This window comes from Bacillus rossius, chromosome 10 (genome assembly GCF_032445375.1).
Source record: "Bacillus rossius redtenbacheri isolate Brsri chromosome 10, Brsri_v3, whole genome shotgun sequence".
In the NCBI taxonomy this organism is placed as follows: domain Eukaryota; kingdom Metazoa; phylum Arthropoda; class Insecta; order Phasmatodea; family Bacillidae; genus Bacillus; species Bacillus rossius.
In genome coordinates, this window is record NC_086337.1 from 55,027,926 (window position 1) to 55,089,936 (window position 62,011).

At 41.4% G+C, this 62,011-nt stretch overlaps 2 protein-coding genes and 1 long non-coding RNA gene across 4 annotated transcripts; 2 read left to right on the plus strand and 1 right to left on the minus strand.

The window, feature by feature from the left end:
- The first annotated feature begins 18,555 nt into the window (after nt 1-18,555).
- Nucleotides 18,556-34,625, plus strand: LOC134535660 (synaptotagmin-5). The gene is made up of 10 exons (XM_063374852.1): nt 18,556-19,069; nt 20,648-20,917; nt 24,704-24,850; nt 25,404-25,626; nt 26,786-27,025; nt 27,491-27,681; nt 28,101-28,220; nt 29,865-29,985; nt 30,731-30,879; nt 32,124-34,625. The coding sequence occupies exons 2-10, from the start codon at nt 20,789-20,791 to the stop codon at nt 32,280-32,282; spliced, it is 1,479 nt and encodes a 492-aa protein (XP_063230922.1). The 5' UTR covers nt 18,556-19,069; nt 20,648-20,788; the 3' UTR covers nt 32,283-34,625.
- Nucleotides 34,626-40,759: 6,134 nt separating this feature from the next.
- On the minus strand, nt 40,760-49,855 carry LOC134536188 (mitochondrial disaggregase-like). 2 transcript variants are annotated; one of them, XM_063375832.1, is made up of 11 exons: nt 49,194-49,855; nt 48,406-48,457; nt 47,568-47,758; nt 46,737-46,963; nt 46,542-46,656; nt 45,895-46,073; nt 45,450-45,611; nt 45,215-45,371; nt 43,214-43,407; nt 41,826-42,130; nt 40,760-41,455 (listed from the first exon to the last, which is right to left on the minus strand). In XM_063375832.1, the coding sequence occupies exons 1-10, from the start codon at nt 49,507-49,509 to the stop codon at nt 41,837-41,839; spliced, it is 1,887 nt and encodes a 628-aa protein (XP_063231902.1). In that variant the 5' UTR covers nt 49,510-49,855; the 3' UTR covers nt 40,760-41,455; nt 41,826-41,836. The 2 variants fall into 2 exon arrangements, with proteins under 2 accessions (XP_063231902.1, XP_063231901.1); XM_063375831.1 differs by having other exon boundaries at nt 45,450-45,704; nt 49,194-49,718.
- Nucleotides 49,856-54,879: 5,024 nt separating this feature from the next.
- LOC134536189 (uncharacterized) lies at nt 54,880-56,598 on the plus strand. The gene is made up of 2 exons (XR_010075772.1): nt 54,880-55,222; nt 56,435-56,598. It is a non-coding gene; the product is annotated as an uncharacterized LOC134536189 (long non-coding RNA).
- The last annotated feature ends 5,413 nt before the right edge of the window (nt 56,599-62,011 follow it).

Below are 62,011 nucleotides of genomic sequence, written 5' to 3' on the forward strand. Positions count from 1 at the left end.
GAAGATAAAAATGTCGACGATTATGATACTGGTAGCTACGATGATGGCGACAGTGACTTTGAGGCTGACGATAAAACAAAAGACTTCAGGGATCTTAAACATATTAATAATAAAATTTTTAGTAAAATGACGGTACCTAGCAGAAAAGATTGATTACACATCATTGGGAAGATCCAAACATATTGGTTGATCGCCTGAGACTGTTGATGGCACCGATTAGTGGAGGAAATTATTCGCACATCAATGAAGTAGCCTCATCCATACTCAAAAAACTGAGGGAAGCTGGATATATACAATATCGACTTTTTTTACCTACATGTGCATGAAAGTAAAAAAAAATATTTAAAAAAAATATTTATTTCCCGAAATATGTTTTCTAGGACTGGGTTCTCATAATAGAGCTTCCTTTTTTTAGCGTGCTTTCAAATGTGCTTTCTTTCCTGAATGTGCTTCTAAATTAACTTGCTTCTAAATTAACTTCCTTTTTTAGAATGTGCTATGTGCTTCATTTTTGTCGATTATGCTTTAAAATATTCTTCCTTTTTTGATTGTGCTTCCAAATGCGTGTTATTTTCGTTAAATGCGCGCATCTGTACTCAGGACTGATGACTTAATGGTCCAGTACCCCTTGGTCCTGTTGTAAGTGTAAATCATTATTCAGGGATTCTTGGTACTATGGTAAGTATAAAACATGCTAAGTTAGTTGTTATATATGCTTGTAATAGATTCTATCCATGATGTAGGTCTAGCAGTTCGAGGACTCTTGTCTTGTCTGCTTGAAATATGTCATATTTGTTTGAAAGATATAACAGGTATTGATCAAGGCCTCATGGTTAGGAGATGCTTGGGTTATATGCCTGACATTGCACATGATCTGGTTTTGTGGTACGGATACACTTAGTCTATATGCTGTAGTTGGCACTCTATTTAGAACAAAAGTGCACCGAATAAAACCTCATTGTAGGCATAGTGATATCGAGTATAAAATATTTATTCAGCCGGTAGGAGTCCTTGTTTGCAGTGAGGATGATTAAATAAATAAGTATTTAAAAGTATAAATTACTCTTTGTATCGACAAAGGATTGAACCAAGTACTGAAATGGATCGAATCAATCATTACATTAATTCGTGATTTGATTTATGATTTTTAGAATTTTTTTCTCGAATTTCTAAGTTAATTAGGAAAAATACGAAAGGCGCATGGCATAAGGCGAATTACTGATGTTTCACTTGAGATAATAAGACAACGAGGAATATCAACAGCGAAAACCTTCGATTCGTACAAACAGTCTGCTATAACCTTCCAAGATACCGAGGTGATAATTGCGACGTTAAAACGTTTAAACGATACAACTAATCATTAAGAAAATTGGTTATAAATAACCAGATTTAAGATATAATTGAAATATCATTCGTCGTAGAAAATATAACATTTCGAACCAAACGTTCGAAGATTCTGGAGGATAGAAAAAAAATGGTTGTCTGTAAAGTCGGTTTACGGACGATAGTTTAACGTGACAACGTCATAACAAAACATTGATGAAATGATTGCATACTTTAATGAATAAAATTGAATTATTTTTATTGAATTATCACTATTTTGTATGGATACAAGGAGTGAAATGAAATCTACAATATAATTGATAAATTTACTTTTATTTGCACTCATTAATTCAAATATGTTTATTGATTTAACGAAGAGATTATTTTAACTATAACTTTTATACATGCTTGCTATTTAACTTCTTCCAATCTGTTTTATTTTGTTAAGGATAGGACGATGATAGGAAAAGTAGGAAACGAGTGGGAGTGTTTCAAGTTTAATGTGCCTCGAAAAAGTCAAATCGATGGTTGTTCCAATCGAGTGGAAGAGAGATAGATGCGGCGCAAGAGTACAATGAGCGTAACGGGACACAGCGTAACGGGACAATGTGCGTAACGGGACACTTTTTCGTGCGTGCAGCCGGCGTTCATCGATTTATTAGACGTTGTCACGTCAAAAGGTTTTGTGATTATTTCTTTCATCTTCAGAACTAACTAATTAATGGCAATACTATTTCTGCATGAACTAACCTACGCCGAACTAAATTAAATATGACTTTTGTACTAAAATAATTGTATCTTTGATAAACACTAGTTCAACAACGGATAGGTATGATGCGTTCTGTTTCTATAGAAATCGTTGAATAGTTGAACTTCATTACACATAGAAATTGATCTATTTAATTGCATACGCACTTGCTAAAGTTTTGAGCTAATTAAACTTGAATTTTACACCCAGAAGTCCAGCTTTAGCTACACTGAGTTCTAGTTGAAGATAAACATTTATAAAGTTAAGCATAACCACATAAAAATTCATCGAAACTTACATATTTCAATTCTATCAAATAACACACTTACAGAGCAACACGAGCAACTAACTGTTGGAATCATTCGTGTCTATCTTAGTATATATACTGAATTGAATAATGATAAATTCATTAGTCTTACTTGTAATTGATTCTGAAGTCATGTATCAAAGGTACCATCTTCACGACGATTGAGGATTTCGGATAATTTAGTTCTTTCATTATTTCAGAAAGAATCAAGTACATACTCTGTTCGCCCTCATAGAGGGGAAGCCTATGATGTACATTCTGTATTGCACGGACCCAAACAAGCCCGAATATCTACCTTCGGCCAATTCCTAAACAACCATTAAAATGATTTGACAGTATTTTTAATGTAGCTATACTAACCTAACATAACCAACCATCCACAATTTTGTAAATTAATAAAAAATTATCCCGACGTTGGCCGAAGGTAGATATTCGGGCTTGTTCGGGTCTGTGCAATACAGAATGTACATCATAGGCTTCTCCTCATAGAACTTACCAAGCTTATTGTACAAATAATCTTGTCTTAGGCGACATAAGTCTTACTGTCAGCATAGAACACACACACAAATATTTATTTATCTAAAATTATACCAGGGATTCTAAGTGAATTTATTACATACAATATGCCATTATTCCCTAGCATTATTACCTGTGACTTAGAAGGATTACTTTACAATCCATATTTATCGACCATTTCAAGATACCACTTCACGGAAAACACGTTGGTAAAAATTACTGCGGAGATCACGAATTTTAACGTCGTACATACTGTACATAAACGCCTGATAAAGATTTTTTTTGTTCAGTAGCTATAGTGATATCTTGATTGCAACTGAATCCTTCTAAGTCACGGGCAAGTCATAGGCATAAAAATTTACAACTTATTGCCACAAAATGTCACAAATATAACCGATTTATCTATATTCAAAAGAACAATCAAACAAGTTCTGTTAGAACATCCTTCCTACTCTCTGATAGAATTCTTTGACCTAATAACAGATAAGAAAACTAAACTCTGGTAAATCTTATTTAAATCCATCACAAAACGAGGAGAAAAATATTGAGTTTTGTAAACTAACTCTTCGCTCTGAACCTCGGACTTGAGTTTATACCATTTCTTATGTACCCATGTTTTTCTTCTCTTCTCTCTTTCTTACTATTGAAATGTAAAAGTACTCTGTAATATTTAGTTTTTGTGGTTGTACAGTATGTTTGTATATATGTATATATTTGTATTAATTGACTTGTTCTATATCCCGGAGTCCTTACCTCCACATGGGATCTACAGATCAAAAACTGAATAAATAAATAAACTAATGATGCTAGTATGTGATAAGTTCACTTGGCACCCGCGCTATGGTCTCAGATGAACAGCGGTGTGCGGAGTGTCTGTGCGAGCCTGGTGTCAGGGGGAGGGGCGGGTGTCAGGGGGTGGACACCTGAGCCCCCGGGGGGCCTGAGGGAGGGGTGTGGAGGGGGGAAGCGGGGGCGGCAGGATCGATCGCCGCGGGGGCGGAGCGCCGGGACAGCAGTCGCGCACGGCGTCCCGCGGAGACCAGCTGGAACAGGTGAGTGCGCCCAGCTGTTCCCGCCCCCGGGACTCGAACCCGGCACCAGTGTTGCCAGGCGTACCCGGCACCCGCAAACGTACCAGGATTTAGAGGAAAAAATATCGGATAATATACACTTGGAACGGAAAACCAATCAGAATTCGCCCAGGCCGTGACGCACTGACGGTAAACCTCCCTGCCCGTTTCAAACCTCCTGTGGAGAACCGCAGGATTCAGTTGCAGCTGGCATTAAGAAAATATTTCGGCTACACTATTAATGCACAACAGAAATTTAATTTGTCATATTTCTATATTACAGGTAATATTTACAATAATTTTACACCAAAACTTTAACTTGAAAAATACCATTTTTTTTTCTAACGAGGCTGAAATAGTGGTATTTAAACGTTTACATTATTCCCACCTCCCCTCCAACTATTTTCTCCAAAAACTCATTTTAAAATCCTACGCACGAATCTTTGCAGTACAGCCAATATTGCATCTAAACTATCAAAATGTTACGTTGTCACACTATTAAAAGAGTTGAACAGAACAGCGCATATGGATTGTATATTAAAGAAGACAGCAATATCGCGCATGTACCTGAACGACGCCCGAACTGAGAACTTCTTGTGCCCGATGGTACCCGAATGTGGCGGTGAGAGTACCCGAGTCACGTGTTGTGCGGCTGGCAGCACTGACGGCCCGCCCCGTGCCGTGTGAAGACACGCCCCCACGTGTGGTGACCCCTCGCGCCCAGGACTGGAACTAATTGGCTTCATAATGTCGCAGAGAGATTGTTTTGGAATGCGCATTGTAATCCTTAGTGGACTATAATAATGTATTTCCTCCTCGCAACAGCCCGACGCGCTTCGTGCACAGAGGCGGCAAGAATTCGTATTTCCAAGTAGTCTATATTAAATGCCAGTTTGCACACGTGCTAATGTTTTTTTCTTGTATATTTAATGACATCAACATGTGTGTATATATGATTTGTCTTAAACGAAAACGTCAAACAAACTTGCGTACCTGCCGGAGATACCCGTGAAAGGTCTCGTAGCCTTTCTAAATGTCACGTCGCCAACTTCCCCCGTCTTAATACTGGAAACGGCAAGAACAATGGCGTCCTGGTTACGACACTTCACGGGACCGTCGGGCGAGAGACAGACAGAGGCGACAGGACTCAGGATGGCACTCAGGGAGAGCAGCGGTTGGTCGGAAAGCGGCCGCTAAAGTAATTGTTTTCCTAACATAACCAATATTAAGTGTATTCGTTTGGGAGGGGTCTGGGTTAGGGAAGACTCTTAAGTGCGTCCCAGGCCGATGCCTGGAGCATGCTGGGTTTCCAGCCGCGCAGAAAGGGCAGCATGCATTATCGTGTGTTTCATTCGGTGATCGGCCAGCCATGGTATCTCCAGCAGCCTCGCAACAATAATTACGAAAATTTGCATAACGTATTACAAGTGAATAATAAAACTAAAATGATACCCGATAACCAAAATTTGTGCTCCAAGAACAATTACCAAAGCATTATCGAGATGAATTTACAGGGAAAAAAAAAAATTCAACAGTAGCTGTGACAGGAAAAAATGAAATAACCAACATATCGAGTGAGCTTTTATAATCCGAATTAAGAGCGAAGCATAAAAAAACAATTAAATAAAAACCTAAGCATAAAACGTTAAGTTTTTTTTCTTAAGCAAAATAAGTACTTACATCTCTGTGCGTAGACAGTGACATTCTGAAATTTTATTTCAACCATAAATTTTACTTTGAAATTCAATTATAAAGGAAAGTTATGATTAAATATGTATATGTATATATATATATATATATATATATATATATATATATAATTGTAGTACTGACCCCCGCCGCCACGGGCTTGTGTGCCGGCCTGTCCCTGGACCGGGAGACTCCTGTGATTTTTTTTTCCTAACGTAACTAAAACTAAGTGTGTTGGGGACAGTGGCGTAGCCAGGATTTGTGTATGGGGGTGTTAAAGAAGCTTGCCCCCCCCCCCCCCCCGCGTATTAAAGCTCCTCCCCGGGGAAAATTTGGATTTTAAGGTGTAAAATAGTGCTATTTTAGCAGTTTTCAGTACTTAAATTTAAATATTGTAACTGTAAAAATTTTTATTAAATTTAATATGAAATTTTTTTGAGTGATGAATAAGAAATTAATTAAATATTTGGTGCTAAGGGGGGGGGGGGTTGAACCCCTAAACCCCCCCCCCTCTGGCTACGCCCCTGCCCACCACCCTTCTTTAATCCAAGAGGGGACGCCATTGTCGATTCTGGCCAGGGGCGCCAGTCACCTTAGCTACGCCACTGGACAGCTCGTGCCTCTGAAGATTCACACTTGCATGGCAGCCGCTTCCTCTGCAGCGGAGGAGCGGCGAACTTACCGACCACCTGGAAGCGATTCTAAATGTTATTAGGTAAGGGGGGGGGGGGGGGAAATGGTTATCGCCCGAAATGGCCAATGCTGCTCGCCCGACTCGAGGTTGTTCAGTCTCATTGTTAGTGAAAATGTAAGATTACTTGTACAAAACTGGAGGTAAACGGATGGTTATAAAACACGCACGTCCGAAATAAATAAGGTCCCTGAAATAACCTTAACTCGTTTTATAATAATTTCAGTAATAACAATATTGTTGCTGACACTTTACCGCAGCACACCAGATTAATTAACATTTCTCCCGAGCAGCTTGCTCCAATAGTCAGTATAGTGCATTAGGATATAGTTATCCTTTATTTCAAAAGCGCAACAACAGGGGGGTAAGTGTATTTTGTCCCCCTCCCCCCCCTCAAACCTTGAAGTGGGGGCAAACGGGGGCAAATAAAGTGCTGTGTAATCAATTTTTAGATATTAAAACTGCTTAAATAGCACTATTTTCCACCTTGAAATACAAATTTTCCCGGGGGAGAACCCCCGGACGCCCCCCCCCCCCCCCCCCGCTTCAATAGGGTGATCGATGATTCTTTGTAAAAAGGTATATTGCCCCCCTTTTGGAAATTTAGTTGTTGCGCCCCTGCTTTATTTGTAACCTGTACGAATAAACGATAACTATATCCTAATGCACCATGGCTACAGCCTCCTGCCTTGATTGGACTCACTAGAAAAAATACAATCTTAAGTACTTACTTAACAACATATGTTTTTGTTCGCTTTACAAGACAAATAACAGTTAGAAACATACATGGTGTCGGTCTCGCAACGAAACAACCGAATATGAAATAAATAAGACGCAGCTAATGTGTCGATTATGCACACAAGTCTGAACCCCGCCTGCATTCATATGCGTTTTTTTTATTTTTTTTTGCTTGTCGAGCTGGTAGGTGCGCAGCGACTATTAGGCAGTGCAACAAATGAAGTCTCTTTCCGATTTCTAAGACTAGAATTTATATATTACTATTATTAAGCTTACAAGTTCTTAAATTTCTCTAGTTTGAAAAAACAAATTCCGAACTCCGTAATGATAGTAGCCAGTAAACTTGGCCAACGACAAACAGCTAATCGCCTGCGTCATTACCAGGTGGTTTCGTACCAGTTTTACGCCCTCGTAAAAATAAAAATAAACTTTAAAAACTATTCAAATGTTGTTCGGCGATAAACTTGAATTAGGCGATTGTGCCCATCGTGTTTTGGTTTGGTTAACGAGTTAATATTTACGTTTCGGTAACTAAGCCCGAACGGCTTTACAGTGGAAGCTTAAAATAATGCCGCCACTGCGTAACGGGCATAGCAACCTCTAAAGAACTTGTTCAAACCTGAAGTGATTTTGTTCCGCGCGGTTTCGTGTGGGAGAGAGAACGAGTTGACCAACGACCTGTTGACGGTAGACTTAAACACCATTCTAGAACAAATACTGATATCACGCCAGTGCAAACGGATCCAGCATAAATGACCACTCGACGTGAGCTATACCTCGTCGCTGCAACTTCTCCAGACCAGGAGTCCACAGGGTGTGCGCTACATCTTATGGTTTTGGTACAGATGGAATAACCGTTGTTATTTAAATTTCGAATGAAGTTTTCGGCTAGAAGGCTCTTGAGGGTAATAGTGAGAGTATTATCTTTGAAAGATTTGTGCAATGGGAGTGCATGACTTGATGTAAGCTTTTGGACATACGCCATTGCTAAGCACATGTATGTCTGTGGAAGAAAACTACAAAAAACCCAAAAGACAAAAACACAAATTAAGTAAAAAATTGCTGTTGTCAACAGGATATAAACACCACAACAGAGAAATATGTATACCGGGTCCATACTGGGCATTGATATTAACTACTCTCACAGCGGGGTGTGGGGTAGACAGCTACTCGCTACTCAGGCTGGCTCCAGCGCGCATCCCTCATGTCCTTCCATGGGAGCCTGGCAGCTGAGACAACAATGCTATCAGATAGCAGCCCCTGATAGCGCTTGTGATGTCATTACTCCCACAGCTAGCAGTGGTTCGTTATTGCTTTTTTGGAGATTTATATCCTACACGCTACATCATCAACAGGAAATACTAAATATGCTCGGACATAATATCTTCCAAACAAGCTCTTATGATCAACGTATGAAAATGAATCTCAACAATTAATTCTTTGCGTGGTTACATGGAAGCATTCGTGACTTTGTACTGCAGGTCTAGTTTTTACCACGTGTCAGGGTTCGCCTTGTGAGTCGTACAAAGGTAACACTCGAGACGGACATGTCTCGTGTCTGCTCAGACATCTTCGCCGTGTTAACTTGGTCACGTGTCACGTGTCCAGCAGGACACAAGTGTACCTAGTGGCCACGGTAGCAACTTGCTATCAGACCTCTTTCTCTACTCATACGATAGGTGTTAATGTTTTATAGGTCCGTGATTTATGCTTGCAGTGTGGCGTTCTTTTTATTTAATAAAACTATATATATATATATCCACTCAAATGCTTTAATCTTTGAAAAAAAATATTGTCAGTTAACAAGGTAAATCTTATGTCACCTCTAGTGTACTGTAGAAATAGAAACGAAACTCAATATCATACGTCTGTCACACGTGGTCACTGAAACATGACGTCGCTAAAACAAATAAACTTTGTAGTGCCCAACCCAGTGTCATGGGAAACGATATGTTCAATGTCTAAATACTCATTACAACTAGTTTCAAGTCCAGTAACTGAATAAGGTGATATTGTGGAAATCAATTATTAAGCTGAATATACAGGATCCAATTGGACAAATAATATAACTTTAAACTTAATCCAGTTAGGGAAGTCCGGAACTCAGTCAATCGGTACTATAGTCATAGATAATTCGTTAAGGAGCCCGCCTAGTCAGGGGTGTATTTGTGTCAGGTGAGGCGGGATGATAAGCGCGACGCTCGCTGGTGCTTCTAGCGCGGTGTCTCCTCTGGACCGGCGCGCAGTCTTCTCGTCGTGGATTCGGGCGGTAACCGTAACATTTAGACGGCGGAGAAATGAAGATAGAGGCGTAATGCAAGTCCCTTGGGTGCTTTCAATAATCGTTAACGGGCGTTTTAATGCATAGATGGTGGTCTGAACACGTGCGTTTCGGCCCATTCTCACTCCCCTAAGATTGCAGCTCGAAAAAGGAAGTACGGAAACAAAACTACCCATTCGCACTCGGCACAGACGCCTCTCTGGTAGCGGGTTGCTCCTGTGTGCCCGGGTGGGTCGGGCCACGGGGGAGCGGCCAGCTGGCCAGCTGTCCAAGGGGGACAGCTAAGGGAGCATCCAACTTTCTGGTCAGCTGAGTGGGGTAGGGGGCCGAAGGTGGTACATATGCTGGGATGGGTAGCCTCAGCCCCTGCTCTAGCGCCATTCCCGGTTGCGTATGCGGCGAATCCGCATCCATGCCCATGGGGGCCCCAGGGCGGTAGGACCACTAGACTAAGGGCGCTGGGTTATAAAAGAAAAGGGGGGGGGGAACCCTTGCACGGCATAATCATGTCCACGTGGGGGACAGCTGACTGCGCAGTTCTGCTGCCCCAGGCGAGGCCGACGAGGCTTCGAACCCGCGTCGCCGAGCGGCGCCAGCGAGCCGGCGCCGCGGATCAATGAAGGACGTCCTCACCCCACCCCTCTTCCCCCATATCCCTCCATCGGCGCGGAGATAGCGGACGAGCAAACAGCCGGCGCCGCTATCTGCCGCCATCTGCCGGCTCGCAGGGCCCGCCAAGTGTCCTCGGCAGGGGGAACCAACAATCCAGCCTCGCCAGTCGAGCGCGTGCTCACAGCAGTCGCGGTTCTATTGGAAGCACGATAACCCATCCCCCTCCTTATTCTCATAAAACAAACACTTCCGACTGAAAAAAAAAGTAAAAATAAAATATTATCTTTGAAAGATTTGTGCAATGGGAGTGCATGACTTGATGTAAGCTTTTGGACATACGCCATTGCTAAGCAAAATTTCCGTAGAAGAAAACTAAAAAAATACCCAAAAGACATAGCCTATTCCTGTTATGGAATATTATGTGGTGTTTATATCTTGTTGACAACATCAATTTTTTGCTTAATTTGTGTTTTTGTCTTTTGGGTATTTTTTTAGTTTTCTTCTACAGAAAAAGTGCTTAGCAATGGCGTATGTCCAAAAGCTTACATCAAGTAAAAATTAAATATACTCCAGGACGAACCTGCCCTTTTTAAGTCAGTTAAATTTTGTACAAATATACTTCCTGTAGTAGACTCTGCGTGAGTATATTTATAAACATTAATACTCCAAAATCAGGTAAAAACCATAATAAAATTATGCATATGACTTTTCAAGACGTCGGACTATTATTATTATTATTATTATTATTATTATTAATGTCTTACTCAACACTTAACTGGGAGATTTTCCATATCACCTAAAACCCTCAGCTATAGTTCATCCTCCTCACAATTCGAAACTGGGTCTGCCATTGTTCACATGAAAACCAAAACGCTAGAGACTGCTTTAGCCTAAGATGCCCACTTTCAAAATATTTCGGACCTAATGAACATCCGTTTGAAGCACTGAGAACCAGACAGAAATGGGCACTCACGCACTGCTGAAAATATTCTCAACGATGCATGGGGCATCATTGAAATTTGTTAATCTTTCTCAAGTGACAACATTAAAGACTTTGGTCTAGGCACAGATACGTAACCGTATTTGAGGGGGGGGGGGGGGGGGGTTAGTCTTTTCTGGACCCCTCACTTCCATGAGTTAAAAGAAAAGAAACACAAAATAAGAGAGAATGAGAAAATTAAAGCAACTTAGCAACATAAGTTTACAGAGAGATCATTTTAATAAGAATCATTGTAATCCTTAGTGTGCTGCAATGTGTTTCCTTCCTATTACAGCCCGATCTGCCTCATACACAGAACCAGAAGGAATTGTGTTTCCAAATAATATTTATTTAATGCTGCTTTGCATATATATATATTTTTTTGACACACAACTAAGATACTTGCTTGCCGAGAATTACCGGTTGGAACCAACTTGTTTTTTTTTTTTTTGTGAACACAACATGTGTGCCTTGTCAATTGTTTTATTGTTTCATTCATTCACTGGATAACAAGACTAGTAACAGGTGACAACCACCAGTCAATCTGATAGGGTCCCAACTTCGCGCTAAAGTAATCCACTTTCTTAGTCGATGTATGGCTTTCAAGCCACTCAAGGTCTCCTAACGTAAAGTCGGAGGGAAACCGACCCCTGCTGTACTTTTCCATGAGCTTCTCCTCCCACACTTCCTGCACTATCATCTACGGAACCTCATCCTTTCATTCAGGAGTGGGCGGAGCAGAATTCTCCCCGAAAATACACAACAGGGCGAACCTTAACATCAGAGTGCACTGTAGTATTAAAACACAGGGCCGACGGGCATGATATTCTCGTCCCAACCGCTATGCGTCCACGACTGTAAGGCTCGCAACGCATATTTCAAGTCGCGGTTGCTTCTTTCCACTGGGTTAGCTTGTGGATGATATTGAAAGGTCTCCACTAACTTTACCTCCACCTCAAAATAATATTCTTAATGTCTTCAGCCAAAAAAATGAGGTCGCATTGTCACTGACATGGGGGAGCCAGACATGGAAAATAACTTTTGCTCCAGAATTTTACAGATTTCTATGGATTCAATGGATCTACCATAGTCCATAGAGTATAAAAATTGTAAATTTGAAAAAAATCCGTCCACTATTACCAACATGCTATCTGAGCTCACAGTTGAGCAGGGTTGTGGTGCGAACACGTCCATCTCAGCTTATTCCATATAGAACATAGGCCCAATTCAACAAGCCATTGTTTAATATAAATAATTTTCATCTGATGTAAAATAATTATCACGTGTAGTAGGCCTACGTTTATTAGAGTTTTTTTTTCCCACATAGTATGTGCCTGCCGGCATGGGCGTAGATCCCGGGGGGGCCAGGGGGGCCCGGGCCCCCCCTGGAATTAATGGGCCCCTCCTTGGGGGGGCCCACTTCGTGATTTTAAAGTTAATGGTGTACACAACATATATATATATATATCAGATTATTATTTACAACGACCACAGACACTTTGACATGCTTTATATTCCTACCTTTGAGTTCCGTTGTTATTTTCCCCTACCCCTTCTGCGAAAGCCACGGTATGGAGTTTTCCAGTGAGAACTTTGAAACCCTTATTTCCTAGAAACCGTTCATTCCAAAGGACGAAGCTAGGGTAGGGTTCCGTTAGCATTTCCTCCACATTGTTACCCACACTACCTTGTCCTCTGAAACGACAGTATTAAAGGTTTCAGGTAGGTAGTCTGTTTTTAAAGTGGTTTTGCTCTCGTGTGCGCCAGTCTTCTGCTTTCTTGGCAAACATCAACATGGATAATTTCGTGACGCGGAAGAAACGGAAAACAGAATCTGATTCTCACCTGGTAAGCTTGATTGTTTTATATGTAGTGACTATTATTTAGGTAATATATTTTATTTAAGTGATTATGTAACGTTATTTTTCCAGTAAATAAACAACTTAATACTTTAACAGTAATTATAGCAGAATTTAGTTTATTTACGAACTGAAACTTATATACCATTACTGGAATTTTTTTTAGCTCATCTCCATTCTGTAAGGCTAGCTGCTCTGTACGTTACATGTGAATATACAGGGAATAATTTTTTTCCTCGTCAATATGGAATTTAAAATCACTCCCGTTTTATTATCAAACGATAATTTTCACAAATCATGGCCGATAATCACTTTATAACATTTGTTATTTGATAACTGCAACACTGCACGAGTAAACAAAAGTAAGATTGAGAAAGAAGTATTTAAACGTTACACATCCGTATTTAAGTTAATAAGGAAGCAAACGCGTCTCTTTAATAACTAATCAAGCGGTATATTTTAACTAAATAATATTCACTGCCAAAATACTGATTATACTAAAAATAAGCCGAGAAATGTATGTGGTTCAATTAGCTGTAGGATAAATTTCATAGTTCTATCTACGAGATTTTTCATTAGTGTCATTAAGTTTTTTTTTCTTTTTTACCTGGTTGATACATTTACTAAATAAACGAGTCTTTAAGGGTTTTAATATGATTCGATCGTTCATTTGATGTTGATCCGTTTATTAGCTTTGGAGCTTTGGGTTTTTAGGGCGCATCAAAAACTGTGAACAAAGAATTTCACGAACAGCATTTGAATCGCAGTAATTATTAAAAAACCCGACAAAGTGCGAGTCGAACTCGCGCACGAAGGGTTCCGTACCATTATCTATAAAAACGGCAAAAAAAATCATGTCTGTTGTATGGGATTGGGAGCCCCTCTTAAATATTTATTTTATTCTGTTTTAGAATTTCTTGTTATAGCGGCAACAGAAATACATAATTTGTTAATTTTATTCTGTTTTCACGTTTGTTGTATGTGAGCCCCCTTAAAAATTTGTTTTATTTTAATTTAATCATTTATTTTAAAGTGAATATATAACTAAATATTCTGTGAATATTTCAAGCGTCTACCTGTTGCCGTTTTCAATATCAAGCAAAAACGAACAAAAAAATCACGTTGGTTGCATGGGAGCCTCCTTAAATATTTATTTTACTATGTTTTTAGTATTTGTGTCTAACTATCACGGTTCATGAGATACAGCCTGGTGGCAGACGGACAGACAGACGGACGGACAGCGTTATATTCACGTATATTATTTTAATAGATTTTTTCATGGATATTTTATGTATTTAGGTTAGCAAATTATTCAAACATGTTTGAGAGATCATTTCTTATAGTCATTAATTAATAATTACTAAAACATATGTTGCTCTGCTTTATTGTTAATATCACTTACGTAAAAATAAAGTGTATAACATACGAGCTTATCATCCAGAGAAGACTTGTTTCGGTTGACCTCTAGCGCAAAATTCTTAAACCACAGAATTCACGGGCCCCCCCTGGAAATCCTACAGATTTGCGCCCATGCCTGCCGGTACACACGTTTAAGCACAATTTTCACTCTTCTAAGAACACTGTTTTAAAACCGAAATACGGAACAGAACCAATCTTATCCCCCCCCCCCCCCCCCCTGAGCATTCTTAAATGTTTTCTTTCCTTGCACTAATAACGTGGTCATATAAGAATTTGTTTTGCACCAAGGTTTAGGATAATATTAAGATGGTTTTAGAAAAAAAAATTGAATGAATTTGATGCTAAACCAGAGCGCTTGTCTGCGACCGAGGCACTCTGATGCCGGTAGAGCGTGCGGTGTGTGCTGGTGTCCAGGATGGTGACCTCGGCGGTGCTGGGAGCGGCCTCGGGCACGGGGCTGGCGCTGGTGGTGGCCATGAGCATCGTGGTGTACCGCTACTACTCGCTGAAGCGGCGAGGCAAGGCGTGGGGCGAGCTGGACCGGGCCGGCTACTCGTCCCTGACGCTGGACGCCAGGCCGCGGCCCGTGTACGCCGTGGCCCACAAGGTGCGTGCTGCGTGCTGCATGCTGCCCCGTGCTGCATGCTGCCCCGTGCTGCATGCTGCCCCGTGCTGCATGCTGCCCCGTGCTGCATGCTGCCCCATGCTGCATGCTGCCCCGTGCTGCATGCTGCCCCGTGCTGCATGCTGCCCCGTGCTGCATGCTGCCCCGTGCTGCATGCTGCCCCGTGCTGCATGCTGCCCCGTGCTGCATGCTGCCCCGTGCTGCATGCTGCCCCGTGCTGTCGCTGCAGAGCCGGCGAGACGAGTGCGCGATCATCGCCTGAAGACGTCCTTTTCGAAGTGTCTCGCATATTCCACAGAAGTAGCACCTGCAGTAGCGTAGCTAGGATTTGTTTATGGGGGGGGGGGGGGGGTTAAGAAGCATTGTTTCCCCCCCCCCCCCTATTAAAGCGGGGGGTCCTCCCCCGGAAAAATTTGGATTTTAAGGTGTAAAATAGTGCTATTTGAGCAGTTTTCGGTACTTAACTTTAAATATTGTAATGGTAAAAATTATATATATTTTATATATATTAATTATTTATATATATTATATATTAATTATTTATATATATTATATATTAATTATTTATATATATTATATATATTAATTTTTAATAAAAAAAAACGTTTGAGTGATGAAGTAAGAAATTAATTAAAGATATTTTAATCAATCCAAGTGCCTTGTCCACTTCACTCAAAATCACAAATCATGCTCGAAGCTCGACAATACAAAATAATGGCTGGGTTTCGGCAGAACTGGCCTATTCCTGGAAATAATTAGCTTTAGCTCCAAGAGTTACCCAGTCACCACCTGCTTATAATTACCGCGCTGGTTAAATACAGTAGGTGTAAGATATTTGAAAACTTGGGACCCGTCACGGCGTCACAACCTTATAGCTTCTGCTCGCGACAGGGGTAAGGGAAGGAGAATCGGTAGGGCTCGCTTACCCTTCCCCTCCAGTGCAGTGGCCGGTGATAGCAGTAAGACACCCAGGCTTTTAGCTAACCTGCTTTCAGATAAGAAAAAAAATTGTGGCTAGGGGGGAGGGGGGGTTAGAACCCCTAACCCCCCCCCCCCCCCCTGGCTACGCCCCTGAGCACCTGTAAAAGTAACCTATATAGAACCTGCCCATTCTTCACTTCAACAGTCCAGCGAAAGGGCAGCTAATCTGTGTGTGGAGATATAATGTAAAAATATGCTGGTGGGCTCATGTTGGAGGTGTTGAATGAGCGACGAAGTATTAAAAGAAAATGCCACTTAGTTATATTCGTACGTCTACTTCAGAATTGTGATATACATTAACTAAATAGTAAGTGTAGTGTGTAGTAAATTAAAATAAAAAGTAATTGTTATCGATGCCATGTTTAATTCTTAGTCTGGTTATGCCTCGATGGCCATTAGGTGAAAGCAGTCACTTTCCGATGCCAGAGGCCGACCTGTCGTGGTTCGAATCACATCACTTCAGATATGTATTGAATAAAATATTTCTTACTGTGTGCCTATAACATTCATGACAACACTAGTATGCAATAAAATATTCGACCTTACGTACATTAGACAGATTGGACTGGTGCACTCTAGGAACAAACACCAGAAACGAAGATGGTGGCCTGCAGCAGGCCAAAACAGAATTTCTGTCAACAGCAGACTAAGAAAACAAGATGGCGGAACGTTTTAGAATTCAAAATGGCTGAGCTTTCTAGAATCGAAGATCGTAGCCGAGTTCAAGGTCACCCAAAACGATGGCCATGGTACAAGGTCAAGACTAAAGGTCTTGCTCAAAGGTCAACTCATCCAAAATGGTGTTCAGGACATCTCAAATTCAAGATGTCGGTTGGCTCTCGGCTCCACCTCCTGGGCTCAAAGCTCCCAATAGGAGGGTGGGGTAATGCCCTGCAGTGAGGTAATGGCCCGCACCTCGTTTTCCTAATCACAGACAATTTGAGGCAAATGGACATAGTGCTGTGCTCTAGGGAGAGCGGAGAGGACTTCTTGGAAGTTTGTTTCATGTCGCTACGTTGACTGGTGCTCGAGTGGGGTGCGTTTAAAGGAAAACCAATGTATGTAATCTAATGTTTCTCAACACTTCCATGCTATGTAGTTAGAAAAAAAATAGATGTTTTGGTTGATAAATATTTTTTCAAATATCTTTGAACAGTAGCGTATCTTTTGAGACCAGAATCGCTTTCACAAGTACTGTATCCAATAGTATGTGCTATTAATCTGTACGGCAAAATGATTGACGACGGGGTAACAGCCCGCACTGCGCGGGGCATTACCCCATTCTTATTTTAATTAAGTCTAATATCTCTGTATTTGGTTTCATGGCACATATTTTCTGTAAAGTAGTTGTGAACTATTGATTTGAAGCAAAAGTAAAAAGAAAAAGAATGTTGTTAGCAAATGTAATTTTAGAACTTTTTTTTTTTGCCATTTTTATTTTTATATGTGATGCTTGTAAAAATTTTGCCAAAAATATTTTTTTTTTTTTGCTCGATGATATATTAACATAGTTATGTTAAAATCTGATTTTTTTCAATTATTTGCATTTTTTCTAAAAAAAAAAATAATTTTTTTTTTTTTGTTGAACTCGCTGGATTCATCCCTCTAAAATATAATGAATCGGGTTGGCAGAACTTATTTTTTTGGCACATTGGTTTCCATTTTAACTACCGTTCAAACTTGAATAAATTCCAGAAAATTTTAATTTTGAAAACTTAATATTATTTGCAATTGTGTGTATTTTATATGGGGAAACCACATAAGCGCCATTACCCCGCAGGGGTGGGCAATGGCCCGCAGTCAACTTTTATCTTTTGATGTATTGTTTTATCTGATGTGTCATGTGGCTAATGTTTATGAAATGAACATGTAACGAAAGGCGTATAGTAAACATAATCGACGTCACCGACCGAAGATATCTACTTTTTATATTTGTATTTGACGAATTATATTAAGTGCGGCCATTTCCCCGCTCTCCCCTATACTACAATAGTGGAAGTTAAAAATTATAATGCCGAGAAAAGCGTTTTCGGATGCCGTTATTAATATTTTTTTTTACGGCCGTGGTTCATTTTTAAACACAAAATTCGTAGTAAACTTAATTAGCGATATAACATTTGTGGGATAATATAATATGAGTGTGCTATATATTCCCATTAAAGAAATGCATTGCTTAAATATTTATTTTGTGTAACACACTGGGACAATTCGAACATTAATAAAAAAAATTAAATCGTGGTTCTTTACGAGACACACAAACCCGTTTAGTATCATGTCAATTTCGCGCGATTATGATTCAGTGTTTCGGAACTAATTCTTTTTTACAGCTATTTTTATGCTTTTCCTTTAAATGATATGAAGGAGGTGCATCATCTCTAACGTCTCTGGTTTTATTCACTATGCGAGACGAAGCACTCGTGCAAGGAACAGGACCTGCTGGCTGACAGGGTTCGTGGCCTGCTATAGGCACCCTGTGCGGCGCGCGCACGCAACGGAACAGTTCATCCGGCGGGAAGATGCACTCGCGCAAGGAACAGGACCTGCTGGCTGACAGTCGCGCCCCCTTCCGCGCTCTGATTGGCGCGCGCCCGCCTATCCCGACGCGGCGTCGCAATTGATTTGCCCGGGCCCCGGGGCCTGATTGAGGAATGGCAAGGGGGGGTAGTGTGCGGGAAAAGGGGGTGGCAGGCAGCGCCCCAACCTGTTGCGAGCGCCAGTGCAGCGCCGCGCGCGACGTGGGTCGCCCGTGACCGCCCCACAGGTGGGCGCAGTCGGCCGAGTTAGTAGACGGATACAGGTGGTTCGGGAGCACGCTCTTCCTCCCGCCGCTGCGCGCAGCTGGGCCGTGGCCGCCGACATCACCTGCAGCCTCGCGAGGCGGGGTCGCGCGGGCGGGTCGATAGCGACGCCCCAGTGCAGCCACCACACCGCGCTAGTGCTCCGGGCACACACTGTCGCCCTCAGTGGGAGGTTCTTCAGTTATATCTACAGGTGGCCCTGCGTACTACTGCTCTAAATACATGTGGCGTTGTTTATTCCCTCTTGGCTAGGCGTTTGTTATCACCTTGGAGGTCACGTCTCCTTCCGCCTATCGGGGACCGACGTCAAAACATAACTGCAACTTTGACTGGCGCAGCACACATTAGCGACAATCGACACTTCAGCATCTGAAGGAGGAACATGAGTGTGTGCGTCTTCCAGGATGTTGTTCATTATTCAATTGTTTGAGACGTAAGTCACCAAACCAGTCCGACCAAACTCTCCCTACCTTAGTGTCTTTCGTAGTTTTCTCGTCATTCTATGGCAAGCATTGTACTCTAAATCTGTTGTTACCATCTACTTATGAATAATTTAAGACAGTTATGTTCACTGTTGAAACCCAGGCATGCGTTAATAACATTCATTGGCAATTTGACAACAACCCTGTGTTATATATATAATTGCCACAAACATCTGCCTCGCAAGAACATTACAATTTTGGTATATTGTGCTGTCTGAACATCGAGCACTATCGCCCCAATTACACTCGAATCCATGTTTTTGTAAACCTTTCTCTTCCCCCCCCCCCCAGCCCGCCGTCTAGCTACACCACACATTGCTTGATTTTGCTTTATTGTTTGAAATTAAGGTGTCATGCTATGATTCCGCAGCAACTAAGAAGTGTTTTAGTCATCCTTGAAGCAATGTTTTCTTACAATACACTGTCATCCAGAGGCCTATTATCTGAATATCAGCTTTTATTTTCTGGACTGTACTCTTACTATTTGTCATTCTCCACAATACTGTATACCTAATATACATGATACTGTATCCTCACTATTTGTCAGAAAGCTTGAACAACATTTAACATGTCCTTCTTGACAGCTATTCAAATTTTGCACGTGGCCAGGCTGTAAAGGAAGATAAAGATTAGATACAACACTTCCGAAAATTACAAAATAATTGTAAATCATAAAAACAATTGAAATGATCGTAAAAGTATTGATAAGATTAAATAATAGCGTGAATGGGATGTTTCAAACATACTATAATCAAAACTCAAGGCATAAAACTATCACTCAGAGACCATAACAATGCATTTCATAGAAAATCTGTTCTGTAACTAAATAACATGATTGCACTTAACATAAACTTATTTCTGTAACTAATGTGGAGATATTTTTTTTACATCAATTACAGACATTTGATCCATGTACAAGACCAATGGCTAGCCTACTTTAAAAAAGCATTCTCTCTAAAAAAAAATCAAGGTTTAACAAACCACAGTTAGATATACGTATAAATTTATTATTAACAGCTGTTTCTTAGAGGACAGATTTACAATTAAACCACCACCAATATCAGAAACTGCATGGCATAGTATAACCAAATATTGTAATAGTGTCAATTGAAAGGGGTAAAAAACTTTCGGGACAAGTAAAGTCAGCTTCTGTAGTGTTGTGAAGTTCCCATACAATTCTGTAAAATAGGTGTTTAAAGTATGCGCGACTAGCACTGACTAGAGGTTGAAGCATCACATTACAAGGATTTGGGAAAATCGATCAGTTTGCGATGAATCCTGGTGAACCAACGCTCAACCCACGACCTGTAACTGATTATCACGTAGTGAGCTCCGTGCAGGAGCTGTAACAGTGTACTCATAGGTCCATCGAGCCCTGGGTGTGGAACAGAAGGACAACCTAAGATAAGCAGCGTCGGAGTTCAAAGGTGGTGGGGAGTGGGGTGAAACACAACGCCTCATTGGCAACATCCACCACACATCCCACTGGTGTTTATTCGGACAACATGTAGGTTTGTGGTACCTGGCAGGTGTCGCGGGTACAGTTCTCCGCGGTGCACGTGGCTCAGAGGCGAGATGGCGCCCAGCAGCCCCACGCGTGAGTAGCTCGTGACAGGGGGTCCCGGGGGCCGGAGTGTTGTCGGCAGCAGGACTGGCGTGGTGGGGTGGACATGAGCGGGCCGAGTGGTGGTGGGCTAGGCCCAGCGGGCTGCTGGATCGCGCACAAGGGCCTGGGCACCTGGGCCCGCATGGCGCGGGAGCGCTCCTTCCTCAGGGGCTCCGCGTCGTCCCTCGTCGAGGTGAGTCTGCCTTTTACCTCTTCTTTCCCCTCTCTCGGATGTCTCCTCACTTCTCCTGTCGACCCCCACCTCGCCACCACAAGGGCCAATGCACCTAGGTTCGCCTGGTCCAATAGCATTTCTTCCTCAGGGGCTTTCCCCACTCTCGACTCTCTCCTCTCACTCCCCATTTTGCCCTACCTTCCCACACACCCTTTTCTTTCCTCTCTCTCCCCTCTTCAACCTTTCTCCCCTCTCCAGGATCTTGACCCATTCTTCCAGCAATGCAAAAAATTCCAATAATTACACATTTGCTGGTTAACAATAAAAAAAAACTTTGCACTTCGATTCCGCAAAAATCTCATTATAAATTATATCAGATATTATGGTGTCCATTGTATAAATATTACATTGTTCATTACTCAGTTTATAGCTGCATAGGTGTGCGTGTCTGAGGAGGTTAAACGATTCAAATCATTAGCCTCATCCTCATGAAGACATGAATATGTGACGGCCTAGGCACATGCGACAGAGTTACATAGTGGCTGAGTGCTGTTAATATTGTTACAGTTGAATGCATCATTCATATAAAATCTTAATCCAACACAATCATTTCACAGGACAAATATTTAAAGAAGACAATCACTAATAACTTCGGGTAGCATGATCAGTTATGTGTTATGTCAAATACTATGTAACTTTGCAGTGCTGGCTATGAATTGAAGAAGTAAAATTGTCAAATAAAATAATAAACTACTAGTATTTATAATGGCTCATATACTAATAAATCATTTAGTAAATACAGAATAAAAACACGCGGGTAAAACTAAATAAATCTCATTGTGCATATTTAAAGGTGGTATATTGGTTGCTTAAGGAATATGTGTATGTATATATATGTATGTGTGTGCCTATGTATGATGCCCCATAATTCAATGACAAGCCGAAACAGTCGATGGACCAATAATCATGACTACAGTTTTTTCTACGCAATCATGAATGACCCCACTATAGATAAAAATTCAAATTCAAATTAAACATACTATACTTTTTGGTGGGGGGGGGGGGGATTATTTGCACGACTTATGCGGCAAACTTTTTAATCGGGTATATTTGACTATTCATACTGTACAAAAAAAATGCATACTACTTAGTAAGTTATTTGAAAAAGTCACTTATTTAAGCAAAACACTTGCTACAATGTAAACGTACATACTATGGTTTGTCGTTTTCAAGATCTGGGAACAGATGTATTTTTGCATCCACATGACAGGCAAATGGTCAAATAGGGAAATTAATTTTTGCTTGCTTAATTATGACAAAAAATTCTATGAAAGGTTTTTTTTTTTTAGTTTTTGTCACTATCAACTCTTTAAATAATGTTTTGTACTTACCATATTTTACCATCTTGCAAACTAGACGTTTATTTATAATTTTATACTTAGCTACATATTTTTCTTGAGTGTTCACATTTTTACCAACTCCTGACAGGCAATAACAACAAACCCGTACAAGCTACTTCTATGGGCGTATCTTCTCTACCACGACCGTTAAAAGCAGAGAATTTAAGTAAGTAACGAGTAAAGTAGCTTATCCCCAAGTTCAGTTGCTGAAACAATGTGAGCAATAAAGTAACTTGGCATCCTCAATCTACTGAGCGATTTTCAATGCAGGTAATGAATTTCCAAGCGAGATTGTTAATATTTTCGCCAATTGTAATTGAGTCTCTAGTTAGTATTTTAACTGTGATGTCATTGAAGACATCCGTTAATATCATGCGATGTGCAATTCATAAGTTATTTGACAGTATAGGGCCGTGAGTAACAAATCACAAGCAAGTCTATATATGGCAACACCCCAACTCCATCTGGATCGATGCCAGCTGGCTTTAACGTCACAACCAGGGGGGGGGGGGGGGGGAAGGTCAAATGCCACAACTCCACAGGCGGTTTCAAAACCAGAGTTCATTATTTGTACCGCAAGTGATGCAAACACAACCCAAAAGCTCCCTGTAAAGCTCTTACTAAAGCTCTAGTTCCACAACTCCCAACCACTTGGACATGGGCTTCCTGGGTTAGTGTCAATGCATGGTTCCTGCACATACACACAGTAGTTGTGATGGCCTTCCACATTACAAAACCCAGCCCGCATGGTCCATGGTACAAGCAGTAGCGCAGGGTTGCTGTATCAATAACCATTAAAAACTTCTGTGTTTAAAGAAACTCTTTGTGGCTGTATCCCCTTGCAAATACAACCACGATGTAAAGGACGCATTTCCAAAGGATGGATAGAATCCGAATACTTTTACTGTTAGCATCACTTGTAAAAATGTACATGTAACTTTTTAGAGTTGTGATATCTACGAATATTCAACTAAAAGAAATATCAATGACCAACTGAATGTATCGTGGATGTTATAAATGTTAGCGATAAAATTAAAAAATTTGTTATGAATCTCAAAATATTGAAAATACTTATAATGGGCATTAAATTGCCCTAAAAATTTAAGTTTACATTTCTGTCATTTCATTAACATTTTTATTTGTCTTTATTTGAATTATCACTTTCGGTTATAACGTTTTAAACAAATCTTATGCCAAAAATCTGAAGCAATATTATATACAAAAAATATAAAACGCGATTCCGAAGCTAATGTATGCAAGTGTCGCATTAGCGGATGCGAGTGCCGCATCCATGGAAATCCCAGGATAGTGGATGTATTTAGGCATGCATCGGCATCCCATGCGAGAATCCGGAGGCAACGCAAAGATGGTCGCGTCCACTACGATGCACTTTTAGCGGATCCCTTAGCTGAGGGATCCATTAGGCTGGTATTCGGATGATGCTCACGTCTCATTGTATGTCCCTAATGGCGCAAGTGGCACTTAACAGTATAAAGTGCGCTCAGTTTGTGTCCACATGTCGATCACATTAAATTGTGAAAATTAAACGTGTAACTTATAAACCCTTAACTATTATAATTGAACGACTTCAAGTTTACACCGAGACTCCCTGGAGGGGGGGTGGTGGCTCGCATGGTTAAAGACGGTCCCAGAACCAGGAAGAGGTCGGGCTTAATAGTTTCAACTTCGGCCGACAGAGAGCGGCACAATGAGGCCTACAGTAGTTACCTCGAGAAGGAGGGGAGGGGGTTGGATGGAGTAGAGTTGGAGGAGGTGCCGAAAGGTGGTGCTTCCAGGTGGCAGAAACCAGAAACACCAGAGGCCTTAATTTAGTTCGTAAACAGTCTGACAGGTGTCGCACCCGGTCCACGGCAGTGGTAGTGGTCGCTGAGTCATGTCAGTAAGAAAACAAGATGGGGGCTGGTGACAAAATAGCAGGCGAGTCTCTGGCCCAGGGGGAGGAGAGGGAAATCATGCCGACATTGTGGCAGGACAAGGTTCTGATGGTGGCGAGGAAGAGAAAAGGCCAGAGCGGCTGAGCAGCGTGCTCGCGCAGGCCGTATGCACGGCGCGGTGCCTGTTTGGCGTGACAAGAACGGGAGGCCGTATGTAACGAAAAATGCAGCGCTTGCGCCAGGCGCTTGAGTCATGTGATGGCGGACGGGGCGAACCCTACACGCTGCCGATGCAACGTGGGATGGCACGATACATCAGGCAACAGCGGTTGAAGTCGTGGCTAAGGAGGTGCTTGCAGGAGTTCGAGGTGGCACCTCATTCAGCATGTGTTGTGGCAGTGTTGAAATTGTGTCTGAGGAGGACGTGCTTGCAGTAGTTCGAGGTGACACATCATGCAGCATGTGTTGTGGCAGTGCTGAAGTTGTGGCTGAGGAGGACGTGCTTGCAGGAGTTCGAGGTGGCGCGCGAGCAGCTGGCGGTGCAGCCCGTAGACTCGCCTGCGCTGAGCCATCAGCCGCGCTCCTTCCCGCCGCAGCTTACCAAGACGCCATCCACGTCGTCCCAAGGAAGCTTAGACAGCACCCTCTCCAAGCAGGTAGCACTCTATTCTCTCTTCCGACACCTTTTGCCACTCTCGTACCTACTGTAGTCGAGGTAACTGGATGTTCGTGTGACTTATTTCTGGTGCTGTTGCGATGCTCGCAGCTTAGAGAGTCTGATGTTCCATCAGTTACACAACTGTAGTGTAGTTCTCCAATACACGACACTTTTTAACTGGGCAATCGGCAGAGATCCTGTTAATCTACTGTTGAATAGCCTATTACAAATTCTAATCCATGGCTCCAAGCATGTAACTTGCAGCATGTAATGAAACTTTTGTTTAAATAATTGCAGTCTACTCTGCCACCGAATAAAATTAGTCCTCGCAATTTAGAAAGGCAAAGGTGTGTTTCTTCTGGTTGTGCATGTGAAGACTGCAGACTATTAGATCTCTTACAAATTAGTGGTCTCGGTACCAGCTCGGAGCTTATATATGATTTTTATTTGGTGTGTGCTGGTCCGAGTAGTCACCCGAAGTCACTGGCCTAGAGTTGAAGTCCTCGAATTTGGATATGTGGGGAGTGATGGGTGAGAGCAATGGTTTGCAGAGTCACCGCGGGTCGTCCCCGCAGATCCGCACCACGGGCCCAGACGGCCGCCATGTAGCGTCGGAGTGTCGGTCACCGTCACCAGGCACCTACTGCCGTGCCGCATCTCTAGACGCCCGCTACGGCTCCTCGGGGGACCTGAGGGCATCGTCTCCATCACTGACCTCTCTGGTGGAGCCCGGGTCAGCCTGCAGCTCACCTGTCCCTCCCACTTCTCCTCGCGGTGAGTGCACTTCATATCAGCCACTGACCTAGCTGGTGGAGACCAGGTTAGCTTCCAGCTTACCTTTTTCTCCCACTATTCCTCTCGGTGAGCGCAAATCTCCTCATTGTCATATCAGTCCCTTCAGCTATATTTGTAGGGTTTCATAAAGTCTTAGTAAAAAAAACAGCAGTTAAAAATTAAATTAAATAACAAAATTTTACTACCTGCCATTTGATTGTGTTTGAAAACTATAATCATTAGGTTAAGAATTTTCAGGTCATGGCAATCTGTGGTGTAGTTAAATTCACTTTTTAACCTAGCCATCGCCATATTTTTATCGAATATGATACTTGATAATATCAGATGATGGTTCGTAAGTATAAATTAGAATCTCAGGACATCTAACCAATGTGGCGCAACAATTAACTGAAGATAAAACGGCTTCACACAGTTACCATGTAATCATATTGACGTGGCCACCCCATGACTATATATGTATGTTTCTCTCATGGAGGTATTAGAATATGGAATGTTTATGAAGTAGGTGTCTGTTCTGAAGTTGAAGTCATCTGGTTAGCAAACAAATAGCGAAACAAATCATAACTGTATAAAAGCTAATAGGTAGAGACCTGCACAATTCGCGGATTCATTCGGTGATAGGCTAGAATTCAAACACATATACCTCTTAGATAATTTTGCTATTGGCTTACTGTTCATCTTGGCGAATCTCAACCAATTATAAACCCTCAAGCAAAGAAGGATCGAATCACAGACAAACCAGCTGAGACGACTTACAAGTCAACAACCAATGAACTTGCGTTATTTGCCCGAGTGTACAGGGGTATGTGCAGTCTATCCTGAAGGCCATCGAAACCGCGAATATTGCAGGTCTCTACTAATAGGCTATAATTTTTTTTAATATATTGAAAATAACTAACTTATATAAAAAATCTCGTTAATATTGGATGGTGTAATAATGATTTGCACTCATCTAAAAGCCCCTCTCTCAAACTGGGATAAAAATTATGCTTCTAAACTCATCAGCAGCACGTTGTCTGTACCACCGCATACCTAACCCCACACTCAGCACATTGCAGCCAGACCTGTAACAGTGCAGTGTTGCTGAAATATTGTTGACACGTTGCATTGTGTGCAAGGACTGAGCATGGTTCCACAGGTGCTGCGGGACGGAACCTGTCGCCGCTGCTGCTGCCTTCACTGGCCAGCCGGGTAGCCCCGGGCGACACCACCGCGCCACCGGCCTCCCCCCTCGGGACACTGCAGCCGGACCTGTACCAGCGCAAGCAGAGCCCGCTGTTCCTGGGCAGCCAGCGGTCCGGCCCCAGCATGGGCCGCCTGCACCTGGCACTCTACTATGACTTCGACAAGTCCGACCTGCACGTCAACCTGATCGAAGGTGTGCTTGTCTTGCTTTTGTAGTGAGATCTTTGATTGAGTTACTTTTCATGCCAGTTCCATAACATAAATAGGCCACAATATCAAAAGTGGCACAACATAAATAACCAAAACGTTATCTTCATTAGATTTTTGATTTTTAAATATAACGAATATCAATTTAGACAATTTTTAGTATAAGTTCAAAATATAGCATCAATCGCATTTCAATTATTCCAATTAAGTATCTATAATAAATTCAGCTTTCAGAAAACTTCTAACTACAAAAAGTAACATATAAATAATACTGAATATTTTTAAACCTTTTGTTAGACAGTATGTATATAAAACATTGATGTTATTTCTTCCCAAATGGCACGCCTTGCCACCCTGGTTTGAAAAGTGATGGATGAAGGACCTCGAGAGAAGCAGTGTTCTCCTGAATGGCATAGTTTGCACGTGTGTGCGACGTGAGCGCTGCCCACAGCCCGCGACCTGGCCGGCGGCGAGCAGGGTGGCTTCAGCGACCCTTACGTGCGGCTCAGCCTGTCGCCGCCCGTCGACAGTCGCAAGAGGCAGACAGCCATCCACCGCAACGACGCCAACCCGCACTTCGACGAGCACTTCAAGTTCCCCGTGTCACACCAGGACCTACAGGACAAGTCGCTCGTGCTTCAGGTGCTGTCCACTAAGTCACCCGTTCACTCAGTCACCTTCATCCATTCAACCAGTCACTAGGTCACTCATTCTTCCAGTACCATGACAATTTTCCTGAGAATTATTTCAGTTGGGTGCATTAGTTCTTAAGCTATACACATCTTAATTACATCAATTTTGAAAATAAAAATTAAATTTAAGTATGCCCTAGACTACGTAAGTGTTCATACTTTTAAAAGTTTGATTTTTAAATCTAGAGAGGTAGGTTGACGATAAAAATCTGTTATGGTACAACTCCAATCCATTCTGATCTTTGTTTTTCTTCATAGTTTTTAGAATCATTCGAGACGAAACTAAGATGGTCCTTTGCCGAAGTCAGCCGATACCGTCTTTACTTGTTTGTGTGGTTCCCTAGTTGTGGCATCACACTCTGTCCGCAGGTGTTCGACTACGACCGGTTCTCGCGCAACGACATCGTCGGCGAGGTGTGCGTCAACATGGACGAGCTGGAAGTGTCGTCCTCGGTCGAGATCTGGGGCGAGATCACCAAGAACAAGAAGGTTAGTGAAACGGCCTCGTAGTACCAACTATCGCACATGTTCGTCAAGCCTCCATGTGTGAGACACAGTTCCACTTCCCATCACCCTGGAGTGGATTCGCACAATTCTGAACTCTATCGACATGGATGTGAGATTGATACATCCCTATAACTCCTATGATGAATCAACTATATGTGAGTCATTTAATGCGAGTGTGCTCTGCAGTGTTGGTGTTTAATCAAAAGAGTTTAAAGTGTTTCCTAAGGATCTCACCTGGATAATGTCAGATGTGTTATTCACAGTCATGGCCCATAGTTGTTTAAACATAATCAATAGAATTATTCAAAAATGTTTTGGAAATTCGCACTGAATATGATGTTTTTAGGCAAAAATACAATTCCTTGCATGTAACTAACAATATTTTGAGTCTCTCAAACTAGCAAAAAAAAATAATTTCCAAACTTCTATTTCTGAATTTATATTCCTTCAATAGACAATGCGACTGTAAATTATCAAGGGACTTGAGTCGGACCTCCCGACGTACATCGCGCCTGTGTTGTCACTTCTGCATGTAGAGGTTGATGCGGGCCTGTCTTCGACAGAGGTGTGGAGATGTGGCGGACATGGTGGACGATGCTTGGTCGCTTTGCTGAGGATGGGATTGTTGTTTTCCCGGCACCAGACTTATAGAATAGCAGCCTCACTCTCTATGGTGAGAGTGGACTGTCCGGCCCCATGTGTCTGACCGAGGATATCACCCACACTACTAGTTTGTCCATGTGTTGCTGGCCCCTTGTCATGCACCCACAGCAACCAGCATCGTTACTCTCGTACAGTAATTACCATGATATGAAAACTACTAGGTTGTAAGGCATTGCTCACAGTTCGGTGTCTAACTGGTAGGTCTTTTATCATAGCCGATGGCACTGCAAAGCGCCACTACAAAACACAGACACGACTGGCTATACATACAAACACTGACACTAGGTCCCTGCTTCCATTTTCGGGAAAACAAACAATGCACTAAAACTACTGATGTGAATGAGTGGTGATAAAACAAAGCTTAGGAAGGCGGAGTGCCTTGCGCCCACATGTGGCCTTGGCCGTGGCCTGAAAGCAAGAACTCTGAGAAGCCACTTCCATGCTCATTGATTGCATGACTCTAGTGGCCAGTCTGTTTAGTTACATGCTGAAAAAGACTGACACAATTTATATGTTACGATGATCGTCTTTCATTCATTTAAAAACCCTCAAACACCAGTCTGGAAGGGGTGACCTCTATCTGCGACCATAGCTGGGTCCCGGGCTTTAGTTAAGGGCCAAGGAGCACGCAATCAAGATGGCTGGAGTCACAAACTCAGTGCCACACACATAACACGATGTTGTGCTATTTGGATTAAGCTGTGTGTGCATTAACTGGTTCTGGTAGCCTGAGTGTTTTAGAATATTAAGTAAAAAATTCTTTAAAGTCAAAGCAATGCTAAGTACATGTCTTTGAAATTGTTTCCTTCTACCATTGAATTCCCTGGTGCATATCTATAATGAGAGTTTAGAGTCACATGGTCATTGACAGAGCTGATGGGCCGCCAGGATCACGCTGGAGTTGAAAACCACTCTGGCCCGACTCTGTGATATGAAGTGTGGTGATGATGGTACTGTGTGCAGCCACGGGAGGAGACCCAGGAGGTGCTGTTGTCGCTAAGCTACCTGCCATCCGCAGAGAGGCTCACCGTGGTGCTGCTGAAAGCTCGCAACCTCTTCCTGCCGCAGGACAAGGACAGCATAGGTACCTCTGCCCTCTCTGACCTTACCTCAGAGATTTCACTGTGTTTTCAATCAGGCTATTATTATAATGGCTTAGTCAATAAATAAACGATTTTCTTACAATAATTCCAGTCTAATTTAGGATTCTTGGCCTTGTATAAGTAGATGAATGTATGACACAATAATGCGAATAGTCAACCGCCCCTCCTAGTGATAGTAACTGTTTAGCACCTGACAGACATGCTGTTACCACGAGATCGTGTTTGGTGTTAGTTTGCTTCACCATGGCTTGGAGAAGGTTATGGTATGTAAGGTGCTGAGAAAAAGGGAAGAGCAGCACCAACAGAACTGTACACTTTAACTGGGATCCGTAGTTAAGGAGTGAGGCTGGCAAGGAATATATGGAAATGGATATCTCGTCGACATCGAGATCATTAGAGACGATGAAACATGATGCAATGCCAATGAAACTCTGACAGAATAAACAAGAGATCTCTGAGAAAACCCACAGGCGCACTGCAAAATTCACTGTATTTCCCACTCGCGGACAAACCAGTTTGACTCCGTCGGATAAATAATCTTGATCGCCCTAGAAGGATACGAGTGATTGAACACTTGAACATCATATGCCCCGTACCAGCAATTGTACGATTAGGAAGGAAAAAGAAGCACCCCGACCATTGCACCGGCAATGTGTCAGTGTATGCCATGGTTGGCATATGTACAGGTTCATGAGCGGGCAGTGAAGCCACTCTATGTTGTCACAGATCCCTTCGTGAAGGTGTACCTGCTAAGCGGTAGCAAGCGCGTCAAGAAGAAGAAGACAGCTACGAGAAAGAGCAGCTGCAATCCAGTATGGAACGAGGCACTCACCTTTAACGTGACATCCTCGCATATCGCCACCTCTGCCATAGAGGTAAGCACCTCTACCTCACCATGACTATGGCAGTTATGTACAATCCTAATGCCTAAACTGTCGTTGCAATGTGGGAGATAAAATAGAATAAAATTATTAGCTTGCAACACTATTCAATAAATTGACTGGGATATTTATCTTCATAGTAATAATGCCAATGCTCAATAGTCAACAGAAGCATGACGTATCGGCATGCACAAGTTGCCACGTGATCCCGACGACCAGTTGCACCGTTGAGTACTTTTTGGTGGCCTGCAGCTAATGATAATTTAAAAGTATGTAGGAATTGTATAATTGATAAGGAAGTCTTGTCAAGACCTTAATTGTTAAAAAATATGAATGACTAATTAGAACTTAATATTAATTTGAGATTTGGTGTATTTCTGTGTTTCTTTTGCAGTGTGTACATTTCAATCTGTGTTTGGTTTAGTAGTAATGATGCCATTTTATACAAACACACAAAGATTTATACTTGAAACTTTTCCTCTGCCAATTTCAATGTTAAACAATGTTAACAATCAGAGCATTTGATGTTGTGAAGACCATATCACAGAAGCCAGAGAACATGACTTGATTAAGTGAGGATAGGCTGAGTCTTGCATCATATTCGCCTATTGGGAAATTGATCAGATTAAGAATTCAAGAACAATTTTGCAATTGATTTATATTGCAGCAGCATACAAATTTCACACCACAACAACATACTTGGTATTTTTTTATGGTTGACTTTCCGAGGCAAAAAATAAAGATGTTTAGCTAAATTAGAATGTAGTAGTGGCTTAGTTATTTATTGACTTAGTTATTGAAACAGGGTCGCTATATTTATGTTACTAACATGCAATTTATGAAGGCCTTTGGCTTTCTTCGCACTAAATATAACTTCTAACCCAAAAAGTATATATTCTCCAAAAAACACTCGCTCGCGCTCACCTCACGGCCCTGCCGTCGCGCCGTCCACTTGCCGTGACATCACTCAGCCACGAGTTCAAAAGAAATGCTCGTTTTAATGGAAAACTAAAATATCTTTCAAGCTGATATGCCTTCATAAAAAACATTTCAAAACTTCAAACTAAAAATAAATTATTTTACTATATCAGTCAAATATCAAATTATTTATTTCACATTACATTAATTTCTATTATGCATAGGAGGACAAAGGTGCCTAGGCCCTCACTGTATTGCCTCAGGTAAATGCATAGTTTGTTATTGTGTGAGTGCCAGTAACAGAGGTGTGTGTGATGCAGGTGTGCATAATGGACCAGGGGAACGACCTGATCGGCAACAACCCCCTGCTGGGCTGCTGCGTCATTGGGCCACAGGAGTCGGGAGCGGAGAGCGACCACTGGAACGACATGACACACTGTCCTCGCAAGGCAGTAGCTATGTGGCACACACTGCGGTAGGCCCCTCGCCTCTTCCCGGTCAGCTGTCTGCCCGCGGCACTATGCTGTCACTGCCTGGAGCATACACACTTTCCCCTCCTCCTTTGGTCCAGACATCAGCACTTACCTGTCCATTACCTCGGTCTTCAAGTTTATTATTATTTTTTAAACTCTCTACAGTCGTATAATTTGCTGGTATTGCAAGCATTTCTTGACAAATATACAAACTTTTTTTTTAGTAATAATTTTCTTACTATTACTGCATGAACTTTTGTGTTCTGCATTATCACGGTTAATTAATTGATTAATTCAGAATTCTGTCTTACCTTAGTTTAATTTTGTTAACTAAACCTAAATATTTCTACATAGAATACGAAAGTGGTATATGTGTTAAGTTGTCTATGAGTCATCTGATTTTAAAACAATTTTTTTTGACCTTTTGGAGGGTACTTGCCTCCTGTATCCCATTTGTAAAGATGTTATTTACTGCAGCGATGTTGCGTGATGGCACAGAGTTATGGGTGTCTGCTACAGTGCTCAGATGTTTCCCCTACCAAATACTCCTAGATGAATTTTGCAAGTAAAAACTAACATTTCAACACAGCACATTGATTCAACAGCTATGAAACACAGGGGAAGCCACGTAGTTTCGGTTCCCTGCAAGAATTTCCGAAGATTTCCGAAGTTTTGTGTGGTATTAACGCCACTTCAGCCGCTAAATCAGAAGTTTCCAATGAAAACAAGCATGTTGTGACTGACCTAACCTAACCAAACCCTTCGATTTTTTTAATTTCAATTTTTGAGAGAAATCCGAAGTTGCACGAACGTGGTAGGGAACCGAAACTACGTGAGTTGTAGGCTTCCCTGAAACACAGAGAGCTGGACATGATAGCTTAGGCAGTGTTGCCACATCGTATCAGCCACTGCGAAGTAGAGGGCACAATATAATGCACAGAAGTCGGTTTGTCTATCGTATCCTGTTTATTTCATTACTATTGAATGGTTATGTACATATATAACATTGAGGCACTAATGATCTTATTTATAGTTTTATTATGAAAGTCTTGTTGTTAGTTTTAGATAATGATTGTTAAAATGTTAATTCTTAAATGCACACACTTAAAACCAGAAGTGACTTCAAACGTCTTTGCTGGATTGGAGTTAAGCACACAATTGAATGCACTCTGTATGGCCTTGTTTTGAATTCAGACTTTATGACTAAGTTTTCAACATATCGTAGCCTTACAGACCACATGTTCACTCGATAGAAGTTGTTCTCTGGTAGTTCATGAAGTAATTGCTACCCAAATGACAATGTTAAAAAAATTTCAGAAAATTACGATTAAAAAACATTTCCAGGACGTTTCGATCATTCGTGGATTCATTGAACACAAACTGAATAAGCCATTATCGAAAACTTTCTCCCATTCGTAAGTTTCAAGTAACATGAAGAAGATATTCTGTTATAAGTGGTACGTAGGTACTTCTATGCATAAAGGCATATGCTGAAATTTTGTAAAGCCACTAGGTAGGTACCCACCCATATCACACCAGAATATTTTTGTCTACCATGTTATCCTCGAAACAGTTCAGCCTGAGCTGCTAATTGATAAAATTTCTTCGCATTTATGCTAAAGGCCCTGTTACACTGTTAAAGTTTTGCTTCCAACACTTTCCAATATTTTGTGGCATAGGTGAAGTGTTAGAACGTCACCAAAACTTTACTAGCGAAGCCATTTTTTTTTTTAATAAGTTGGATGGCTTGTGTTACGGTCAAATATTTTTCATTTGAAGCATTTCATAAAATATGTTAGATGTTGGAATGCAATCTGCCATTCAAATAAGTGCCTAGCGAAAAAGGGAAATGAATTAGGTTTCCATCTCAACAATTCTTTGAAACTGCAAAAAGCAAATGGCCAATTATAAATGTTAAATAACTAAAATAATAGGTAGTAATACAAATGCCGTATGCGAAAACATTGTGTATAATTGAAATTATCTTTCTATTTCATTGTGAAACGATTAGGTAATATGATTTAAATTTATTCATGTTGGTTCATAAAATTTTCAACGCACAAGTTAAATGATCAGGCCAGGATTAAATTGATATATTTCTGATAACACAGATCAAAAATAAACTTTGATATTATAAATATTTTAAACCCATATTTGAGGTTAACTGTCCAAATATATGATGGATAAAATTGGAAGCCATTACCCGACCATTAATTCCTCTACAACACTATTTTCAAATATGTTGGAGAAAAGATTTGATAGGTAATGTGATAGGGCTTTAATGGATCCCTAGCATAGGATTCGAATACAGCTATACAATGCAAAAATAAATTAACTAAAATAACAAAACCATTCACACAAGTTAAGCCCACACCAGTCACAATTCTACGTTTAATAGTTTTCTTTCTTCCACAGAAACGTCAATATCTATGGCCATGGAGGCTTGGCTTGCACTTTTTTTTAGCGTAGCCTTTATGAAACCTTCCATCGTGTGAACCAGGCTTTTGTTAATATTTGAATTCAATCAAATTACATGCTCTCAAATGTCACAAAACAGTAATATATCGTGTTTATGAAATAGTTTCTTTGGTACAGAATTCCAGCCAAAGTGAATAGGTGCTGTGCGCATCATTTATTAATTTAAGTATCAACAGTACCTAATGCTTATCACACTATCGTTTAATTCATAATAATGCATGAAATATAACAGTTACATACTTCGGTTCCTTAAGATATTTAATATTTTATTTTAATTTTCAATCTTTTAGCAGATTTGGTTTTGGCAGTTTTTAATGCTTGAAGACCGTACTACTTTAATTCTCTTTATTTTGCTTAAGTGTGTTGGCTAAATAATGGAGTGAGGCATAAGTCTGTAATATAACTTATATTTTTTCAAGCCTTATACAGAAATATACAATCTTTGTAAAAAATTTTTACAGAAGGTTAGCAAGACCCGAAATCAACTGTTGGCATCATTTATGTACAATATGCAAGTTCCCATGGATTGTTTGGAAGGTTGAAATCACATTCTTCCCTCTGTCAGTGCTTTGTTTGCATTTCAGCACACATTAAACACACAGCAAGTTAAACTGAGACTGTGAAGTGTGTGTGTACGCAAGAAGGGTGTCATGTAATTAAACAATGTTATAGTGTTTTAGTTGATACGTGAAGCAGTAGAGGGCATTGCAGACGCAGCCCGGGTGGAGAGGCGCGACTGTTCCTATTTGCTGGAAGGGATATGCAGGCTTGACAAATACTTTTTTCCACTGCTTCACACAAGAGCTACACAATCGTACACAAAAAGAGAAAACGTTTATTTTCATAAGGATAAAACTTTTACTATGTGTGATGTAAAATAAAAAGATATTGTGTTCACTTCCAATTGTAGTACAGTGAAAGGTCTATAGTATTGCACGTTCTGTGATCTGGAACCTATTAAGCTACTCACGTTCAAATTTTACGGGTGGATCCCGGCTGTTGTCACGTTACAACGCTGCCGGTGTTCTTAGTTTGCTAAGGGTTCATCGTTACCGTCAGTTTTCATATTAGTAGAGTGGTTTCTTTTTTCTAATAGGTTAAAATTTCTGTAATGATGTTTTGAAGAAGATAATTCTAACCATGTACGCAAAGCGATACCTGTAATTTTTCTTTCTGCAGAGCAGCGTGTTACAGATTGTTTCAAATACTGCTGTACTGTGTATTAATTATTCACGAGTACGTGTGTCAAAACTGTATTGGCATGGCCGTGGTCCCCAACCTGCTGTTTGCTCTCTGTATCGGGTTCCCAGCCCTGGTTGTCGCTTGCAAGCACCACAAACACCAACCTAGCCTACACGCAAGCACGCTCCGTCTGCCCGTCCCAATTCCGTCCACTGTCCCGCCAGGCACAGACAAACATAACAGGTTTTGTTTTATATATATAATTTTCACTTTTTTTTTTTTACACAGGAACAGTTTTAACCAAACCAATAGAACTATTGTATGAACGAAGGACTCCTCTATCTACAACGTTTGTATACATGTATGTTTTGCGAGAAATATTGCAGTAATTTCAACACTATTTTTTCTCATAATTAACTCTTTATGAAAACCACCTCAACAACTAAAATCATTATTCAATTATCTTCACAATCTCATCGCAGCTTTCTCAGCTGTATGGTTTCAACGGTAGTTCAATCATTCTGTCTTTGCTATAATTCTCTCACTGCAGTGGGTACAGCTATTCTGGGACCAGAAAGCAAGGTTCTGTTGGATGCCAGTCCAAGGCCAGTTTCTTGTTCCTACCATAACACGGCGCCACCAAGCGTGCATCTTTGCAGCGCTGATAAAACTGAAATGATAAACACAATCGGTACTTGACAACTGGTGCTTCCGAACTTCATGATTGAAGGTCCTGCTTCTTGCGCCTGAATGTTTCAAACAAAACTTTTTACGTTTTACTCCAGCAAGCTTTACCTTTTCCAAGTCCAGTTCCTTAAACATTTTGCTTTTAAAGAATGTGTGAAATGATCTTCTGAACCATAGTTCACTGAAAAATTATACACAAATCATAGTTGGGTAGTTTTTGTATTGAGATGATCCAAAAATATGATTAAAATTTTTAAGCTTCTACTCATGCAAGAACAGTGACAAGCTACCAAAATCATTAACTACCATTCCAACATTCTTCAAGAAGAAAAACCAGCTCACGTTAGCTTTTAATCCTAATTAATCTTAACTAAAAAGGAGCATATTCACACATCCACAATGAAAATGTTATAAGATCATCCAGAGATCCAGACTGAATATAGAGGTAGAGCACAATAACAAGGACAAAATATTAATAAACTGAAACTAAAATTTAATTTAAATTGTTAAATGTCAAACACCACATCCATCAAGTCATATAGAATGGTCTCAAATATAACAGCCTCCGAAAGTGATTTACTTGTATTGATTGCTTGTTGCGTCACTTATGAAACCCTCCACCGCAACACGATCTTAATCATATCGTGGATTTAACACAATTCACAACAAACAATGCCATTGTGGCAAAACTCGTACGTTAAATAACGTAAAAATATTATTTGACTCTTGTAAAATTTAATTATCAAAATTTTATACCTTAAAAAAATTGTTTTATTATAGGTAGATACTGATATTAATTTTTTTTCCTAAAAGTATTTTAAAATTAATTTAAATGAGTTAGAACCATTTCTTCTTTTCCAAAAGAGCAAGGACTTTTCATTAGCATTTAGTAAGAGGATGTGTAATACATAAATATTTCATTTTCAAGAAAACAAGAATATCATTATTCGCACAACCCTACTTGTTTTACCATCTCCTCTCTCCTCTCTTAGTTGTGTTTTTAATTATTAAATGAAGGTACATATTCCTTGCATGTTGCACCAAAAAAAAAATATGTAGCATATTTCAGATCTAGAATTCTACCTGAGTCTGCAATGCTTCCAAGCTTTTTTACATTAAAATATTTTGCTTTTACTTAGTACATATGAATGTACCTACTTATGTACACATTTTAAACATGTCATTGAAATTTTACCAACAAAACTCTTGCAAAGAGTGTGCAGATAGTTTCTTCAGCAACTCCTGTTTCTGCGAAAATTTGATACTAATATTAAGTACTGTATTTACCCGCGTATCTGTTGCATATTTTATGCTGATTTTTAGTTTAAAAAAGTGTATCGTTACTTATGTGAGTATATAACTTTGGGTGAAAAAATTGTTATAATTGCTGTGTGTCTTGAATATGCGGGTACAAAACTCTCCTGTGTTGGTTTTTAATAAGTAATTTTCGAGTAAGTATAAATTGTTTAGTTAAGATATCTGAGCAGTGTGTGAGAAGCACTGTGCTACGTCTAGCCAGTCGCCCAGCTGCAGCTGGTGCCTGCGAGTGATGTGACTCGCTGGACTGTCATTCAGTTAGAGGAGGGGGAATATAAGAATAAACCAGCAAGTTGTATGTATGCGTTCTGTAAGTGTGTGAGGCCATATAGTGGTGTTGACGGTTCTCCCCCCCCCCCTTCCCCAACTTGTAAATGTCTGTGAACTGGCACAATCTCCACGTGTCTATTTCGACAGGTTTTTAAGATGCAACTGTGATCCAACATAATTTTTTTTTTGTTTTGCTTAAGATTCCTTGCTTTCAAATGCAACCTGAATGCAACATTCTACGACAAAACTGCAGCCATCGTAGGTGGTCAGTGCTTTAAATGCAGCACTTCAAAACCTGGCTTTACACGTTCTTCAGCTCCCGCACAAATCGGAAGGGGCGAGGCGGAGAAAAGTGAAAGTGAGCTGGCATTTACTCCCTTCTATATAGTAATTAAGTAGCAGCACAGAAAGCAGACAAAAATATTGAGGGTTAACACCAAGGCCGTATTTCTTACGCACCAATAAGCTGAGACATGGAACAAAGACTTTGCTTATACTCTACTGCAGACAGATATATGGTGCGATTCATACTTGAGGGCAACCCTCATTAAAATTATAGCTGCGAACCATATGCACGGATGACTTTTGCCGGTAAATACGATATTAATAATCCTGCAAACCTAACCTATGAAAAATTACAGTTAAGTGTGAGCATTTAAACTGGTAAAAGCTTGCACACTGAATTAGGTGATCCTTGCGTGCGCATCGACGGGCTGTGTTAGCACACATCTAGCGTGCTGTTTGAACCCTTCACCGTCCCGTGAGTCGGGACAACTAGAGAGCACGGCGCACGGCGACTGGTGGCAGGCAAGTGTCTCACCTCGCACAGTCTAACGCCTTCAACAAAACAGGTTCAGCTCGAACTACTAATGGTTCATTTTGTAACTCATTATGCAATTGTCAAATTTATACAAATTAGTCATTTTGGAAAATTGATTCCACCTCTTCCAGATAGAACCCAATTATAGTGTTACGTAAGAGGTTTTTCTCATCCAGATGACTACCTACCACTATATAGTATATTACATTTAAAAAAAAAACTAAACAAGACTTGTTCACAAGCATTGCACACTCAGGCACAGGAGTTCTTTTTGTCTGCAGCATCAGTGTTTTCATATCACTGCTACTGGATCTGTTGGTTGTTTCGCACGTGTACCACACTGTCAGTCTTGTCGCTATGTCGTCGCATGCGTGAGTCAGGATGCTAGATGTAAGAACTGTTGTCATGTACTTGTGTGCAGTGCTGTACTCGCCGGCCGTGACTGTACCTGTAAACTCTTGTACTGTGTCAGCTTCGTGTTAACAATTGTATCCACCGCACATTTGCGGTGATGAAATATGTCATATTTTTAAATGTAAATATTGTATAAATATTTAACACAAGATGTGAGTAAATATTCTCTGTTATACAAAACCAAAGCTTTTTTTTTTATGAATATTTCTGGAGGCAACGGTTATGTTTGACATCAGAAAGCAGCAAGTGCCATCCAAGGCAGATGTAGAGAGACTGCGCTACTCTAGAAACTTGTGCATTCGAAATTGATGGAACAAAACTTGTTCAAAATGAACTAATTTATTGACTAGTACAATTTTCAGTGTGCCCATAAGGGAAAACTTTGTATGGTGAATTGCGATAAAGCCAAAATAACACCGAAAAGCACGTCAACACCAAAATGCAACAAAAAAAAAAAAAACACACTGAATCAGCTTATTTAATCCAAAGTCAACTCAGAATACAAAAAGATAATATTTTAATATATTAAATTCAGTGAATGTAAAGTATTTAGCATGGAGCAAGTACCAAAATTCTTGCACTAAATAGAGTGAAATTTTTTTTATATTGTAACTATTATCAGTAATTAATCTTTACATTACGAAATTGGTATCTTTTGAGATTTTTTTTTTAAAAACTTATTTATTTGTATTGTTTTCAGTAGTTACAAATGCTTATTACAAATTATTATACTTGTAAAACTGAATCATGTATCAGTCAAAATGATACTGTTGTGGTAAATTAAGTATAATTGAACACGTAAATGTTATTTGTTCAAAATGGTACTATCTTTACGAATAAACAGAGTTCATAAAAATAGAAACAATGACACCAAAACCTCCTGTCTTAAAAACAAAATTGGCCTAAAAATAAAATGGTAAAATCTTGTCAAGAACGATTATATTTGCTTCAAAAAGATAAAATTGTAACGATAGAGCAGCACCCGGGTTATTGCTGTATTAGTTTTCGAACCCTGGGGTTAGTTGACGGGTCATTGCTAGTGATGGGCTGAGACTCGACAACTCGAGCCGAGTCGAATAAGTAGCTTCAGCTCGACTCAGCTCAAACATAGAGTTCATTTAACTTGGCAGAATTAATTTATACATATTTGACACATACAAGGAGCACAAAATCATGTACATACCACTATTTTGCAAGGAAAAAAAAATCTACTTCTCAGTATTTACATTTACCTGCAATTTATGCTGTTGACTTATATAATGGTTTATTTTACATAATTACACGGCCAAAAAGCTTAAGCTCTTTTAAAACCACTTTAAATGGATGCTACTTTAATGTCTCCAATGTACATTGTACTGCTACAGAGTCTATTGATGGTTTCCATGTTCAGCACAAAGTGATACGTCTTATATCTTGATTTCTTTGAAAATAAGTTTTTGAAAAGGCAGACAGTTTTGATCTTTATTTATTAATAATAACTAATATAAATCTATGAGGGTAAAATCATTAATAACTATATGTAGTTGTAAAATAAGATAATATAAATTGTACAGTGGATGTTTACAATTTTAGTTCAGTAATTTTTGTTTATGAATAGTTATTTGTAACACGTCCACTGAATGGCATTAAAAGAGTGATCTATGGACATGTTATCAAAATATTAAACACAGAACATTACTATTCATAAACTGTTGAAGATTGAAAAAAAATATATGTATCCAAGAAATTTTACATAAAGACAGAAGCAACATTTAAACGTAATATATTTAAAAAAATATACACACCACATCTAATGTTTGTCAGTTACTTCCACAAATATCACAGAGTCCAAAGAAGCAATCTTTGTTGGGTTGCCATGGCGACAGCTGGGCACTCCTGACTGCGTGCTCCCTGCTTCACAGGACATGCCATGCCTGTTGCGGTCTCGGATACATTTCACACTCGTCCGAGCAGCCAGCGACAATACCTGCTGCGCTCAAAACTACGCCAGCTCTTGCTATCGCACGCAAGACTAAACAACAAGCAACAAAAAAAAAATCATAAGAAAAACAATTGTAAAATACTATTTACACACTGTAAGTTTAAATATTTTAGTAAGTAAAATAATTACATAATTTTTTTTATCTATAATATAACCTATAATAAGATGGAGTTTCATTTCAAAATCTTAATTGTGAGACCCAGAGTTTGAGTATTTTGCTGTCAAATATTTCAGCATTTAGGATTATAATCAAAACTGAATATTAAAATTACCTAATAACTTGGGTGAATATTTTACTCTCAAGGAGTTTAGTGTCAGACCCAGAGTTTGAATATTTTGCTCTCAAATATGTCAGCATTAAGGATTATAATGAAACCTGAATATTGAAAGGAGTCCTCACCGGGAGAGCCGTCACTGGCCGAGGCCGGGCGAGGCGAGCAGCACGTCCCTGAAGTGCTTATCCCCGCGCGGCCGCACCTTCAGGCAGATGGCGGGGGCCCCCTGCTCCGACCACTCCACCTGCAGCCGCACGGTGCCGTGCGCGACCAGCAGGCCGCGCTCGTGGGCCGCGGCCAGCTGGTTCACCACGCGCCGCTCCACCTCGTACCGGATGGAGCGCGCCCCGTAGTGCACGTCGTAGCCGTCCGCCAGCACCAGCTCCACCATGCGCTCCCACTCCAGCTCGATGTGGTGCTTCTGCCGCGCCTGCACACGTCCGCGCACGTCTTCTACCACGTTCACGTTTTTTTTTGAAAAAAGGGGGTTGTCTGTGAAGTCGGTTTACCAACAATTTATATGTGAAAACGTCATAAGAAAACATTTATGAAAAATTGCACACTTTTTAATTCTCAAATATTATTTACAGTTTTCGCAAAATTTAAATTAAATAATTTGTTTGAATATTATAATCACGAACAATTAGTTACAGAGCCCGCCTTAAACCTGTTTGATATTATAGAAGATTTTCTCGCACGGTGGTCGGCCGTGTTCTTGCACGCTCTGCTCGGGTGGAACGTGACAGTGAGTCATGCTTCTTCGTGCGTGCAGCCGGCGTTCGTCGATTTTTTTAAGACGTTTATCACGTCAACATAGTGAGACCCCTTATGCACCGTGTGGTTGAATGTGTGCGTAAATAACTTAGCCTGTAACTACTACTCCGGGTTGGTTTTCAGTACATGTAACATTATCAGCAAGTCTACATTGCGTGTATTCAAAAGTTTCAGCGTTGTATGTCCTGCACCATGAACTACGCTTGTATGGTATTGTCCATTGCGTCTGTCGCCTGCCTGACGAGTGACAAAAGTAGTCTGCTATGCTGGCGTTCTTCCAAAGGGGGGGGAAATCAAAACTGCAATCAACCATCATCAATATTGTGCGCTTTCTGTGAGCACGTATGACTGTAGTATCCATCTCCATTAGTCTCACAGAGTTGTTAATATCCATTTACGGCAACGTACTGCCTGGGCCTAAACAAATATATAGTCTCCTCTTTTTTTATTTGTTGTTATTTTTGTTATTGTAGAAGTGCAGTAATAAAGTAGAACAGACAGCAGACAGGAGTACTATGCAGTGATGGTAAAGCCATACTGCTTACGTTCCAAAAAGCTGAGAAGCGTCACACAGACACTTTAATTGTACGTATTTGTCAAATATATATAGCGACTCATATTCAAGAGTGACCAACAACATGAAAATGTTATATTTTAATTCCAAAGACACAGAAGTGCCCCACAGCGAGTCAGGGAGAGGAAGACGGTGCCGAGGGGCAGGTGACGGGACGAGACCCACCTTGGCGGCCCAGAAGCGCAGCTCGCGCTCCACCAGCTGCTTCAGCTCCGACTGCGAGAACGGCAGGAAGTACACCACCTCGTTGATGCGGCCCAGGAACTCGTCGCGGTGGAAGTGTGCCTTCAGGATGGGCCGCACCACCTGGTCCTTGAACTGTCGCGATATGGTGATCCTCTCCGTCAGCTTGTCCACGTCTGCGAGCCCCCGCGCACGCCGACAGGCATCACGACACACTCTGAAGCGCACGTGAGGTCTCGACAACCACATCGGTGCCACACCATCCACATGGGAGCACTCCACCATGCCATCACAAGTAGAGCTGTGCCGATACGATTAGGCAGAAGCAGATTTTGCCGATATTTTGTTAAATCGGCATTACTGCCTATTCCACAACAGGCTTGTTGATTTTCACCCGATATTACCGAATAATGATAGTGTCTGTCATAACGTAAAAATTCACGAGTACCCGTTTCACTTTTGGTAGTACTGCATACTTTGAACAAGCATAATTTCTTAGCTAGGTGTGCCTGCTGTATAAATCACACTTAAAAACCCTGTGTTTTAATAACTTTCTCGAAATTAATACATTGTAAATAAATATATCACCATCACGGTAAAGTCAACAACGAACAAAAGCTTGATTTATTTAGATCACGGCTGCTACAACATTAAATGAAAAATACCAATAGCTTGAATTGGGAAGGGGGGGGGGGGAGGGGGGAGAGAGAGAAAAAAAAGTGTGTTTGTAATATCGTGACTGACAAATTTTTTAATAATTTACGTCAAGTTTTTAAAGTTGAATTTAAAAAAGATAACACACATAATAAGGCTTCGCATAACATAATCAAATTAACATTTTCCAGTGCAACGCAAACACATGAAATGCATTTCCGTATAAATGTTTGGTACCATGAATTTCTGCCACCACTTTCATTAATTTGGTATTGAAATTACCATTCTTGAATTGTAAATATACACAAATTCTCAAAATATTGCACATTTTAAATTCACTTTTAAACTTCCTATTTTGTGATTCAATATATTTCATAATTACCTATTATTAAAGTATCTTATTTTATATCATTAAGTACTAAATAGTAATTAAATTTTTCAGCCTCAATTTGTAAATTCATTTTTCATTAAGCAACTAATTGGTCAGCAACAAACAAATGAAAACAGTTCAAAAGACGAGTTACAAAAATTTAAGTTTTCATTAATTTATAAACTTACACTTATAAACTTTATAAACTAACATATAGAGTTGCGGATATCAGTTTTGGAAAAGTTATTGCAAAAAAATTTTTTCTGAACCGAAATTATGGCTTTCTGCTGCTAACCTATGTTACCGTGTTACTAGTGTTCCAGGTGAGAGACATTTCAGCACATGTGGAATCTTCCATGGAACTAAAGAAGTTGACTGAAAAATTAATAATGCTTTCTAAATAAAAATCCATGATAACTGTAATCAGTGCTAGTTTAGTTAAATGTTTTACATACATAGTGAGCCAATACATGTATGGGTATGTAAATTGTGTTGAATTGTATACTGTAAAATGTTTTATGACAGCAAACTTTAGGCAAACACACAACTGCTTTTTTTATTTACATTACTGTTGGTTTGAAAAAAGCAATTCCATTCATTATATCTTAGGTAATTTTTTTTTTTAATTTACTTTTGTTTACTCAAACTACTCAAATTAAAATACATGTGCATTTGCATTGCAATCTTTTCTAAAAATGAGACATTTAGGGTGATTTAGTATACTTATAAACTTTTTTTAACCAAACTGAGTCCCCCCCCCTCCCCCCCCCCCGGCCAATATAGGTTCGGAATCAACATTATCGGTGTATCGGCATATCAGCAAAATTCTGTGAACCAGTACAGCTCGAATTATAATTACTACTTGTGTACCAGTCAAATATTGTAATTATTTTTACTAGGTATTTCGCAATGATGATTATTGTTGGTCTGCAATAATAAGTACAGGTCACCTTGCTCACCTTGCTGGGAATCAAGGCGCTGAGCGGACAGCTCCTCCGCCTCCTTGCGCAGCTGCAGAGCGTGCGCTGCTATCTCGCTGCTGGCCAGGTTCGAGGTCATCACGAATATGGCGTCCTTGCACTCGATGGTCCTGCCCTTGCCGTCCGTGAGCCGGCCCTGGCGACAGCACGGCACCGCTACACCACCGGCTCCAGCCACCGCCACCACGCACAACTACCCACACGGCTACCTCACCTCGTCGAACAGCTGCAGCAGCACGGTCAGCACGTCCGGATGTGCCTTGTCCACCTCGTCGAACAGCACGACCGCGGCGGGGCACTTGCGCAGCTGCTTGGTCAGCTGGCCGCCGTCGTCGTGGCCCACGTAGCCCGGCGGCGCGCCTATCAGCTTGGCCACCTGCCGCACGCACTTATCCTCGCACGCGGCGCATGCCCCCATCCCGTGATGCCAGGACACACTTGTGGTTCCCTTCCGAGCAAGCTGCCACAGCTGGAGATATTCCAGAGCAAGACTTTCTCCCGATCTGTTTCGAACTTGGACATGACAAATAACTTATGTTCTAACTGTCTTATCCACCCTGAAGTTGACACACAAATTGGTTACATTCGGTACACAATTGTTTGAATCTCAACAACGTGCCCAACGTTAGCGAAAGCGACGTGCAGAAGCAGAAGGCTACCTCGTGCTTCTCCTGGTACTCGGACATGTCGAGGCGGATGAAGGCGCCGGGCCGGCCGCGGTGCATGTAGGCCGCCAGCTGCTTCGCCAGCTCCGTCTTGCCGATGCCCGACGAGCCCAGGAACAGGAACACCAGCGGGTGCTCCTCGTCCGCCCAGCCGTTCTCCTTGCGCCGGATCGCTAAGCAGATCAACACTCGATGACGTAACACAAGTTGTAAATGGCTTATGACATTAAAGAAACGTCACTGATCATTTCGTAACCATCACTCCTCACCCGGTTGTCACCCTTTTGGTAACAAATCCTAGACATATCCTACTGCAGCGTTACTGCAATAATTGTTTGTCTCTCGTGAGAGGGAGGGGCGCCAATGGTCAATGGCTAGAAGAGCTGTGCGCACATCTGGGCAGATCACATGTGGAAATGTCGTCTTGTGCTTCAACAAGAGTGCTCAGAACACAGTGTGTGTGTTCATGCAAATACAAAATTAGATGGATTTAAGTGAATCTCAAAGTGGAGCATAATGTCACAGCATAACCAACCATCACAAGAATGACATAATATCAGGTAAAATTATTCCCTAATTAAGGAGATTTGTAACAGAAGAGTTGGTGTTTTAACTGCAGAGAATGAACTCTGGTTACTCACCGGAGGCGACTGTGACGATGGCGCCCTCCTGGCCCACGATGTGCTGCTTCAGGCGTTCCTCCAGCGGGAACCTGCGCCGCTCCTCCGCCTCCCGCAGCCGCGCGGCCTCGTCGAACTGCAACACGGCACGCTCGCGCACGGCTCTCCCCGTCGGCCACACTGCTCGCCACGTGCCCGGTCGCCGGAGACCCCCACCTTGCGGGCGTGCTGCTCCAGCAAGTCCTTGAGCTCCTGGTCGCGGGCGTAGTCGGCGGGGCGGTGGCCCGAGCTGTTCTCCACCGTGGGGTCGGCCCCCCGCTCCAGCAGCAGTCGCACCACGCCCGCGCTGTCCGCCAGCACGGCGTAGTGCAGCGCCGTGAAGCCCTGGAAGTTGGCGCGCGTGCTCAGGCGCTCGCTGAACTCGTCCTCGCGCTTCGCCAGCACTGCCACAGGCACAGCACGCCGCTAGCTCCTCGCACCTTCTGCTTCGCCCGGGGCAGAACCACGGCCTTCCAGGCAGGTTCAAAACAGATATTTAAACTCTCGTTTGAATACAATACTATTTTTAATAATAATTTATTGAAAAAAATACATGGAACTATCGTAATCACTACAGTTTACAATTAAGTTACACAATCAGATTGAAAATATTAGTGATAAAAAACTTACAGGATCAGTAACTAGTATCCATGAAAAATAACAAATAATCAGGGCAAGTAGGTATACAGCTAGGGACAATTCAAGAGCAAGGCATTCTCTCTCTCTCCTTCAACTTAACAAATGCGGAAAAAATTTTAAGGCATTGATACAAAATTTGACATTTGCCAAGCACCCAAACGAATGGAAAAATATAAATCTGGGGACAATTTCAGAAAGTGAGATGGAATTAGGAATAATATCAAATTTTATATGAAACTCCCTCCAACACAATGTGAACGATGGACTCCACTACTACCAGCGCCGTTAGTTCGAAGGCCGCCGTGAGCTTCGCCAAGCCGACGAGAAAGGAAGTTACCAGGACCGTGCTCACGTCGGACATCAGCTCACCGTCCAGCGAGTGTGTACCCTTGTCGAGGGCCGTGCGGTAGACGTTGACGAACTCATCGCGCGAGTCGGGGCCGACGCCTGCGTCCAGCAGAACACGCACCACGTCCTCGTGGCCGTTGACGGCAGCGACGTGCAGCGCGGTCCAGCCCAGGCTGTGGCGGCGGTTCAGGTCGCATCCCTCAGCCGCCAGCCTGCAACCACCCGCCGCGCACACCGCTACCAGCTGTGGCGGGCCGACAGGCTACACGGGCATGCAGCGTAGATAGGGTGAATACCATGACTTTTCTACAGTTGGAATTGCTCTAGCAGTTAATTACGTGGCGACACTATCTGGGTCACGCCTGCCCAGATACAAGACTGCCCGCAATGCTGGTTACCCGTCGTGACAGTGCCGTTTAGCCACGCTATTCGGCAACGTTTGGCCTTCCCTCCCATCACGGCCGCCTACCCTGGAATGTTCACCACGAAGAAGCGGCTTGGCCTGCAAAGCTGCCAGGCAATAGTACAGAAAAGTTCAATTATCTTATGTATGGCCTGATTGCATAAGCCACAGTTCTAACATGGCCAGATATGGGCGAACTTGCATTAAGTAAGTACAGTACACAAGTCGTGTCGAACACAGGGATAAAAAAAAATCAATCACTTTACCAGCAATCAAAACCAGCCCAGCGCATGAGCAAAACAACACACTATAAAGTAAACTACACCAACCCATTCGGCAGCTCTTGTTTAAGTGTTTTGTCATTAAAATTACATTACAATGTTTCCACACGCCATTCAAGCACAGTCCACACTTTGGGGCACGGCCCACGAGTTGTCCAGCCGTGAAGGTACTCACCTCTTTATCTCCTGCACGTGGCCGAACTTGGCTGCACGGAACAGCCTCTTCTCTGCAACACAGCAGCACTTCAACAATCACATAAACTCTGCCCCTCTTAAAATAAGTATAATATGGCTTACTATTTGGGAGGTGTTCAAAGTTATTAATCTTATAAATACATTTAAGTACTACTGATTTTTGTGCACATACTTCAATTTGTTAAAGCCATTTAGCATAGGTACTGAAAATACTTATTATAAGATGTTGGCTAGGTTGTGTCGGCTCCAGAACTTTCACACAGGAAGCTGAGCAAGTCAGGTTCGTGGATAATAATAGTGGTGGGGACCTGGAGTAGAGATTTTCTCGGAGATTGCAATGAACAGTGAGAGAAAAAAGTGGGCACGAACTATGTAATGGGAAATTTCAAAGGAATCGTGGGACATTTCCATAACATTTATTTATTTATTATCATGTTTATTGGTGGCAAAGTACATAAAAAAATATTGTCATATAAAGAACTATGATCATGTCTATAAAAAAGGAATTTTTTCAATGCACAATAATCCTTTATTATTTCGCTATTTCTTTCAAGTGCAGATTCTTCCAATGTACTATAGAACTAAAACACTTATTTTGGAATTTTATTACTTTACGTAAAATCCGCCACGTAACTCATACATATGTTACATATTCAAAAAGAGTAATGTTTACCATGATCACTTATTTTTTCAAACCTTTATTTCCAACCTAAAGTGTATACGATTTATTGCAACAGCCTTCAAGGCGCTGAACAGTACCTAACTTACCGTTCATCTCATTTTGGCGATCGGAACAAATCGCCGCGACCAAGGCTAGCGACCCGCCGAGTGTTCCCAAACGGGCCCTCCTGGAGTCTGAGGTCCTCGGTCCCAAACACAACCCTGGCTGTGGCTCGAGGCAATGCCATGCAGAAAGATATTTGCACAAAGGCACCACTCCACGCTCACGAAATGAATTCCAACCAAAAAAGCGTAACGAATAAACAGTGCATGAAACGGAACAATTTTTATATTTAAGGTTATTGAAACATCTCAGCACGATCCACATACGTGAACCGAATTGATAATTGCGACAAAAATTCATCGTAAACTAATGCCCATAATACTATTGGACAACTCATAAATTGGCAAATGCTCCTAATAACAAAATAAATAATAAATTAACAAAATTCATTTCAAACATGTTTTCGATTATCAGTCAAATGAAACCAGAGATTACGAAACTATCTGTGAAACAATGGAGGTAAGAACTCCATGTGTGAAACAAACTTCTTACCTCCATGAAACAAACCATACACAAATTATATAAATTTCCATAACATTTTTTATGGCATACAGGCTACTGGATAGCCTACACTTCACAGTGAAAACAATAAAAAACTTAAGTTAACCGAAGTAAAAAAATTTAGCTATATGAGGTTATCGTTTCATAAATTCAATATTTGTTGGGTAAATTCGCTTAATTTAAACAACTCTATGACCAAAAATATATAAATTCTTACAATATAGAACACGATTCGTACAGATATATGTAAAAGATTTTATGTTTCAATATTAAAGTGATTAGTCTCAGAATTATAATGTGATGCTCTATAGCGGATATTTCAAATGGTAAATGGAAAGAACAAATGGAAAAGAAAGTGCCTTTTGGACTGTGCCACATTGAAAATAGTAAAACAATAAGACTTTGTTATATGGAAAGAATATAGTCCTCAGTGTTCGTATACGGCGTAGCTAAGCATAGGCGTGCGCAGGACTTCAGTAGTGGTGGTGCCAGATTACACAACAGCCCTGTCATTCACGGACCCCGAGCCTAAAGCGGGGGGTCCGGGGGTCCTCCCCCGGAAAAATTTGGATTTGAAAGTGTAAAATGGTGCTATTTAAGGTGTTTCCGAACAAAAACATTAAATACACAGATGTAAAAATTTTAACATTTTTTATGACAAATTATGGCTTTGAACGTTATATACGCCAAGAAAACTACTAAACTATTTACAGTTTTAAGCTTTGTTGAGCCATAAAGTAAATTGCACAAATTGTTTCCCTTACATGTTTTCTGAAGACGCCAAATAAATGCTAGAAAAAACATTCTCAAATGTTAAGTTTTAAAATCAAATAATCAAGGGAGTTTTTGTAACATACCTTAAATATGTAAAATATTAAAATAATAAAAATACAAAAATAAGAGTGGGCAAAAGTTTTAACTTTGGAATACAACAAAAATGTTATGTCGGCGACTGCATATAAGTCATCGAGTAAGCCTATCCTTTTAACTAACTAAACTCTCTTTTTTTTAAATAAACCCTGGCGGACGGCGGCTATTATTCCGTGCGCCTGCCGAGTGGAGTGAACAGTGGACACCGAGCGCGCATTCTATGTAATTCGAGGAGAACTATGAGAAGTTTCGTAGCTGCGGCCCGCGTGTACAACAAAAGTAATTGCAACTGGCTTGTTTCCGTGTGTATAGTTGGTTCGATTGATAATTGATATAGTGATAGTGTTATGAGCACATATCTGTAACTCGACACGATTGGAAAACATATTTTTTTGGAAATAATACGGATTATTGTAAGTATGTATTATTTCTGCTTGTAAAAAACAAAATAACGTTAACCCTAATGGTGGTGCCAAGGCACCTGTGGCACCTACCGTGCGCACGCCTATGTAGCTAAGTGATCCCCTTAGTTCTGAACCCACAGATGTTATCTGCAAACTGAAAAGATGGTCCACCAGCCAAGAGTCATGTAAAATTCCTGAGGGAACTGGTGGTAGTGTTATGAGGAGTGAACAATACAACATAGACTTGAGGATTGCATAAAATGTACATTTCCCTATGGACGGAACCCAAGGCCGAAAAACATCTGAACTTATGATTGCGGTAATTATTACGACTATTGTGTTTATGGCATGACAGTATGTTTCGCGGGACCGTTATGCCCCGGTGGAAATGTGGATGGAGCCCGATGCGAGGGGTTCAACAGGTTCTGGCATTATGACTGCATAGACTGGTGAACATGCTAAGAATGGACAGATAGTAGAAAATTTTAATGTAGGGGCTTGTATGGTGTGCCACAACACAGGATTCGTTGACCACCATAGTAAGCCACACCTCCCTAGCGGAACTCCGCCCTGCTGGGTGCTGCTACCAAATCATGAACCATTCATTACACCAAAACACTTGGGCAATTCCAATACCCACTACTTTGCCAGATAGCAGATACGTAAACATATCACCTCCCATTCCGAAACAGACGTCGCCCTCCCTCCTCTCTTTTTGATCAGGCACCACTAACACTGATGCACATCCAACTCTTTACACGTCGGAGCATCATGCCGGAGCTACAGTGATTAAAGTCTAAATCTGCCCAAAAGCACATCGTGCAAGCATGGCACATGTCTTCACCCCGACTCGTGGCAGACAGTCGATGCGAGACACCGACGTCCATGAAGCCAGCTCCTCGGCCAGCTGCAAATAAGCCAACACAAAGCATCCTGCCACAGCTTCGGTTTGCAGCACTGTGTCTAACTGGTACTACCACACAAACACAGCCCATGGATATCACACAGTTGCCCTTGAACCCTGTGTCGCAACCCCATAACCTTGCCTTTCAACCTCCACCAGGGATTGCTGTGGTGCCAGTGCGCGAACCAGAGGCACAGGAAAAAAAATGAAACAACCAGGTGACAGATGACCCATCATGGTGCTGCCTTTGGGACTCATGTTGAAAGGTTCACTAGACATCTTCCCATAACCACAGACAGTGCAAGGGTAAACACCTGACGTCGTCCGACCGACGACCATCCCTAAGCCCGACCTGCAACCGCCAGTATACTCTCCCGCTAACGGAAAACACCCCTGGCCGTGGCCCACCCGAGTCGAGCGAGCCACCGAGCCGAACGGCCAAACCAGACATTATTATTATAAAGCACACTAAATCCGAGTGGACTAGAGACGAACCACACCCATTCCCCCTCAAACAATTAATTACGAATTTTGCGACCTTAAAGTCTCTTCCAGACGCAGTCATTTAGTTTTTAACGTAATGAGGTCAAGCTTGGCGCGGCAGGGGCCGACGCGCCACCGGACGCCATGCCAGTTCCGCAGTTCTACTCGACTCGCGGACCGGGACGGACCTACGTCCCACGGAGAGACCACAACCATTGTCTTCATCGCAAGTAACGTCCGGTAAATATAGTCATTTAGCATAAACCAAACCTTTTTCTATTCACCTCTCCGTGCGTGCCCGGTCCGTTTTTTACGGTTCAGGACCTAATCCGACCGCGTAAACGTAAAGACGCCCCGCACCACACCTGGTGCGCAGGGTCGTTCTTCAGCATACGGCACGGGCCGTCTCCCGCAAACCACAGAACTTTCTTAAGGCCACGTGCCTTCGCGCGGACCACAAACCCGCAAGGGAAACTTTGCCAAGTTTAGTGGCGGTGCGTGTACCACCCCAGTGGGCACGGCACCCGCGTAGAAACAATCGCTTACGGGACTGGCCGACTCCAGTCACCCACAAACTCTGTGTGCCACGTCAATTGTGCGCGCCTAATTTTCATTAAGGGTACCTTGTTAACGTAACTTTGCGCCACGTCATTTGTGCGCACCTAATTTTCATTAAGTGTACTTTGTTAAGGTAACTTTGCGCCACGTCATTTGTGCACGCCTAATTTTCATTAAGTGTACTTTGTTAACGTAACTTTGCGCCATGTCATTTGTGCGCGCCTAATTTTCATTAAGTGTACTTTGTTAACGTAACTTTGCGCCACGTCATTTGTGCGCGCCTAATTTTCATTAAGTGTACTTTGTTAATGTAACTTTGCGCCACGTCATCTGTGCGCGCCTATCTTGCATCAAGTGTACTTGGCCTGCATACTGTTACCCGAGAAACCAGTGCCACGAAACATTGAACATGTACCGGCCTACACCCTGCAACGGACAAGTAGCCCTCAGGGGCATGTCTGTGCTCAGTAATTGTATGGTGTGACGTCAACCCCTTGAATAAAGGCACGTCGCTACTACGGCAATCCCACGCATTCTTCTTTAACGTAAATTCCCAAACAATACCGCCGACGGTTCTAGCGGACCACGCTGGGGCAACGAACCACGAACCCCCATTGGTTAGACACCGAGCTAGCCTGGCGCCCTCCCGAACATAAAACGTTAACCAGACCAGCCACCCCGCTAGAACTCGCGCCCGGACTCGAACACGAGACCGCGGCTGATGGCACACCGATATAAAATGATCAAGCCACGAGTATCGCAGAAAACATTCAGACCAGCATCGCGATGCCTGCTTGCCATCTCTGCCACATACGGCCTGCGTCTCGCGAGCGGAAATGTCGCAAATAGTGTTCACATGTGCTCCAGTCAGCTGGAGGCTGGCCACCTGACGAGTCACCTGCTCATTGCTCCGGACAACTGCCAAGGTACCAAAACGCCAGCTGCCAGGGCAGCCACCTGCCAGCCAGGTAAGTTTTGGGGAGGGTAAATATGAACAATGTCAATGGAGAATGTCATCGGTCCCCAGACAATGAAGTTGCGGGTAGAGATGCTCGGCATCGCACAGCATCAAGGAACGTAGATAACCCGCACATATAGCGCACTGCACACACCATCTGCAATGAAGACCTGAGAAACCAGCACTAGCTGCTAGAGGCCTTAATAGGTCATAAGTTTGTGCCTCTTTTAACCGTCCCCCTATAATTCTAGTAGTTAAGTGCGAAAGACCCTTGAACTGTCATGTAAAGCCTGAGAAATGTGGAGGGTGTTTATGTTGAATATATGTACCAAAGGTGTGACATGAAGATTAGGCATAGTTTAAACTGTGATTGGCTAAATGATAAGTAGGTACATAGGCAGTTCGCAGTTCTTGCCCACTCTCCCTCATGCATGGTGCGCACACAAAAGCTGACCTTTTAGTTCCTCAGCCAACGATGCTCGGGACGCGTAACTGCCGCGACGCGACTCCCGCTATATCATGTGACCTGACATCGCGATTAGCATTGCGATGCCTACTGTTGAGAGGGCCATTTATCCCGACCCCGACTATATGCACTGATGAGACCTGCGCCACTGCGGGTAATGGAATCTACCTAGCTCATTATGTGCGCCTGACATCCCGACATAGTGATACCTGGAGTCCTTCCGACGCTTTGCCTTACTACACCTGTGACAGAGCCTGACCCCAGCTTTTCCAGATGGGGTATCTGACTCGTACTTCTTTTCCTTTCATGTTAGCCCGGGTCTCAGACCTGTCAGCAGTACGCCGCAGCAGTGTTTGTGACGTCCTTTCCGTTTCGTGCGCACGGGAGTGAAATCCTAGAATCCTGGTCTCCAGTCCAGTGTGAGCAACTGTCTAGGCCCCACACAGTTGTGAGATGCTGTGTTATTTCTAATTTTGTTATTAATTTTTTTATGATTTATGTTTTGTTCTTTTCGTTTGTAGTTTTTGTAACTGTCTTTGCATCACGGACGGCGAGTAGGAGACATGCAAACCACCACTTTTTCAGCGTAATTCTTAATTTTCAAATTTAAACCAACCTTAACTCGACATTGTATTTATCTCTGAGACAATCTCAATTTTTCTGTTATCTATGAATCCTACAAGGTTAGTGGTGGTATCACGTTATTGATTTTATTATTTAGAAAAATAAGTCGATTACAGAATAAACGATGATACGAGTCAGTGGACAGGGGCAACAACCAGTTTTCAATGAAGAAAAAAGGAAGAGTCGGGAAATAGTTGTTGCTAATGTGACGTCTTTTATTGTGCTCGTTGGCATAATCAGGCTTGGTGAGTACTGAAAGTGTTTTAGTTAGGTAAATTATCATACCACAGACTTTGTTATCGAAAGTGACATCAGTGTATGCGGTTAAGCTTATTTAATTTTGAGCATAGCCCCGCTTTCTTGCCTTAGGCGATAATAATCCCCCCCCCCCCCCACTACTTTAACCATCGTCCTTGTACACACAACCTTAAGAAGAGCATTGTCTTCGTTGTTTTAAGCCACAGTTATCACATTCGGCTGTCAAATTGATAAAAGATTGTTCTTCGGCCAATGTGAACCTGTCACTTAATGGTGTCCGGGGATGTAATAAAAAAAAAATCAAAAGCCCCCATAACCTTAAATTTAGTCTCAGATTTTCAAACTGAACAATCATCGAGCTATTTAGGGCAGCACCACGAGGCATTGCCAGAGTTATTGCAACTTAATACCAGAAGGTTAAATGTGTTTGCCTTTAAAATAACTTACTTGGCCTTTTTCTTAAGCAGCCCACACCATTTACAATAGCAGTCCAAAGCAGAAGATGGCCCAGGGCAGTTGCAAGTTTTGCAGAGGCCCGAGAACTATGTTTAACCAGTCCAATGGCGCTGTTGGTAACTGTCAACTAAATCTTCTAATCCTTTGACCTTCACCTATCCGTAGTCACTATGGACATTTCGGCTTATCAAATTCGCAATGAGAAATACATTGCTGTATAGTCAGCTAAGTGTTGTACAGTTAAACTTATTTTTTGAAAACCATAATGCTCATTATATTTCTGCATTATTACACACTCAATTTTATTAATCACACTGAAATTTATTCAAGTTATGTTTTGCAAGTATTTTGTGGACTTAAACAGCCGTTGCCTCTGTGTTTACCTTTGTAGTGAAGCTGCATGTAAGTATTAGCGTGAACAATTGTTATTAGGGTCAACCACTCAGGTTAACCTTTGGAGCCAAAATAGTTTGTTTCCCAAAGACATCTTGCGAAGGTAGTCGAGATTCAATCCAGTAGGAATCATTCTATCACACTCCGAACAGAGATGTCACTCTGCCCACAGCAGGCCGTGCCTGAAGAGTGATGAGGCAATTACCAGCACCCTCTTTTTGACATCGCCCTGGAAAATGAGACTACAGTTTTATGAATTTTTTTTTTTTGGTCTATTTAACATGCAGTTGAGGTGGTAATGAGTATGGTAATACCAGCTGCCTAAAGTGGTCAAGTCTTGGCTGTTGCAGTTCCGTACGCGCTGAAGCAGTTCCAGTAGCCGCACTGCGCGCGCCTGCAGTTCGGAGAGAAGTCCCTGTTCAGCATGCTGTCGTATCGTAACTTAACCATGTGACCACAATGTGGTTCATTTTGTGAATTTTTTTTATTAAAAATAATTTACTAAAATATCTGATTTATGTTGTGTGTTCATTTAAGGGAAGAAGTCTAACTTAAAATCCCATTACGCAGGGTTCCCAACACGCGTGAACAGCACCCATGACTTTGTTGAATCATGTTATCATGCGTTCAAATAATATTTAAAAAATAAAAAATCACTTTAGACATTTGAGCTTATGGGTTTATGTGTAAAATTTGTTTTAACAGGTTTTGGAACAAACCTCACATTGCATTGTATGAACACGCAACCGGAAATGATTTGTAGATTGAGAGACCCCTGCCAAGATGAAACACTCAAATATAATAAAATAATAAAGTTTTTAGTAATGTGTGTTCTTATACCACATTTTCTTCTTTTGAAAGTTACATAGTGTAGTTGGTTCTATGCAACACTCGCTAATAATTTTCCGTTTTGAAAACAGGTTCTCGAACTGATTCCAACCCAACACCTGAGTAAAGTATCTAGCACTAATTTTGCGAGCCAGTAATACAGCAGGTGAGAGCAAGCTGTTTTTTTTTTTTTTTTTTTACAGAAGGCCTAAGGTAGCATCCATAATCCATAGAGCAATCTGTTGTAAAGACTTTTACAATTAACTAATGTACATAACTTGGCATACACTTGTTACTAAAACTACTTCCATACATTATGATCTTAATTTCAAAGCACACATTTAGCAGAACCTACTATATAGCATGGAGATGAAATCAATATTCCATAATGAGCACATACAAAATCTTGGTTGAGTATGCTTCCAATAGCAATGCTCCAATGCATATACACACATTCCATATTCCTTTGCCCACTAATCCAAGCAGTGGCACACTGTAACTGCTGTCCTCCCTGCGAAGAAGTGATCCAGGTTCACCTTAAACTTTGGTCTGTGCCTACATTTTTAAGTCACCTTCCCTTGCCCCTTCTCATTTTTGGAGCTAACTATAAATAGACATCCTGTCTTACAATTGTGTCTGGCGCAACATTTTTGGCTTCATTGCCGTCCACATTGTAGTCAGACTTTCATAAACTGAATTTATAAATCTTATTATCGATTGGTTTTTCTCGATGCTGCTCTGCCTCGTCCTTGTATGGATCGGCTGGCTACCGCTTCCACGCCCCCGCCCACTCCTCTCTCTTCGGACAGCCTCGCGGGCAAACTGAACACCACTGAAGGTTGGCGGGGGGTAGCGCGGTACGCTACAGACCACAACTCCCCTTGCCAGGGCTCAGCAGCTTTAGACTCTGCTTTGAAACTACATCACTTTTTCTACGGGTGTGCAAAGACCATTTTTTAAATTCAAAATCCGAGATCTCAATCTTTGCCAAAGACGAAGTTGAAGGTGAAGCTAAGTATTTTGCTTCGTTAAGACAAATCGACAGATAAAACTATATTGTGTGGTTATGTAGGTGCTTAATGAGCATCGTGCATATCATAGACTGAATAACCACCACGTAGGAAATATTTGGCACATTAAATAATTGCCACTGCTTATAGAGAGAAAAAATTGTTACTAAAAGAACTTAGATATAATAGCAGAGTTAACTTATGTAGTGACACTTGAAAGAATTGCAATTATGAAATTTCTAAAACACCATGTAAAGAATTTCTTTGGCTTTAAACGTGTTAGTATAGCACCAGAATAAGCATAGTCTTACATTTTGGTGGGAAGAATCTTGTGGTCATCTTAAATGAACTAAACAGCTTTCATAACAAGTTTCCTTCGCCACATTTTGAACAGAACAAAACAAAACCAGCAGGTATAAAGCCTTATTAGTTTACTGAAAGATATAATATTTTTAAAATTCTTCCCGGTAATCATTAAGCAGGTAGACAATGTGGTTATGACTGACAAACAATGTTAAATTGGTCTTTTTCTGTATTATTTTCCTCATATACATCACTGAATATAGAAGAATATAAAATCCCTCAAGATGAATAGCCCTAAAAAATCCCTACATTTTCAGGAAATATAATTTATACCAGAGGAAAAAATCTTGGTGATGCTGAAACTTTTCCTGAACTTAATTGATCCCGCACAGCACAATTATTATTATAAGAATAGAAGAATACCCAGCTACCTAAGTCTAAATTTTTGCTAGAACACCTGCCAAAAAAGTCTCAATTTATCTTGAACATACAGCAGTAAAATTTTTGATGTCTTTTTGCCCTCAAATGCCTTCATGTTAGTGTGTGTGCAAGGGGCATATGTATTTTTTGCTCCTCGCGATGGTAAGTCAACACTTTTTTTTTTTTTGGTAGGCAGAAGATAATCTTCCGAGCTGTCACAAACAGTTACAACACTACGGTCAGGAGGGGGTGGGTGGGTGGGGGTGTGACTGAGCATCTGGTAGCTGCACCGAAAATCACACTGACTGTTCTAATTCATTTATTAAAAAATGCAGCTAGCCAGACATTGTGGATCTTATTTGTGGTTTTAATTAACGGCCTTAAATAATGCTTATAACGTATTCTGCTCTAAAAAAAATCTCTAGAATCTTTGAAGTTTTTCAAACTTTCCCGAAAAACAAATTTGAAGGAAATTACTCTCTTTTAAGCTTCGCACACCCCTACTATTTTCCTAGCAATCTTGCTCCGAAAGTTTGAGTATGAAGTAACTTTCAAGTACATAATGTTTCGCCCTCACTTAAAAATTAATGGGAAATGGAACATTACTATATTTTCCAGCATGTAACATAAAATCAACTTTTCAGTTGTCAAAATTGAAGCATGAATTGACACCTCCATGTGAAGGTGTCGTGTATAGAGATGACAAGCATGCACGATTAGACAGCCACGGAGGGCAGGGGCCGTGTCAGCGTGTGAGAGACGAGGAGAGAGGAGGTACCTGGGGGGTTCATGAACAACAGGGCCAATGTTGCCAACTGTTGGCCTGGCTCAGCAATGCCACTGACAGACGTTGTCAGTGATGATCAGGCTCAGGCATTCGGCAATGACAGTCAACACAACCTGTCATTTAAGACAACTAGCAGATTTACGGTATTCAAACTTGCACAGATTCTTGTCTTACACGCTGGAAAATACAGAATGAAAAATTAAAAAAAAAAAATAACCACCAATTTCCAAACAATAAGTTCATCTTAGTGGGGAAGAAAGCAGACATCACAACATCGACAACATTCAATCTCAATCAATAAAAACAAATTCATTGAGTAAATCTCACTAGTTACAACAACTCCAGTTGTTTACAACCTGCTGTATAAAATAACTTAGAATTGATAATAATGCGCTATCTACACAAGGGTGCAGCCACAAGACGTATAAAAACTGCTGTAAACGTTGCAGGGGTGGTATTTACAGGTTACGGATCCAACGTAACCGAATGACAAGTCACATCACTGTAAGTAGAGTAGCACAACTGAGTTCATCTTGCATTTACCAGCTTGCTGTAATTGTGATTTCACACTTGGCTTACAAATATCTGGCTGGTCAGGGCACGGCCTCTACACTTCTCACTTCTATCGTTTACAGTGAACAAACGCAAAGACAACGTCAACTACTATTAAATGAGAGTGAAAAACTATTGTGAACATACAACTCAACTTTATCTGACTGTATTTCACAATATTGCAAAATTAATTAGCACATACTATCCATACTTTGCAGTTTGGAGGTGGGATATACAACAATTAAGAAATAAAGGGTTTCAGACATTTTTCTTCATAATACTATTTACAAAAAGTTGTGGGTAGAACAAACAGCATTTTAACTTACACTCTCTGCAAGTTAAACCATATTAAAATTATTAAAAAGTTTTAATCTCAGTGACATTTTAAAGACTTGGATAATAATAAACACACTGTTAAGGAGTTTTACAAAATCAGAAGATAGCCTGTAAATAAATAAGTTTATCTATGACATGAAATCAGAAATAATATAAAAATGTGGAAAAATGCAAGATGACGTCACATGAGCCACCCGTCTCGGAGCCAGTAACAGCGACCGGCGGTCTGGAGTACGAGCCGGGCTGAGCTCGTCCGGTGACCAGACTCGAGTACATCAGCATTCGTGCGAGGCGATGCAACGGAATCCCTGATCGGCGGTACGTCACGGCGCACGTGACAGGACGCGAGGAGTCCGCGCGCACCGGCCGCAATTGACAAGGAAGAAACCGGGGAGACAAAGTTTCCAACAGTTCACGTGAATGTCGTGTTGGCGACCGGCGCGCGGGGGGCTACACGGCCAGGGCGGACAGGTACTTCCGCTTGGCCTGCAGCAGTTGCCGCAGCTCGCGCAGCGACGAGGCGTGCCCGGAGTGCAGCTTGGCCAGCACGCTCTCGGCCCCCGAGTCGCAGTCGCACACGCTGCCGCCCGGCCAGGGCAGCGGCCCGAGCTCCCGGGACTCCCAGTCGGCCAGCAGCTGGTCCAGCGAGGCGGCGCCGAGCGACACCGACCCCACCACCTGGGCCAGCAGCTCCGCGTGGCGCTGCGCACTCTGCAACGGTCCCGGTCAGCTCTCAGCAACAACCCTTTCAGAGACTTACCATCTCATTACCTTGCAGGGATGTTACCGTCACGAGCTCTGGTTTAACGGCGAGTACAAAGTTTCCCACTTGCTCTAGGCTAAGTGACACTGATGAACAGGAAAACGGTAAACATCTCAAGCCACCTCAATGACATGGTCTCTGTTTGATACATCAAATAATGTTTTAAAGTCTGACACTTCTATTCTAAATGTACTTATGATCAGAATCACACACACTAATATAAATTTATGTATCAACCAAACTTGCTAACAATACTAGTCCATCACGAATGATTAGACCTGTGCGAATATACTCATTTTGAGCTCGAATCAATTTCAAATGCCAAATTATTCTCAAATACGAATATTGTTTTTAATAGTATAAATGATAGAATCCCACTAATTTTTTTTTCACATCATCTAACAACTTCTGGAAAATTAGACTAGTATAATGGTTGGTTAGGTTAAGTCAGCTATACTGTAATTATATGGATAATGTTAGTTAAAACATTTAAAATTTGAAATAAAACTTTTTTTTTTAATAATGTATCATTGAAAATATGACGTTTTCTTTAATGGCCACCACAATGGAATGTCTAACTATTTTTTGTGGTGTTGTAGTCCATTGTTGTTGGTGTTTAATTTTTTTCCCTCACTACTGGTGCGTTTGACCACGATATTTGGTGTGATGAAATGAATACAAATTATATTTTGTTTTTAAGTTAGAAATTACAAATATTATATATTTTTAACTGTTCATAGAATTTTTCCATTACTGATTAGCGAGACATTAGAGAAAAAACCTTGAATTCCTGATGCATGTTTAAAATGTCACTTGTTTGTCCCATTAAAAAATTCAATACGGTACAAATTTATATTGCACAAATGACATCCTCAACAGTGAACATCGACATACGACAAAAACCCATGAGGTATGCTATGTCAAATAT

Coding starts and splice junctions, on each gene's coding strand:
- LOC134536188 (XM_063375831.1), bottom strand. CDS start 49,509: ATGAATTTTTGTCGCAATTATCAATTCGGTTCACGTATGTGGATCGTG. Junction 48,458..49,193: donor TCGCCAAAATGAGATGAACG/GTAAGTTAGGTA, acceptor GCTGTGTTGCAG/AGAAGAGGCTGTTCCGTGCA. Junction 46,964..47,567: donor GGGTACACACTCGCTGGACG/GTGAGCTGATGT, acceptor TGCCTGTGGCAG/TGCTGGCGAAGCGCGAGGAC.
- LOC134535660 (XM_063374852.1), top strand. CDS start 20,789: ATGAGCGGGCCGAGTGGTGGTGGGCTAGGCCCAGCGGGCTGCTGGATC. Junction 24,851..25,403: donor ACAGCACCCTCTCCAAGCAG/GTAGCACTCTAT, acceptor AATGGTTTGCAG/AGTCACCGCGGGTCGTCCCC. Junction 30,880..32,123: donor TCGCCACCTCTGCCATAGAG/GTAAGCACCTCT, acceptor TGTGTGATGCAG/GTGTGCATAATGGACCAGGG.